Source organism: Miscanthus floridulus, chromosome 4 (genome assembly GCF_019320115.1).
Source record: "Miscanthus floridulus cultivar M001 chromosome 4, ASM1932011v1, whole genome shotgun sequence".
Lineage (NCBI taxonomy): Eukaryota > Viridiplantae > Streptophyta > Magnoliopsida > Poales > Poaceae > Miscanthus > Miscanthus floridulus.
The window spans coordinates 84,007,893-84,079,722 of record NC_089583.1 but is presented as its reverse complement, the minus strand read 5'-3'; the positions used below and the strand labels follow the sequence as shown (position 1 = coordinate 84,079,722).

The 71,830-nt window shown below is 48.7% G+C and overlaps 3 protein-coding genes and 1 pseudogene across 4 annotated transcripts; 2 read left to right on the top strand and 2 right to left on the bottom strand.

Annotated features, from left to right (window-relative positions):
* The first annotated feature begins 14,415 nt into the window (after positions 1-14,415).
* LOC136551908 (tuliposide A-converting enzyme b1, amyloplastic-like) lies at positions 14,416-18,637 on the top strand. Of its 2 annotated transcripts, XM_066543437.1 has the most exons (2): positions 14,416-15,414; positions 18,383-18,637. In XM_066543437.1, the coding sequence occupies exons 1-2, from the start codon at positions 14,511-14,513 to the stop codon at positions 18,430-18,432; spliced, it is 954 nt and encodes a 317-aa protein (XP_066399534.1). In that variant the 5' UTR covers positions 14,416-14,510; the 3' UTR covers positions 18,433-18,637. The 2 variants fall into 2 exon arrangements, with proteins under 2 accessions (XP_066399534.1, XP_066399533.1); XM_066543436.1 differs by lacking the exon at positions 18,383-18,637 and having other exon boundaries at positions 14,416-15,701.
* A 12,222-nt stretch (positions 18,638-30,859) lies between these two features.
* On the top strand, positions 30,860-32,059 carry LOC136551907 (2-hydroxyisoflavanone dehydratase-like; annotated as a pseudogene).
* A 1,532-nt stretch (positions 32,060-33,591) lies between these two features.
* On the bottom strand, positions 33,592-35,396 carry LOC136551906 (uncharacterized). The gene has a single exon (XM_066543435.1). The coding sequence runs from the start codon at positions 35,264-35,266 to the stop codon at positions 33,761-33,763; it is 1,506 nt and encodes a 501-aa protein (XP_066399532.1). The 5' UTR covers positions 35,267-35,396; the 3' UTR covers positions 33,592-33,760.
* A 3,623-nt stretch (positions 35,397-39,019) lies between these two features.
* LOC136548729 (uncharacterized) lies at positions 39,020-41,001 on the bottom strand. The gene is made up of 4 exons (XM_066540152.1): positions 40,547-41,001; positions 40,051-40,115; positions 39,605-39,930; positions 39,020-39,091 (listed from the first exon to the last, which is right to left on the bottom strand). The coding sequence occupies exons 1-4, from the start codon at positions 40,999-41,001 to the stop codon at positions 39,020-39,022; spliced, it is 918 nt and encodes a 305-aa protein (XP_066396249.1).
* Between the last annotated feature and the right edge of the window lie 30,829 nt (positions 41,002-71,830).

The window sequence follows — 71,830 nt, the reverse complement described above, 5'->3', positions numbered from 1 at the left end:
TCTTTGTAGCATGGTCGTATGTTAGTACCCCGTGATCCCATGCAATGATCAACTCATCAATCAAAGGCTCCATGAACACACCCATATGTTTCCCCGGGTGACCAAGAATTATCAGTGACAAGAATATATTCTGACGTTGAAGAAGGATGCCGGGGGGAGATTGAGGGGGATAACGAAGATTGGCCAACAAGTGTATGGGGCCGCCATCATTCCAAAAGGATTGAACCCATCTGTTGCAAATGCAACACGCACATTACGAGCCTCTAGAGCTTTGTCAGCATAAATGCCATCAAATGTTTGCAATGCTTCACCATCTGATGGATGTACCATCTTGTCAGGATTGTATTGGATTCCATTTTTGTGTCATGTCATCTGTTTCATGGACTCCTCGCTCATGAATAGCCATTAGAGTCTCGGTATGAATGGAAGGTACCGTAGGACTTTCATGGGGATTCCAAGCTGCTTCTTCTGCCCATCACTAGATTCTACCTCCACATACCTAAAGGACTTACACTTTGGATAGTACTTTGCTTCTGCATGTTCTTTCCTAAAGAGGACGCACCCATCCTCACAAGTGTGTATCTGCTCATACGGCATCTTAAGAGCTTTGAGGAGCTTCACTGACTCGTACATGTTCTTTGGCAGCGTGTGATCTGCCAGAAGCAGGGTCCCAAAAATTGCCAGCATACTATCAAAGCAGTCTTGACTCATGTTATGCATGGACTTTAACCCCATTAAGCGTCTAATGGCGTTGAGTTGAGAAACATTTGTCTTGTCATGAAGGGGCCTCTTAGCCGACTCCATCATGCGATAGAATGCCCTTGTGGTTTCCTCTGGCTCCTACTCCTCGATTTCATCCCTACATCGTTCACCGAAGTGTGCTTGGTGGAAGTCATCCATCAAGTCTGGTACCCCGCCATCACTATCAAACTCCTCTAAGCGTGGCCTCAATGCCTCATCTCTAATATGATGGCCTTCACCATGGCACACTATAGGGGTATTAACCCCTATACCCTTATGGCTAGGCTTGGGCCAGCCCGGATCAGGGGGTCCGATCCACTGGAAGATGACACGTGGCCTAGCTAACCTGTTTGGAGTCCTGCGCAAGGAGTCAAGGCAGATTTGGAGATCGAGCAAGATTCTGGTCGGTTAGAATAGGAGTCCTTATCCAGCCACCTATGGCAATTGTAACTGGCTAGGATTAGTTTCTAGATCTATAACCCTGCCCCCCCAGACTATATAAGGCAGGTAGGGGACCCCTCTAAAAACATCTCTCATTGACATACAGCAATACAATCAGATGCAGGACGTAGGTATTATGCCTTCTTGGCGGCCGGACCTGGATAAAACCTCATGTCTGTCTTACATCACCGTCTTGTTTGTGGCTTGCGCATCTGTCTACCGACAATCTACTACCTTGGGCATACCCCTAGGTAGACTGCCGACCATATTTCGTCGACAGTGGCGTGCCAGGTAGGGGGTGTGCGTACTGCTCTCCAAGCAAACAAGATGGTCATCATCTCTGGCTCCGTGGCTACGCCGAACGGCCTCACGTTCACCGTCGGCCAGATCACCTAGACCATCGGCTCCGACGACTTCATCACCATGACCACGGAGGAGGCGCGGATTCAGTCTGCGTCGACCGCTGCTTCACTTGCATCGGCTACGACTCTGACCATGATGGATATGGCTCTGACCATGGTACATCTGGCTTTGACCATGCCCGCATCATCTTCAGCCACGCCGACAACCCGTCATCTGCTTCCCCGCTACAAAGGGAAGCAGATCGACAACACTGACCTGCTCGACTCCATCGATCGGGTCGACACCAAACTTGCTGAAACCCTAGCTCTGGTAAGTTTAATTCAAAGTCAACCTAATGAGTAGGTAACTGCTCCCCACAATAGATCTACCCAACCAGCTTGGGCCAGTCATCCTACATGACTCGGTACAGATCTCGTGGTCATATTTACTCCTAAAGAGCGCTCCGCTCATCACCGGCCAGCCTCCACGATGGGTCTCCAGCTCTCCAAGTACGAAGCCTCGACGGAGAACTACCAGGCCCAGCCCTATGGCCTACGAAACACTACCTCCAACTATGCGTATAATATACAACGTTGCTCGAATCTATGTTTTATACATCGCCCTCGGCCAAAGCCACACAACTTCGTCAACATGATCCAGATTGAGGATTATCAAGAAGGATCCATCCACACAGTCCAAGAGGGTGACTCCAGCTCCTCGTCTGGCATTGCATCTAATGCCTCTATCCACACTGAGCTCCAGCATCACAACGATGAAGGCGTCGAATACGATCTGGATATCTCAGACCATGCCCCGGGGTTCCCACAATTCCCATCTTTCCCACCAAGGTGAGGGGATTTGATCAATGTTGTCAGTAATGACAAACCACCAGCAGCCGGCGAAACAGAACAAGAAAGGATTGCACGCGAAGCACGCAATATTGACCGGTTTAATCGTCGACAAATCAAAGCTGAAGCAGAAGAGGAGGCACGACGCATAAGGGTCCAGCCATGCAACCTCAACAATGCCTTCGATAGGGTGGGGGATAAACAGGTCTTCAGGACCCCAAGCGCCAACGTAGCCGTTGCTATGGCAACAATGCAATGGCTACCCAATACCCCGGAAACCTAGGAAATTCGCGATGAAATACAAGCTTATCTGACGGCTACTATGGCCCAGACCATAGAGATTGTAAATCAAGCCCAGGCTCCATCTGTCTCAGTCGAGTCAAGCCATAGCCGCCAGTACTCAAGTCGCTCACAGCCACCCAACCAACGTGGCTCGCGCAACAATGACCCATCAGACAACTGTCAAGGCGGAAACGGTGGCCATGATGGTGGTCGGGATGACAACCGCCGTCGGGAGGACAACCATCGTGACGTCTAGGATGACAACCGCTGAGACAACCATGATAATCGCCGCGATAACCATGGCCGTAGGGCTAATATAGATGGCAACCGAGATCACCGTGATGGCAATAACGATCTCCACTATTACCTCAGAGGACACGATCTACATGATTGCATCAACCAGAGAGCCAATGATCGTGCATCCCACGAAAGCTATCGCCGTATGGAATATGACACTGCCCACAGCCCACTGGGTTTGAAGCAGTTTACTCCACACCTTCGCCAAGTCATATGGCCCAAGAACTTCAAGCTCGAGAAACTTCAGAAGTACGACGGCAAGGAGAACCCTGAATTATGGGTCATGCTCTACAAAACTGCGTGTAGATCAGCCATGGTTGATGAGCACGTCATGTCTAACTACTTCCCAGTCGATGTTGGCCATGCAGGTCACCAATGGCTGGTCAGCTTGCCGGCGAACTACTTTGATTCTTGGCAAGAGCTCAAGCAAGCCTTCATTGACAACTTCATTGCTACTTGCGAGCAACCCGGCAACAAATATGATCTACAATAGATTCGAGATCGAAAAGATGAGCCACTGCGCGAGTACGTTCGGTGTTTCTCGGAGATGCGCATCAAGGTCCCATCAATCTTTGACAACGAGGCAATCGAGGCTTTCATCACTGGCCTCCACTTCCATGACGCCCTAAGGGACAAGCTCCTGCACAAGAGACCTAAATCAGTCATAGCGCTCCTGGCCACTGCTAAGAAATATGCAGACACCGATGACGCTAAAAAGATAATTATCAAAGAAGCAGCAAGGGTTCCACACTCCGACCACCCCCCATACCACGACGACTACCGCAGCAACCATGGTCGGAACAACAATTTTAACTACCGCAACCAGTGCAATGACTCCCGTGACCACCACGATCAATGTAATCAGCGGCGTAACCGCCGTGATGATTACAGGGGCAAGCGTGCTCGGAAAGACGATGGTGAGGTCAACACCGTCAAGAAAGGTGGCGGACATTGTAACTACGAAGAAGACTATGCCAAAGCATTGAAAGGGCCCTGCCAGCTCCATCCCAAGTTGAACCATACCATGGAGAACTATCGCGTTCTCAAGTCTATCTACATGCGTCAACAGGCTCCGGATACGTCCAACAAGCCAAACGACGTAGGGGAACAGCGCAACGAGGACAACGATGACAAAGACGCAGATCCCTGTCACAAGTACGTCAAGCCAACCGATCACGTGCACACCATCATTGGAGGCAAAGTGTCCATTGAGACCAAACGAGAACACAAGCTGCTCGCCCGCGCTTGCTTGAACGTGGCCAACATCGACAACCTCATCACCGATCTGCGGCTCCCTCCTTGGTCTCACTGCGAGATTTCCTTCAGCGGAAAGGACCAATGGGCCGCAATACCTGAGCCAGGACGTTTTCCTCTGGTCCTCGATCCTTGTATCAACAAGGTTTAGTTCAATAGGGTGCTGATTGACGGTGGCAGCTCCATCGATATACTGTTTAAAAATAGTCTACCCACCCTAAAGATAACCTAGGCAGATCTCAAGCCATATGAGGCATAGTTCTGGGGTGTTCTCCCCAGATAGAGCTCTACACCTCTCGGGCAGATCACGCTACCTGTGCAATTTGGGACCCCAGACCACTTCCGCACCGACTACGTCAACTTCGTGGTCGCTGACTTCAATGGCACCTACCATGCTATCTTGGGTCGACCATCGCTCACCAAGTTCATGGCCATACCTCATTACAGGTATCTGGTGCTAAAGATGCCTACCAAGAAAGGAGTTCTAACCCTCAGGGGCAACGTATACGTAGCTTATACCTGTGAGGACGATAGCTTCAAAATAGCAGAGGCTCATGACCTCTCTATTTGCATGGCCGCGACCATGCTCGACGCCAAGAAGACCTCGGCCGACCACCTAGAGATCCCAGAGCTTGAGGGTCCCCACAAGAACATCAAGTCCAAGGAGCATAAGGTGATCCAGCTGGTCGATGGTGATCCTAGCAAAATGGCCCTTATCAGGGCCAACCTAGATCCCAAATAGGAAGATGCGCTCGTTAGGTTCTTGAGGAGCAATGTGGATGTGTTTGCATGGAAACCTGCTGACATGCCCGGTGTACCTCGGAATTTGATCGAGCACTCCTTGAATGTCAACGACAAGGCCAAACCTATCAAGCAGAAGCTATGACGGTTCGCTCATGACAAAAAGGAGGTGATTAGGGTAGAAGTTACATGGCTTTTGGCAGCCGGATTTATCAAAGAAGTATATCATCCAGAGTGATTAGCCAACCTGGTTCTTGTACGCAAAAAGAATAATGAATAGAGAATGTGCATTGATTACACTGATCTCAACAAACACTACCCTAAGGACTCCTTCGACTTACCTCGCATAGACGAGGTCATAGATTCAACCGCCGATTGCGAGCTACTTTCCTTTCTCGATTGCTACTCTGGTTATCACCAGATCACTCTCAAAAAGGATGATCAGATCAAGACATCTTTTATCACGCCTTTCGGTGCCTACTGCTACACGACCATGTCGTTTGGGCTCAAGAACGTTGGGGCTACCTACCAACGCTCTATACAGGCCTGCCTCAAAGACAAGATAAAAGATGACCTCGTTGAGGCTTATGTTGATGATATAGTTGTCAAAACCAAGGAAGCACATACCCTTGTTGACAACCTGGAATGCACCTTTGCGGCCCTTAACACATTCCAATGGAAATTAAACCCAAAGAAGTGCATCTTTGGTGTTCCTTCTGGCATACTACTCGGCAACATCATCAGTCACGACGGCATATGCCCTAACCCAGAGAAAGTCAAAGCTATCTTGGACATGAAGCCACCCAAAAAGGTGAAGGATGTTCAGAAGCTTACCGGATGCATGGCTGCCCTCAGCAGTTTCATATCAAGATTAGGCAAAAAAGGATTACCGTTCTTTAAACTACTCAAAGCATCCAAGAAGTTTGAGTGGTCAAAGGAAGCAGACGCTGCCTTCACACAGCTAAAACAATACCTTACGTCACCTTTGGTCCTCATAGCTCCCAGAGAAGATGAAATACTCCTACTTTACATTACGGCGACTAATCGAGTGGTCTCCACGGCCATGGTGGTCGAGTGCGACGAGCCCGGCCACGTCTACAAGGTGCAGCGACCAATCTATTTCATCAGTGAGGTACTCAATGAATCCAAGACTAGGTACCCATAGATTCAAAAATTGATCTATGCCATACTGATAACATCCCGAAAGTTGAAACATTACTTCGACGGATATCGTGTGGTGGTCATGACTGAGTACCCTCTACAAGACATCATTAGCAACAAGGATACGAATGGGCGCATTGTCAAATGGGCAATGGAGCTATGCCCCTTCTCCTTGGAATTTGCAAGCCATACTACAATCAAGTCTCAGGCACTCGTCGATTTCATCGTCGAGTGGATAGACTTAAGCACGCCTGCCTCTCAGGGGCCCAATGAGTATTGGAAGATGTACTTCAACGGCTCTCTCAACATCGATGGTGCAGGAGTAGGAGTCCTTTTCGTGTCACCATCCAAGGAGCAGCTTTGGTATGTCCTTAGGATTTATTTCCCAGCATCTGATAACGCCACCGAGTATGAAGCATGCCTACATGGTTTGTGCATTGCGGTCAAGCTCGGTGTTAAACATCTCTATGTCTACAGAGACTTAGCTCTGGTCATCAACTAGCTCAACAAGGACTAGGACACGACCAGTGAAAAGATGGATGCATACTGCAAATCGATAAGAAAGCTGGAAGGCAGGTTCTATGGCATCGAGTACACACGTGGTCCGGGACAAAAATCAAGCAGCAGATGCGCTATCAAAGTTAGGATCATCCCAAGCCAAAGTCCCACATGGCGTATTCGTCCAAGACCTGCTCACGCCTTCCATCGAAGAGGAAGATTCCATGGTCGACAAGCCTCTAGACCAGCAATTGGTGGCTACGGTTCCGGCGTCGAGCACCACCGAGCCACCTCCGGCCACTCATGAGCCTGACTGGAGAGTACCTTTCATCAAGTCCCTAACAGATGGCAGCGGTTACACTAATTGGACAAAAAAACGAGCGCCTGATGCGTCGTAGTAAGCAGTATCTGCTCGTCGATGGCAAGTTATGGCGAAAGAATGCAAAGGAGGAAATCTTGATGAAGTGTATAACCTAGGAGGATGGCGAACATCTCCTGGACCAAATCCACTCTGGCTCCTGCGGCAACCATGCGGCCTCAAGAACGCTGGTCAGCAAGGCTTTCCGAGCAGGGTTCTATTGGCCGTCAGCAGTAGCCGATGCAGAGAAGCTAGTCCGCTATTGTGAGGGTTGTCAGTTCTTCACCAAGAGAATCCACATGCCAGCACATGAGATCCAGACAATACCAGCCTCTTGGCCCTTCGCATGCTGGGGACTAGATATGATCGGGCCTTTCAAACTGGCTCCTGGGAAATTTACATGTGTCTTTGTCCTGATCGACAAATTTTCTAAGTGGATAGAGTACATGCCTCTGGTACAGGCATCCTCAGAAAAAGCTATCACGTTCCTCGACCAGGTCATCCACCACTTCGGCATACCCAACAGCATCATCACTGATCTGGGTACTCAGTTCACCGGGAATGCTTTTTGGGACTTCTGCGATGAAAGGAGCATAGTAGTAAAAATACGTCTCGGTGGCGCACCCTAGAGCTAATGGATAGGTCGAGCGGGCAAATGGTATGATTTTGGACGCATTGAAGAAGAGGATGTATAGAGAAAATGACAAAGCTCCCAGAAGATGGCTCAAAGAGTTACCAGCTGTGGTCTAGGGCCTCAGAACCTAGCCCAGTCGTAACACCGGCGTCTCACCGTACTTTATGGTTTACGGCGCTGAGGTAGTCCTCCCAGCAGATATAGTTTTCAGATCAGCATGGGTCGAGAACTTCGACGAAGGCAAGGTCAATGAAGTGTGGGAGCTAGAAGTGAATAGTGCAAAAGAGAAGTGGCTCGATTCTTGTGTACATACAGCCAAATACCTTGCTGTTTTGCGTAGGTACTACAACAAGAACGTTAAAGAGCAGTTCTTCATGGTCGGGGACTTGGTCCTAAAGTGGAAGACGAATCAGGCTGGTGTTCATAAACTCACAACACCATAGGAAGGGCCCTTCATGATCAAGGAAGTCACACGACCAACGTCTTACAGGTTAGCTCACCTGGATGGTACGGACGTACCCAATTCATGGCACATCGACAAGCTTAGGCATTTCTATGCTTAACTACTGAGATATATACTCCTCTTGTACTTTTGATTTAACTCAATAAAGCTATTATGATTTCTCTGACCACTATGATGTGTCACTTCGAATTTTATGGTTATTCTAACTTAGCCAGTCAAAGCCGACCACCATTCCTTCCCGGGTTTTCAGAGCAGGCCCTGTCTCCGGTTCCTCCCAAAGCGTGCATGGGATCCGCTCTCTACGCTACGGGTGATCGACAAGTTCCCCCTGGTTTGACTTGTCCGCGTCTACGTGTGCATAGGTCACGCACCTCACACTCCGACCACATGGCAAATCAGGGCCGTACAAACTTTTTAGGATGACGTGTCGAGTAAACTGGTACAACTAAACAGAACGCTAATATGTTCTCACTTAGTTACACCAACACGAGTTTCAAGCTTAAATACATTTTATACAAAACAAACAAGCTTATGATGATATACAGTTACGTTATTACAAGCTTGCCTGAAGAGGTCCAAGTTTATAATAACACAACTATGTCCTTCTTCTACAGCTCTAGCCTATCCTGTTGGCTAGTCGGGGCACACGACACCTGCTGCTCATCGCTTCTGACATCCTGCTCGAGTCTCGGGGACTCTTGTACTGGTCGAGCTAAAGAGGATGGCCCCGCCGATGCCTGGCTAGTCGAGACCACAGGCTTCACCGGTTGGCTCACAATTGATGGTGTTTCCAGCTAACTTGTTGATGTAGTACCCTGTACAGGTGTTGTCCCACCTCCACACAGGTTAATGTCGCCAATTATCTTTGAAGACAGGTCTAGCTGGATCATCCGAAGCTCCTCAGCCTTGTCTTGATCTACCTCCTTCGGGTACCCAGCCTCCAAGCACTTAAGATCGATCAGGGGGTAGTGGGCACGCACCATGATTAGCACATGTGCGCCTGTGTACTCACCCGCCTCCTTCACGAACACTTGGAACCATCCCCATGCCTTTCGGCATCTCTTGACTAGTCCGAGCTGCGGCGTCCTTGGCACTTCCTCTATAAGTGCTGGGTCGATAAGGTCGAGGACGGGCAAAATGCTAGTTGCCACTTCCTGACACCGGTTCTTCCATGTGTCCCGATCCTCAGTGATCTTTAGGCATCACGTCTTCCAGCCGTCATGATCTTTCATCATGTTTTCCAGATGCTTCTTGGCATTGACTTTTAAAACTGCAAACCGCACAAGACATTAAAATGTCATGCCATGACAAGATAAGGCGGGCAACAGAGTGAGCAAGGTAGTCTGACTAGCTGGGGTCCCCTACCGGGTATAGTCTGGCATAAACCCAAACTTGCAAAGATGTTCCTCAATGACCTTCTTGGTTTTCCTATTCCTGTTTACACATTCGCTGCAGGGACACAACACCTCTATCGCTACTTGAGCACCCACACCAAATGCTTTGTCCAAGAAATCCTCAGTCTTCTATATCCATTCATGAGTGACCTGGTTCTGACTACGACGGCCCTTGTACATCCAATCACGGTTATCCATCATCTACCATATATATAACAGAGTAATATAACCATCAATAGCATATGCACCACTTGCCTACTATCTAATAGGTAGGGATAGGTCCTAATCCCACCCGCGGATGCGTAGATGAGGTTAGTTTTCATGCTCCGCTCCAATCCGAGATAGAATTTCGGCAGCACATCCCCGCTGTTCTCCCGATACATGTCCTAGAAGGGAGAGTGTGTATCCAAAGAACAACAGGGAGGTGCTGCCGAAACCCCATCTCGGACCGGACCGAACCATACAAACTAAACCATCTACGCATCTGTGGGCTGTCCAAATAACGTGGACAATTCGAAATAGATACGGTCGCAGATATGTAGAGATCTGCATACCTACGACCGTATCTCTTTCGGACAGGAGACGCCTAACTAGTTTACGTGATCTAGCTAGGGTTACAGACAAAGGGCTTATACCTAGGGTGGCGGTGGAGTGGAGAGGTGACACGGTGCAGGCAGACCCGAAGGAAGACGCTCGGGGTACTCCGGGTCCCCTTCGTTAGGCTCTTCTCTACAAAACAAGAAACACAATTTATAAGTTCAAAATTTCGGCAGAACCTCCCCTGTACGGGGAGGCTTCCAAAACCTACAAGGAAAAAGACGGCATGATGGCCGACATCCACAATTTCGGCACGATGGCCGACATAGCGACATATGGCATGATGGCCAACACATCCACAAAAGGCACGAAGGCCCACTAATCCAGAAATGGCACGAAGGCCAGCAACAGGTGGGAGGGGGGCTTTACCTTGGGTGGCAGTGTAGTCGGGTGACGCGGAGTCGGGATCACCCTCGTCTTCGGCTAGACGTGGGGAAAACGGCGACGATCGCTCGGCGTGACACGACGACGTGGGGGCATGACGGTCAGTCGGCCTCTCCTTCTCTCCTCCTTCTCCCTCCTCTCTTCTCCCTTCCTCTTCTCCCCTACTCTCCTTCTCCTCTCCCTCTCCTTCTCCTCCTCTTCTCCCCTCCTCCTCCCTTCTCCCCTGCTCCTCTTCTTCTCCCCTTCTCCTTCTCCTCTCTTCTCCCTTCCTCCTCCAAATGCTCTCTGCACGGTCCGGTAGGGGCGCACGGGGCCGGCCAGGGGCGTGTGGGGCCGGCTAGGGGACGCACTGGCCCGTGGGGGTGGGCCATCGGCGAGCGTGGCCGGGGGGGCAGCGGCGGTGCCCGACCACCGGGCGAGGCGGGGGACGACGCTGGCCCCAACGACGACGGTGCTCGACGGGTCGGGCTGCTGCTCCAGCGGCATAGGGATGGGGCGGGGGCCACCTCCGGTAGCGCGGGGATGGGGCGGGGGCGGGCTACGGCGGCGCGGTGACAGGGCAGGGGCAGGGGAGAGGCTGCGGCGGCATGGGGGACCGACCGCGGCAGCGGGATGCGCGCGGCGAGAGGAAGGGGATGCGGGGCGCGCGGGCGAGAGGAAGGGCTGAGTGGGCCATTAGGGTTTTCTGGCCTGGTCTATGTGGACTGGGCCTTTGCCGAGGGCCCAGATTCGGGCTCTCGACAAAGTTTTTTTTTAAAACTCTTTGCCGGGAGCCCTTTGAGGCTCTCGGCAAATACAAAAAAATTGTTTTTTCCCAATTTTTTTTCTGGTGGCTAACAATAATATTTAAAAGACATATTTAAAATTTGGAGCTTTTTTATTTTATTAGCTATATTTAATAAGTTTATTTCATTTACTTGAATTCTTCCCGGTAATTCAAATTTGAACAGCAGGTGCATCGAATATTGGAATTGAGTGATTCAAAAAATCATATTCATGGTATTGCATGTGGTGTGACACCGTATCCAGTGACAGATGCCAAATTTGGCGCATCGTTTTCACGGAACACGGTGAGGAACTTGCGTGTAAAGTATTTTTTAAATTATATAAAATGGAAACGAAGTCCGAAATTCATGAAACTTGTCGAGGTGTCATTTCATCCCATGTATAGGCTGTGATAAAAAATTGAGTGGGTTTCGAGCAAGTTGCGACATCCGATGCCTAAAACCCAGACATCTCCGCATGTGATCAACTGTGTCGCGCCGAGGGTGGGCGCGACGTCGTGGTCACGGGGGTCGGGGGCGGGGCCACGGCCGTGGCGGCGCTGGTGTGCGCCATGTTCGGGCGCGCGACGGGCGCGCTGGTGGCCGTGGTGGGCGGGTGCGAGGCACTGCAGGTGGAGGCGGTCTGGGCGGGTGCCATGAGCCAGCTGCTGATGTTGGTGCAGGGCGGGTGCTTGGAGCGCGCCAAGCGCAAGGTGCAGCACCTGCTGAAGCTGGTGCGCACCATGTCCGGGTCCGCAGGCTGCTTCGGCACCGGGATGCGCTCTACGCCCATGGACCGGTGCGCCACGCACCACTCCTGGATGAGCCGGCGGAGGGTGGGGCCGGTTATTAGCTGGTCCAACCAAACCCAAACGTGGCTTAGGGGCACCAGATGTCCAAACTGAATTTTTCTCTCTCCTCAACTGGTGAAAACCGGCCCGTGGTGTTCTCTGGCATAATTACAACAAACCATAGTGTCTTTTAGCATACAGCTTCACTTTGGGTGTTCGCTAGCAAACGACCACCACTGTCGGTGTCCACCAGCCAATTTCCCCAAAAAGAAATGATGTGTCGACGAGACTTGGACAATGAATATGTTTCTTAGGTAGTACTCCCCATTCGGTGGAGGAACATATTCGGTGGACAACATTTTTTCTGTGGCCAATTTTGTATACCTCACTACTATAAAAATAATTTGTGGCAACGTCTCCCTTTCTTTGTTGAGCCGCCTCTATAAATAGTTATCAAATGAGCTGTTCTTATAAATAAATTTGTAGGGGCGGCCGATGTTATCAGCCATTCCTATAAATCAGATTTATAGGGGCGGCTCAATATTGAACTGCCCCTACAAATAAACGCCGGGTATTAAAAATTAAGCACAAAAAAATAAATTTTGTAAACGACCTCGGATGGAGAAACAACCAAATGAAAGTTGTAGATCTCGAAAAGTTATGAAACTTTGTAGTTGACAACTTTTTGATTTAAAATCATCTTGTCAAGGAAAACTATGTTTGAATTTTCAAAAATTTAAAATTTTAATTTTTTAAACAACTTCGGATGGATAAACAGTAAAAATGAAAGTTATAGATCTTGAAAAGTTATGAAATTTTGTAGTTGATAACTTTCTCATTTGAAATCATCTTGTCATGGAAAATTACGTTTGAATTTTTTAAATTTGAAATTTAAATTTTATAAGTGACCTTGGATGGAGAAACTATCAAAATGAAAGTTGTAGATCTCGAAAAGTTATAAAACTTTGTAGTTGATAACTTTTTCATTTGAATTAGTTTAGGGCCCCAAATAATAAATTTATGCTATGTGGGGAACCAAAATGGATTGCAGACACAAGTGGTCGTGAGGTGCAGTGGTAGAGGAGTTTACGCGCGAGAGAGAAGTTACAGGTTCGAATCCCGGCAACCATAGAATGGGTGTGTGGCTGTCGATGGGAACCTCCTCGGATTAAAAAAATTGCTAATTTTTTGTCCTTTTTTCGTGATTTGTGGAAATTGATTTGTAGGGGCGGCTCAATATACAGCCACCTCTACAAATCGATTTGTAGGGACGATTAATAACACTAACCGTCTCTACAAATCGATTTATAGGGGGCGGTTCTAGACCGCCCCTATAAATACATGATTTATAGAGACGTTTGGATAGGGGCGGCTGGATAAACCGTCCTACAAAACCTCTAGAGCCACCCCTACAAATATTATATGACGTAGTGCATGCGGAGTTTTGCTATGGTACTTTGAAATTACTATAAACCGTCGATCTAAACGTTAATTACCACATATTACTTCCTTGTGGTAGTAGAAGAAATTAAGTAGGAAAACTATATCCCTTTTAGATCTAATATACATGCATTATTAACATTCCTATTTAATGTAATGCGACGTGCGGATAAAATATAAAGTGTCTTTCTTCTAATATATTTATTTTATAAAAAAATCTAGAGATGTAACAACTTTTATGAAAACAGAACGTGATCCACAACATTTTTAAACGGTGACCTGCAACGTTTTTTTTACGTGACAGAAACTTCCATGGGGTGTGACAACTTTGAAAAAAAAACATGTATTTAACTGCTCTATCATGCATGAAAGTTGTTTAGATGTAACGAAAGGATGGAAGCGGTGCAGTTCTTGTTCTTCACAGTTCTGATCGTGGATTCAGCGGTAGGAATGAAATTGGCTTTTTAGTTTTTATTATGCTCTTGCTACTCAAACTTACTTATGGAAATTGAAATAAAAAGAAAAAGAAAAAAAATCCGTATTTGCGTTCATGGGGGTTTCTTTTCTCTCTACCTGATCATCATGTCGGTGCAAACGAGGAAGGAGGGGACAAAAATATTTATTGCGTCAGTGATGCTGAGATTCCAGGATTTTTTATTTTTTTATGTTTTCTAAAAAAGTCAATGGCTGTGATTTTTTATTTTTCTAAAAATGTCAATGGTTGTGATTTGGCCCATGTTGAGTACCTCGTAGAAGCTAAGGGAGTAGCAAGGCCCATATCTGCGTTGGCCCTGGTTGTTCTAGCTAGAAATATTTGAGTGGGGCTGAATAATACTATTGTTTGATTTTAAGTCTTGTTCTTTCTATGTTATAGAATTTTATTTATAAATTTATGGCGCTCCATAGAGTTTCACTGTTGCGAAATGAGTAAGGAGGGTTTGAGCTCCCCCACCCCACCACCACACACCCAGCCCACCCACCCCCACCCACCGCTGTGTCCGCCCCTGGTTCTAGCCCGCTGCACGCCGCCGCCGCGCAGCTTGCTACGTCGACTGAGTACTTGCTGCTGGCCACTTAGCAATGGATTCTGGCAGCGCGGAGGTGATTTTCGAGAGCCTTTTCTTCCGATTATTCAGTGACGGCCATGTCGAGCGTACCGGCGGCAGGTGCACCGTGCCCGCCGGCTTCGATGCGGACACCGGAGTCACCTCCAAAGACGTCGTTATCGACGCCGCCACTGGCGTCGCCGCGAGGCTGTACCTTCCATCCATCCAGACGGTCAGGACGTCATCGGGGTCCGACAACAGCGGCACGACGAAGAAGCTTCCCATCCTCGTCTTCTTCCACGGTGGCTTTTTCATCGTCGGCTCATCCCGCGACCGCAACTTCCACCGCTACGTGAACTCGCTTGTCGCGAACGCCCGCGTCGTCGCCGTCTCCGTCGACTACCGCCTCGCGCCTGAGCACCCGCTCCCTGCTGCCTACGACGACTCCTGGGCCGCGCTCAACTGGGCGGTGTCCGGCGCGGATCCTTGGCTGTCCGACCACGGCGACCTCGGCCGGGTATTCGTGGGCGGTGCCAGCGCCGGCGCGAACATCGCCCACAACATGGCCGTCGCCGCGGGCATGAACGGCGGCTTGCAAGCTGCACCGCCGCCTGCTTCGGTGCGCATAGAAGGCGTGATCCTACTCCACCCTTCGTTTTGCGGCGAACAGAGGCCGGAAGACGAAGCAAAAGAGTTCTGGGAAGCTAACAAGAAGAGGTGGGCGGTCATCTTCCCCGGCGCGAGCAATGGGTCGGACGACCCCAGGATTAATCCGATGGCTGCCGGTGCTGGTGCGCCGGGCCTGGCGAAATTGGCAGGCAAGAAGCTGTTTGTCTCCACGGCGTCGGAGGATCCCAGGGCGCCAAGGGGCCGAGCGTACTGCGACGCCGTGAGGACCGGCGGTTGGAGCGGGAAGCTGCAGTGGTTCGAGTCACAAGGTAAGGGACACTGCTTCTTCGTCCATGATTACGGCAGCCACGAGGCGGTCGCGCTGATGGATCGAGTGGTGGCTTTCATTGCTGGCCAGTGGCCATCGATAGACCTCTAGGCGGTACAAACGGACAATATTAGTGAAGCAGTACTCCGTCTGTATTCATGATTTGATCGTGCAAATAAAACAGAAGGTGAAAGACGTTTCTCTGGTCCATGTTCTAGGAAACTCTCATAACTGATGATAGTGTGGTTCCAGTTGCTATTATATATCTTATAAATTCAGAAATTGAGTAAGTGTCAACTAGTTAGGTTTGAGGTGTGTGGCGATCCATCCAACCAATCAGATTTGAATCCTCTTCAATTCAATTTTTTTTATTTTATTAAAAAACATGTACCTCCTAAATTGGTCATATTTCACGGGGCAGCAAGGCTTTTTTCTTCCTGTTGGGAAACCCCTTTAGTCCCGGTTTTTTAACCGGGAGCACCAATTCGGGACTAAAAGTACCCTCCTTTAGTTCCGGCTTAACATCCGGGATTAAAGGGGACCTTTACCTTTAGTCTCGGTTGGAAACACCAACCGGGAGTAAAGAGGGCCTCCAGGCCTGGCCAGGGACCGTCACGGGGCAGGACCTTTAGTCCCGATTGGAAACACCAACCAGGACTAAATGTCCCTCTTTTTTTTTCTTTTTCTGGTTTCTATTTTTGGTTTCTTTTTTCATTTAATGATTAGTTTTTATATTAAAATACATTTTCAAATACGCTGCTAATACTAATATATATGTGTACTTCGCACGCGTAAGTTTTCGTTCGAACTTTGTACATAAATAACAAACGAATATACGCGTACATGCATATATATATGATGATCATATATATACACACATTATTTTATGTACATATAATATGTGCATATATATATATATATATATATATATATATATATTACAAAGGTTTGATATATAAATTGTTTATGTCCTTAGCAATTCACTCCTCCAGATTTGGCATTCACGTTTCGTTCGAGTCATTGTAGAACTCGCCGTTGGGGTTGATGACCTGGTCATTTAGAAATCCTGCTATAGTCTCTCGAATTGCTTTAAGTTGGTCAAGTCATATGACTCTTTTCCTCAACCATTCAGTCTCCAATAAAAGTTAAAGAAAAAAGTATTAATATATATATATATGTATGTGTATTGCTCATGTAATTACTTATACAAATGAGAGCAATAAAGAAATTATAAATATATGATCGAAATAATATAAAGAAAAAAGTATTTATATACGTACTTTGAGTTGCTCTTCCGGAGTTCTCTTTGAGTATGCCACGATGAACTCGCAAACATAGTATCCGCAGTAGTTGTTACCCTGCTCCTGCCTTAGAACCCACTTTTACGACAAAAAAAATCAGTTAGGGTGAATTAAAATTATCATATGGTGTTAATTGAATATAAATGTGTAGTTATAGTACTTACTTTGTGTGTGATTACACCTAGTGGCGCTTTGCAATATTTCATTTATTGTTCCTCAATGAACCTTTTTCAAACCCTGCTTCCAATAAAATAAAAAAATAATTTAACCTTTAATAATTGTTGAGAGATCGGCGCCATTATATATATATGTTGTTATAGAGAAACTAAATTAATTACCCTTGTATAATATCTATCATGTCTTGATACTCCGTTTGCGGTTTTCTCAACGAGTCTAAGATTTTCAATCTACTATTGGCCACATCGATGACCATCAATATCCAGTAATTGCTGCACAGATATATATATATATATATATATATATATATATATATATATATATATATATATATGTGTGTGTGTGTGTGTGTGTGTGTGTGTGTGTGTGTGTGCGCGCGCGCGCACGCGCGCGCGTGTGTGTGAGAGAGAGAGAGAGAGGTAACTAGCTATTAAGGAAATATTGATGTCCCATATATATGATCGACATTAATTACTTATAATACACTCACTTGAAGTTGTAGGGAAAGAGTATCTCCTTGTCGCGTTGGTTCACTAAGGTTGAGGCTTATAATCCTTCGGGGGGTTAGGGTGTTTGTATACGACATATGGATCAACGAACCCAACATCATTATCCTTTCTCTTTCTAAGTTCTGTCATCTCATATCTACAAACATGAAAATTGTGAATATATATATATTGTGAATATATAATAAAGAAATTGTGAATATAGTAGAAAATAATCACACTTACAGACAATAGTAGCTAATGAGACTTTTGTCGAGAGAGTCCAGGTGGCATAGTTGGTGTAATTCTGCAAGCTCGACATAGATAATGTCATTCCCACGGAAGTAATGGTAGTTTCTAATTCCGACAGAAAGATAGATTTGTCCCGCATCAGACGCCGACATGTACCACCCGTTTAGCAGGTACATTTGCATACCCAGTTCACCTAATTTCTCTAGGTTGTATAGACTCTGGCCTGGTACAAATTTCTTGTAAGGATCCACTTCCGGAGCAGATGGTCCTTCAGCGAACACTTCGGCAAGGTTCAAACCAGTTTCCTCATAAAACCGAAGAAACGACTCATAGCCGCTTACCTCTGCCACTAAGTTTAAGTTTGAACCATATTCGTTAGGAACGACAATGGGGGGATTGATTGTTGCGATTGTTATCCGAGTTGTGCAACACCTTTCCCTACTCTCTTCTTTTTTTGCGCCGCCTCATATGACTTAGTGAGAGAGCGATCATAGTCCGATATCGGTTGTTTCGCGGCGCTCTTAAGAGAATCCTATTTTTTTGTTCCAACTTCTTTCTTAGCTGATCTGGAGGTAGGAAGAAGTATGATGGCTCCGGGTTCTCCCTCGCTCGTCGTGCCTGTTTTGCACCTTCAAAGAAATCTGTCACTTCTTTTTGTACTGTATCCTTTAATTCATGTTCACTTTTCTCATAAGATAGTTTTTGGGGAATAACTGGATGAGTATTTGCTTTCTACTTCTTTGCCGGTGGGCAGGGCAACGGCTTCGTTTGTGGGGTGGACCTCTTAGGGGCTGGCTTCCTTAGAGACGGGGGAGGCGTTGGAGACCGCCTTGGAGGCAGTGCAGACTTTGGAGGCGGCAGAGGCGTTGGAGACCTCGGCGGAGGAGTTGTGGACTTCCTTAGAGGCGGCAGAGGAGTTAGAGATGGTGGGGATGCAGCAGTACCTTCAAAAGCATCATCATTGCCCTGAGCACTATGATGGTCGGGAGAAGCAACAGCTGGACTTTAGTTGGCGGAGGCCCTGCTTTGTGAGTACAAAAAATAATGAGATATAAGTAAATGCTTATTATTAGTCATGCCCATAGAAAATTATCAAAAAATTGTTTTGTTAACTTTTGTCCGCACCTAATGTCTGCTGGCGGTGGAGCAGACGTCCCAGGGATAATGATGTAGCGCTTGCGCCATAGTATATATGCCATCTCTGCTTCTCCTAGAGTCTTCTCTCCATCACCTCCAGGAATGTCAAGAGCTAGATCCTCATAACCTTTGCTCACTTTATCCACTATGACCCTAGCATATCCAGGTTGTATTGGTGCCCCATAGATTCTTGGTGTCTTGGTAGGGTCTGGAGGAGTAAAAACACCGACAGCGACCTTGATTGTGTCATTCCCCTTGGAACATGTAGCTCAATTGATGTCATTGGAGTAGTGACATCATCCATGGGGAAGCGCAGCGCTGTGTCATCTTGCTTTGGCACCTCAGTGGAAGCGCAGCTGCTTTTCAACTAACCAGGGGGCTAATATTACTCCCTCTGTCCGTGAATACAGGGCGTAACTGCTTTTTTTTCAAGTCCGGGAATACAGGGCGGCGGCAGTTCACGCGCGCATACAGCATTTAACTTGCGTCGCCTTTCTCCTCGGCTCCCACGCTGCATGTAGCTGGCCATTACACTCACAGCGCATGCATGTTCTCTCGAGCGAGACTAGTAGTCCTACTTCTATACGAAGGCAAGCACTATAAGTTCTATGGATGCATCCTCTTTTCTCTAGTGGCCATCTTCTAGCTGCATGAGTAAGCAGCATCTTCTTCTGTGAGACTAGTGCAGAATCTAACATTTTTGTGCAGCGACAAAGATGACAGAGGTGACTGCATCTGCGGAGGCTGCTGCGGCGTAGGCAAGGCAGCAGTTCGCCATTGCTTGGCGCATGCATCAGAGGGCACAGAAGGAGCTCGGCCGTGCTCGAGTGCTCTGTGTCTGCGCCATCCGTTGTCCATTTCTTCAGTTTGGTCCATGGCGTGTACACCGTTGTCCGCTTCTCCAGCTTCAGGTTGAGCCACGGCCTCTCCTTCAGCTCCAACTTCATCCGTGCCATCAGCTATGTCATTGTAGATCTCGTCGTCATCGCCATCACCTGTGATGCCACCGAAATATTACACTTGGAAAGACGCACATGAAAACATAATTGAAACATAGAAATGGAAACCATGAGTACCTTCATTGCTGGGGTCCCAAAGGAAATCATAGTCCAAATCTAGTACGCCTCCTTCAAATTCCTCAATTTCATCCCAATCAATAGGCTGATTCAAATCTAGACCGGGCATTATGAGTAGAGGGAAGATTAGAGGAGTAAGATGTGTGGTGTCCACTGTGAATAAGCATTCCCCTATTTATAGGAGGAACATACCGGAGGCACAGGCCATGGCGCCACATTCAAATCAATTTCCATTAGCGCCAATGAAAATTTGGTATGCGCCAAGGGACTAAATAGGCACGCGCCAAGGAAGGAAATTCCCATTACATGCGAGAGAAATTAGCACGCGTCGTGCTGCAGTTTCATTGTCGCTCCAACGGGAAAGAAAATCCATCTGCATGCATGCAGCGCAGGGCAAGGGAATAGTCCGTGCCGTTGCTTTGGCGCGCGGAAGAGTGAATGGGCTTGCCGTTGATGCATGCACGCATGCGCGACAGCTAGTTAATTAGACGCGGAGCCGAAGCATTCTCCTTGGAAGCCACAGCATTAAACTCGTTTATTGGTCTTGGTGAAAATGGAATGGCGCCCTGTATTCACGGACAGAGGGAGTAACATTCATTCCTGGCTCTGATGCCTGCCTCTAGGCACTCATTGCTATCTGCACTTACTTTCTGATTTCTTCCTGCATTCTTGCTTTCATTGCTTTTTTTGCTCCTTTGCTTCAAGCCCCATTTCCTCCAACATTGTCACCCGCGCTGCTTGCTCCTTCTTGCTTCTCTGGCGGCTTCGGTAGGTTCCCTGTCATTAGGGAAACCATGAACCCATGGAGTGTTGCGTCCTAAGCCTCTGGTTCGGCCAGTGTGTTCAGCAGTCCCGATGGCATACGTCAACTCATCCTTCTCTCTATTGGGCTTGAACACACCAATCTCTTTAGCTTCTATAGCAAAAGCCAATCAGCATGCTGCTATTTCGAGTTTTTGCCCATACACTGCCAGGCCAGTCTGTGGGTTGAGTCTTCCCCCATGACCAAAAAATCAATTCTTCGAGCGTGGGGGCCACTTGGCTGATTCTGGTTTGATTCCCTTGGTAATAATGTCTGCTTCCATTTTTTGCCACTTTGGAATGGTAGTATCGTAGCCACCTAATCCCATGTCATGGTGGTATATCCTTTTTTCGGGCATTCTCTTGGTTCCTTCTCACCCGTGCCTCACCCTCTGCTGATGTCTTGTACTCTATAAAATCATTCCAATAGGGCCTCTGTTTCAAGATCGGGCCTGTAGCAGTATTGAAATTTGGCGTTTCGTTCTTCTTGATGTATGTGTTGTATAGGTGTTTCTTCCAAGTCTGGAATTGTGTGGCCATCTTCTTCATAGCCCATGATCGAACTAGCTCCTTCAATTCATCATCGTTGATATCATCAGAATCATCCGCTTTCAATGTGAAATGGGCAAGGATATCATTCTAGAGCAAATTCTTGTCAACATCAGAGACAAAACTAACATCAGGCTCGTTGATCTTTTTCTTCCATTCACGGATACTGATCGGAATTCTGTCCCTTACAAGGTACCCATAGTGTTCCACAAATTTCCTTTTATGTGGACCAAGTGGTTCGCCTGTCTCGATGTTGAATTCCGATATTATATACCGGCCCTCCAGTGGTTTCTTCGGTCCTCGAACATTTTTGCTCTTCGCCGTTGTGGTCACCGATCCAGAGGGCTACATATAAAAAAATAATAAATAAATATCTTTTGTACACAGAAATATATACAATATTCACATATAATATATATTTAGTATATATACCTCGCCTATATTTTCTTGCAAAACATTTTCTTGCTCATTTTCAAGAGCTAGGTATTGACTTCCGTCATCAACATTCTGCTCACCAGCATTGGCAATAATATTCATCATTTCTTCCTCCATGTTGTCTCCCGAGGAAGCCATATCTAACAAATTTAACAAAATTTAAGTCACATATATAAACAAGTCATATATATACAATAAGTCATATACAAATTTATCTAAGTCACATATATATAAACAAGTCATATATGTACAATAAGTCATAAACAAAATAATCTAAGTCACATATATAAACAAGTCATATAAACAAGTCATATATATAAACAATTCATATATGTAAACAATCATATATGTCAACAAGTCATATATGTAAACAAGTCATATATGTAAACAAGTCATATAAACAAGTCATATATATAAACAAGTCATATATGTAAACAAGTCATATAAACAAGTCATATATGTAAACAAGTCATATAAACGACGAATTCGCCCTAGCGAGAATGATGAATTCGCCCTAGCGAGAACGACAATTCGCTCTAGCGAGAACGACAGGGCGAATTCGTCATTCTTGCTAGGGCGAATCGTCGTTCTCGCTAGGGTGAATTGTCGTTCTCGCTAGGGTATACAACAACGGGGCAGTGTTGCTCCGCATATACAACAATGGAGCGGTGTTGCTCCGCATATACAACAACAGGGCGACGTTGCTCCGCATACAACACAACGAGGCGGTGTTGCTCCACATATAACACAACGAGGCGGCGTTGCTCCGCATACAACACAACGACGACGTTGCTCCGCATACAACACAATGAGGCGTTCCTCTGCATATATCACATACAAACACATATCAACGTACGTAGGGGTCGGCGGTGACGATCGACGTACGTAGGGGTCGACGGTGATGGGTGTCCGGAGGCGGTGATGACGAGGCGGTGAGGGGCGTGGCCGACGGCCGAGGCTCCTCCTCCTCCCTTCTCCTTCTTCCTTCTCCCTTCTCCTTCTCCTCCCTTCTCCTTCTTCCTTCTCCCTTCTCTCCTCCACCTCCCTTCTCTCCTCTACTGCCCTACTCCTCCTCTCCTCCAATCCAGCGGTTCAGGGGGCAGGGCACCAGTCCGGTGGCAGGGACAGCCGCAGCGGAGCGAGGCTGGGCTGGCTACGGCGGAGCAGGGCCAGGGCGGGGACGGCCGTGGCGGAGCGGGGATAGACCGGGGTGGTTGGGGGGGCGGCGCGTCGGTGAGCGCGCTTAGTCAGGGAATGCGACGTCGGGGAGGAGGAAGAAGAGGGGCCGGGGCGGGTGCAGAGGCTATATAAGGGAGAGGACCTTTAGTCCCAAACACCACCACCAGCCGGGACTAAAGGCCCTTTAGTCCCGGGCCCTGTTAACGCCCAGGACTAAAGGTCACACCTTTAGTCCTGGCTGGTGGTGGCACCCGGGACTAAAGGTAATCTTTAGTCCCGGCTGGTGGTGGCACCTGGGACTAAAGGTTTTTGGCGGGCGGCCAAACTGCAGTTTCACTGCCCGCTAATTCATTAGGATTTTAATATATTTCTTTTTATATAAATGATAAAAGGATAGTTAATTGCACAGAAAATTAAATAAAAGACATAAAAATATTTTAAAAAAATATAGATTCTATTTTGCTTTATTGCACACAGGAAAATTATGTGACCTAAAGTTTTAATTTTTTTTAACAAGTTTTAAAACACAATATAGTGTTTAAATTACTATTTCGATAATGCAAAAATATAGTGTTTAATTAAATTCAAAAAAACTCTTGTGTTTCGACTGGAAATTTGTTTTCACATCATTTGAACGTGACATAATCCCACCATCAAACATAAATTTGTTTTCACATCATTTCAACGTGACATAATTCAACATCAAACATAAATTCACAATTATTACATAATATCTCTAATACACACTATTGAACATCAATATATATATATCAAGCGGGCACAGTAATGAACTTCTTCTTGACAGATGTCCCTTGGTTATGATCGTGTCGTAACCATAGAGTGTCCTCATCGTTTAGCTAGATGCTAGGGTCTTTGTTCACTATGAAGGGTGAAATTTGGTCATCCTTTTTATAATCTTCTGACATGTCTAACTTGTCTTTGATTCCGATGATGTTTCTTTTTCCTGAAAGAACTATGTGATGCTTTGGCTCATCATTGATTGGGTGGTTGTCGTTTTTCCCTCTCTTCAGTTTTGTAGACATGTCCTTGACATAGAACACCTGAGTCACATCCTTCGCAAGAACAAACGGTTCGCCTTTGTACCTAATATTGTTGAGGTCCACTGTTGTTATTCCATACTAGTTGTCGACTGCTATGCCGCCTCCAGTCGTCTTTACCCACTGGCACTTGAATAAAGGTACCTTAAAATGAGATGCATAGTCTAGTTCCCATATCTCCTCTATGCGGCCATAGTATGTTTGCTTGTTCCCACTAGGGTCGGTGGCATCTATGCGGACACCACTGTTCTGGTTGGTGCTCCTTTTATCTTGTGCTACTATATAAAATGTATTCCCATTTATCTCATACCCTTTGTATGTGAGGATATGCCACGATGGCTGCCTAGCCAACAAATACAGCTCCTTATCAATACTCTCATCAACGTGAAATTCTTTTTGCAACCAGTCGCTGAAAGTTTCCATGTGCTGACGCGTAATCCATGCTTCAGACTTCCCTGAGAACTCAGATCGGAGGAGGTTCTTGTGTGTCTCGATATACGGATCTACCAAAGAGGAGTTCTGTAGAACTGTATAGTGTGCTTTATTAAAATAATCATCACCCTTACCAATATATATTTTCTTCCCTAGTGTCCCTTTTCCACTTAGTATCCTCTCGTGTCGCGATTCAGGAACACCAATCGGGTTAATATCAGGAATGAAGTCAACACAGAACTCAATGACCTCCTCTGTTCCATAGCCCTTGGCGATGCTTCCTTTTGGCCAAACACGGTTGTGAACATATTTCTTCAGGATTCCCATAAACCTCTCAAAGGGAAACATGTTGTGTAGGAACACAGGACCGAGAATAGTAATCTCCTTGACCAGATGAACTAGGAGGTGTGTCATGATATCAAAGAAGGAAGGAGGGAACACCAACTCAAAGCTGACAAGACATTGAACCATATCATTCTATAGTTTCGCTAGATCCGTTGGATCGATTGCCTTCTGAGAAATTGCATTAAGGAATGCACATAGCTTCACGGTGGCTAGACGTACATTTGGCGGTAGAATTCCTCTTAATGCAACTGGAAGCAATTGAGTCATGAGCACGTGGCAGTCATGGGACTTTAAGTATCCAAATTTCTTCTCTGGCATATTTATTATACCCTTTATATTCGAGGAGAATCCAGACGGTACCTTAATGCTATCTAGGCATTCAAATATGTTGTCCTTCTCTTCTTTGCTAAGAGTGTAGCTGGCAGGACTTAAGTACTGGTGTCCATCATCTGTCTTCTCTGGATGCAGGTTGTCTTGTTTTTTCAAACACCGCAAGTCCTGTCATGCTTCAATTGTGTCCTTAGGCTTCCCATACATGCCCATGAAGCCTAGCAGGTTCACACAAAAATTCTTTGTCAGGTGCATCACGTCGATCGCGCTGCGGACCTCTAGGACTTGCCAATAGGGTAGCTCCCAAAATATGGATTTCTTCTTCCACATGGGTGCGTGACCGTTGGCGTCCTTCGAAACAGGTTGGCTGCCAGGTCCTTTTCCAAATATTACTTTCACATCATTGACCATATCGAGGACGTCTTCACTAGTTTGGTTGTGAGGCTTGGTCTGGTGGTCTGCCTTACCTTTAAAATGCTTGCCTTTCTTTCTTACGGGGTGATTTGCAGGAAGAAATCATCGATGCCCAAGGTACATGACCTTGCGACATTTTTCTAGAATATACCTTTCATGTCACCGAAATAGTGCGTGCATGCATTATATCCCTTGTTTGATTGTCCTGAAAGATTACTTAGAGCTGGCCAATCATTGATTATTACGAACAACAATGCTCGCAGGTCAAAGTGCTCCTGCTTGTGCTCATCTCACACGTGTACACCTGGCTTGTTCCACAAAAGTAGAAGTTCTTCAACTAGTGGCCTTAGGTACACATCGATGTCATTGCCAGGTTGCTTTGGGCTTTGGATGAGCACTGGCATCATAATAAACTTACGCTTCATGCATAACCAGGGAGGAAGGTTGTAGATACATAGAGTAACAGGCCAAGTGTTGTGACTACTGCTCTGCTCCCCAAAAGGATTCATACCATTCGTACTTAAAGCAAACCTTAAGTTTCTTGTGTCACTTGCAAACTCGGGGAATTCTCTATCGATTGTTCTCCACTGGGATCCATCAATAGGGTGTCTCAACATATTGTCTACCTTACGGTCTTCTTTGTGCCATCGCAACAACTTTGCATGGTCTCTATTTCTAAAAAGACGTTTTAAGCGTGGTATTATAGGAGCATACCACATAATCTTGGCAGGGATTTTCTTCTTGGGACGTTCGCCCTCAACATCACCAGGGTCATCTTGCCTGATCTTATACCGCGACGCGTGACATATAGGGCATGCATCCAACTTCTCGTACTCCGTGCCATGGTAGAGGATGTAGTCATTAGGACATGCATGTATCTTCTGGATTTCTAATCCTAAAGGGCAGACTACCTGTTTTGCTTCGTACGTAGTGCTGGGCAATTCATTATCCTTCGAAAGCATCTTCTTTTGGATTTTTAGTAACTCCACGAATTTCTTGTCAGATACACCATTCTTTGCCTTCCATTGCAGCAATTCCAATGTGGTACCTAACTTTTTCTGCCCCGCATCACAAGTTGGGTATAACAATTTCTTGTGATCCTCTAGCATGCGGTCAAACTTGATCTTCTCCTTTTCACTTTTGCATTCTCTTTGTGCGTCACGAATGGCCTGACCAAGATCGTCAGCGGGCTCCTCCTCTGCCCCTACCTCTTCTTCAGTGGGCTTCTCCTCTGTCCCCACCTCTTCTTCAGTGGGCTTCTCCTTTGCCCCCATCTCTTCTTCAGCTTCCCCCATTGCAGTATCATTGAAGGCACCATATTCAACAAAAATGTCATCATCGCCCTATTGTTCTTCTTCACCTTCTTTCATTACAACTCTGGTTTCTCCGTGCTTCGTCCAACAAATATAGTTTGGCATGAAATCTGACTTGAACAAGTGTGAATGAAGAGTCTTTGAGTTAGCATATTCCATCGTATTCTTACATACGGCACATGGGCAGCACATAAAACCATCGCGTTTGTTTGCCTCGGCCGCACGTAACAAAGAATGCACGCCGTCCATGAACTCTTGGGAGAGACGATCAGCATTGTATATCCAATACCGACTCATCTGCATTACATGATATAAATACCGTATTAAAACCTAGAACATAATTAGTTATTATACAACATACATACCACCACAAAAGCTATAAATTTAAGAAAGCCTCGCTACAATGTAGACAATCCCAACTACCACTAAAACACTAAAGCTAAAATGCACTTTTGCAGCACAAGGATTTCACGACCAATCCCAACTAAAACAGACAGATCCCCCGTTTGTTCAATATTTTTGGGCTTCTTCGGCTGGATCACTACCTCATTAGCCGCCATATCTACCTGTTGTGCAAAATATTTTTGCACGAGTTCAACATACTCTTCCTCCCAGTAGAAACCTGAACATCCAGTGCCATCCCACTGAAATTAAAACAGAAAATTAGAACTTTAATCACAACCATCATAAAAATAGGTATAAACTAACCATAGTCATTAAATACGATAAAATAACTCACATTGTGATCCGGACATTTGTAGAAAATACGACCCTTGTTGGGACCCTCCTTCTTCACTCGGTACTCCATCATAATCTTTGTCTCATCACAACACTTGTCGCATGCAATGAGTGGGAGGCCCGGCCTAAGTCGCTTTGGAAACCCATGAGAGGCCGAAGACCCGGAAGCAGTTGCCATCTACTCTCTATACTCATTTTTTAATACACTATAAATTTCTCATTTTATAAACAAATAAAATTAAAAAAACTCTAAAATTCTCTATATCTCTAAACAATGAAGTGTGCTATGCATGCTATAAATGAACGGTGAATACTAGTTTTTAATAGCTACGTTAACCTTCCTTCATGTAAATATGCAAGCTTGAAGTGATTTGAGCTCAAATTGCGTACAAATGAAAAAAAACCACAATAAAGAACCATATATATATATTGAACAAAATGAGATAAGACAATGGTGAAACATGAGAGTATGAAGTTGGTAACCTTTGGAACCGAAGAATCGACGGAGGAATCGAAGAATAGATGGAGAAAGAGCAAGAACACTGCTTAAATTTGAACTTAAGCTCTTGGGCGGGCTCGGGGAGGAAGAAGACAGCCAGCAGGATTTATAGGGGAGACCTTTAGTCCCGGTTGGTGGATCCAACCGGGACTAAAGGTCACTTTCCAGTCCCGGGCCACGCCACTAGCCGGGACAAGAGCTTTATTCCCGGTTGGAGCCACCAACCGAGAGTAAAGGTCCCCTGCCACAACGGCCTGGCGCAGGAGCCGTTGGGTAGGGACCTTTAGTTTCGGTTGGAGCCACCAATCGTGACTAAAGGTCTCTCTAGTCCCGAGCGTAATATTTTCCGGGACTAGAGCCTAATTTAGCCCTTCGATCAAATGTCTGTTTTCTACTAGTGTTTTTCATAAAATCCTACACATTACTAAATCCCACCTAGGCTTAGGATTCATATATCCTCTTTCTAACATGATAAAGTATCTACATGGTGACATAGATGCCTTTTCGGTGAATAATATGCGGTCCTTCATTTGATAGTAGAGTAAAATAAGAGACTCACTCTGCACACTCGTTGAATCACTTGATTGAGTAGGTCCCTTTGAATCTAATTTCAAATGTTTGAAGATAAAATCCTCAATAAGGGCGTGTTTAGTTCTAAAAAATTTTGGTTTTTATTCATCACATCGAATTTTTGGACGCATGCATGGAGTATTAAATATAGACGAAAAAAATTAATTGCACAGTTGGATAAGAAATCGCGAGACGAAACTTTCGAACCTAATTAGTCCATAATTAGACACTAATTGTTAAATACAAATAAAAATGCTACGGTAGCCAAACCCAAAATTTCCCGCGGCCTAAACGTGCCCTAAGACACTTACAAAATATGAAGTCTAGTACCCAAAATATGAAGCCTAGTGTAATTTACCTATTGGACTGACCCACTCAACTTCGGTGTCGAGCGGCGTGGGTTATTAGGTAACCCAATCGCTCTCCATGCAAGACGCATTGTTTCACATCTTTTTTTTCCCCCTCTCCCTACTATCGTCTGCAATCCGGTACAATGCTGTTTAGCACCTCCGCATAGGATGCAGCGTTAACGCCTACTTTGTGCCCGTGCACTGGAGCCACAATACATGAGTTCCGCCCGACCACTCTACCAAGGCTGCTCTGGCAAGCTCCACCCCGACCGCACAGGCGGGTGGCGAGCTTCTCCCTGGCTGCGACAGGCGATGTACGACCAGGCCGCTCGGCGAGCAGTGCAGCGATCGGTCAGGCAACCTCGGCATCCAGTTTCCCACCGTTGCCCCGTTCGGCTGATCTTAATTCTGGCTAGTTGGGTTTCTTTTTTTAGTTGGAATCGTGTTTTTCTCTCACAACATTTTAGTTAAAACAGTATTTTTTAACTAATTTTAGCTAAGTTTTAGACAAACGAACCAAATATGACTTGGTGTTTCGGGTTACCTCAGGCACGTTTGGTTCTACCGAAGAATCTTTACCTCAACTCGCCTAGCAAGAAAGTGATCAGAACGATTGAGACCTTGTTTAGTTTCTCCTCTAAAATTTACTTCATATCCCATCAAATGTTTGACACATGTATGAAGTATTAAATATAGACTAAAAAAATAACTAATTACACAGTTTGCGACTAATTTACGAGACGAATCTTTTAAACCTAATTAGTCCATGATTTGACAATGTGGTGCTACAGTACACACATGTGTTAATGACAAATTAATTAGGCTTAATAAATCCATCCGGCGGATTACTGATGGTTTCTGTAATTTGTTTTTTATTAATATCCGAACAACTTATACTTATACGATACCTCTATATAATACCCTTCGTGACACCCTAAAACTCTAGGTTGAATTTAAACAAGACCTGAACGAGCCGTCTGGTTTCCATAACGTCCTCCACGGCGTGAGGCTAGAGTGGTGCTCGCAGAGGAGGAGACTTTGGCAATCGCTCCTTCCCACTGTAGCAAGTGATTGCAGCTTTCACTGGTGCAAGAAAAACAAGGAGCAGGGCAGCTACTTGCTCCGATGCCCAAACAATAGAATAGAATTTCGTGTGTACTTCTCTGACTGATGTAGAGTACTAGTTGGGTTTAGCTAGTGGGTCTTGTGTATTTCTTTCATCTTCCATATGGGTCCCGCCAGTGATGCTACACGCTGCAAGAACTGAAGAACGCTCCCGGTGGCGGTGGGGTTCGTTTTTTTTTGCTAGCTCTACTTTCACACTGTGGAAGACCTTACTCCACTGCCTCGATTTTCGTGCAAGCGAGTTTTTTCCTTACTATTTTGGGAGAACCGAATCGGCTCTCCTGTCTCCTCATTGGGCAAGACAAGTCTCGCCTGGATAAGCAAGGCCAAGCAAAGCTGGTCACACATCTCATGGATCACATGGGTTAGCAGTTGTGCCAATCCAAAACTAAAAATCTGTTTTAGGTACCGCACGTAAGCGACTCCTTAACCTAATCGTGAGATCTGATGGGTTGGCTTCCAAAATTTACCAAACTGAAGAATTAGTATGCCATGATTTTAGCTATTGATTGGTTTGCTACCAAAACTTATCAACCTCTCACGTTCGGCTTACCAAATTCATAGCAAAATTTTTACCTAATTTTAACTTGCCAATTGCTTGTCATGCTAATTTTGACCGCAAACCAATCAGACCCTTACCCACCTGGCCACCTGCATCGCTGAGCAACCGAATGACGGAGCACTGAACATAACAGCCAATTGTTTGGTGACAGCTCAGTTGTGCGTCATACTCATACAATGCTTTTTCTTGTCTTATCAGCCGTACCCGTTTAGCGAAGAAACAGTATTTTTCTTTTAGAGTAAATCATCCGACACTTCTTTTTCAGCTTGTCTGTTTTCAGCGATGCCAACAGCCAATTTCTTGGAGCCCAGCCGTACCGTGAGAATTGATTCCAACGAGGCAACGACAAAGCTAGGCACATCTTAGCGGAGAAACAGTGTTCAGCGGAGAGGATCCTGAATCCTGATAAAATACTCTACCGCCTGCAGCTGCAGATGCAGATCCAAAGAAGGATAGCCTTTCTTCCGGTCCAGCCACTCCAGTGCACGCCGCCGCGCAGTTTGCTATAGGTGCCCGGGCAATGGATTCCAGTTCCAGCAGCAGAGTGATCGCCTTCGATTGCAGCTCCTTCCGACTATACATGGACGGCCAAGTCGAACGTGCTGCTCAGCGCCTGGAAACCGTGCCCGCCGGCTTCGACGCGGACACGGGCGTGGCATCCAAAGACGTCGTCATCGACGGCGCCACCGGCGCCACCGTGCGGCTCTACCTACCACCTGTCCAGGGAGCCACTCAAGTGGGCGGTCTCGGGCGCGGACCCGTGGCTGTCCGACCACGGCGACCTCGGCCGTGTCTTCCTGGTCGGCGTCAGCGCCGGCGGTAACATCGTCCACAACATGGCCGTCTCCGTGGGCGTGAGCGGTTTGCCAGCCGCTGAGCCGCCGCGCGTAGAAGGCGTGGTCCTGCTCCACCCTTCCTTCTCCGGCGAAAAGAAGATGGAGGTAGAAGAAGGAGAGTTCTGGCGAGCTAACAATAACAGGTGGGCGGTCATCTTCCCGGGCGCGACGGGCGGGGCGGACGATCCAAGGATTAACCCCATGGCGGCCGGCGCGCCGAGCCTGGAGAAGCTAGTGGGTGAGAGGCTGCTCGTCGGCACGGCGTCTTTGGACCCGAGGGCGCCGAGGGGGCCGGCATACTGCGAGGCCGTGCGGGACAGCGGGTGGCGCGGGAAGGTGGAGTGGCTCGAGACAGAAGGTGAGGGCCACGGTTTCTTCGTCCTCAACCCCGGCAGCCACAAGGCGGTTGAGGTTATGGATCGAGTGGTTGCTTTCCTTGCGGACCAGTGACCCTAGAGGGCACAGCAAGATCTAGCCGCTCGCCGCAAAGTCGGTGGCTTAGCTCCGGCGCAGTCGTTGACTAGATTGTGGACGAGCCGATCCTGGTGTACTGTAAGTATCACCTCAAGTGATTGTTACTGTCTGTACTCCAAAGTCCCAAGAGCTTCCTAGATTAGTTCTTGGAATAAACACTGCCGTCATTCCACACCATTCAGAGGAGTGGGATTTGGACATTTGGTTATGCTGTGGTGCAATTATATACATCAAGACATCAACTGTGTTTATACCAATGCCAAGTACTAAACTGCTTATAAAAAATTGTTAATTGGGCGCCGAGAACGAGCTTTAGCTGCCAAGCTATGACAATAAACATAGTATTTTTCTCTTGGGCTTGTTTGGCTTATAAGCCGTACTTTTTCAGCCAACGAACAATATTTTTCTATCACACCAAATCGGCCAACAGTACTTTTAGCCATGACTTATCAGCCAAACAAGCCCAAGCGAACAAGACGATTATGAACATGAATATACAGACAGCAGCAGAGAGCAAACGGCTGGACAAGGATCGAGAGAGCAAACTTCTTGTTTGGACCACGATAGGATCTCCAAAACAACTATTGCTGTTTGTATCGCAGTCCAAACAAGAACTATGGAACTGAAAAGAGTATAAGCTTAAAAAAAGACGAAAGGTACCAGGGAATAAAAACAATTGTTGGTTCTCAAGCACAAGTTGGAGTCACACTGCCCAAAATTGTTTGAAATGACCAATCAAGATGAATGCCAAAACAAACTTATCAACTAATAACAATAACAACTCTCGCTGAAATAAGCACAAGAAATGTGCGCTATGAGCCAATAAGCCTGCTTATGAAGTTTCTTCACAAGTTCCATAACCATCAGCAGCGTAGAAAAGAGTTTGAAACCCACCTTGCATATGTGAAATCAAAATTAAAAACTTATGCTAACCGAATATCAAAATGTCTAGGGCCTTTTTAGATTGCCAAGGACTAGTTGTTAGTTCAAATAAAAAATTAGTCGCCTAAAGTTTAGACAACTAAAGTTTATTTGGGTGGTGTTTAGATCCCAAAACTGAAAGTTTATGGACACCTATTAGTCCCATTTAAGTGGATTGCGCAACTAATGGACTAGTTGTTAGTTGAGGACTGGACTAAAGTATAATCCACCCATAGTCTATATGCTTGGATGAACTAGGACTATTTTGTAAGTTGTTAGTCCAAGTGATCCAAACAGGCACCTAGTTGTAGCAGGCATGTAGTATAAAATAGAGCAGTGCAGCTATCAGATCCCATACACAAGAACTTTTCATCTAAGAAGAAGATTCCATACTGAAACTGAATTAAGGTGAAGAACGGTATTGTTGGTTTCTAAATAAGTTACTAAAATCCATCACTACAAGTTGGCATGTTGCAAAAAAGGGATACAAGGTAGCTATTAGCTAAGTTCATTATTCGGCCTGCTCGGCTGCATTTTTTGCGGCGTTGGTGCTGCAGCTGTTGCTGTGAAATTCTGTACAACAAACTAACAAAATGTGATGCACAGGAATAGATGAAGCCACAGCCATAGGAAAAATTGCATATGGTAGAAACAGAATACGAGGTACTATGTCATGGCCGTGTGCTAACTCCACCCATTCACCCCCAAAAGGAGAAAGGAAAAATCCTAAGATTCAATGGTAAAACCAAGCAGCTTGGAAACATAACAGCAAATGTAAGCACAACGAACCATCATAACAAAAATATTGCCCATACAAGATACAAGCTAACAATATTCTCTTTTTTACTTTGGTTCTCATGCAATATCTCATAAGAAATTTGCAGTGTAACTAGGCAAGTTCAATAACACTAATTACAACAGAGGGAAGGAAACACAAACAGGTAAAGCACACATGACATAGGAGATTAGTTGATCCAGAAATCATTACTCAACCATCCGTAGTAGCAAATGGATCATGCGAAGGTCCCACATCGTGGCCAATGGTTCTCTGCACCAAGCGCTGCAAGTCAGCCATAACCTTGTGCTCCCGCTTCGCCTTCTCCTCGTAGTTAAACATGGCCAACGCCCTCTTATCCTCAGCACTGTAAACCTGGTTTTCCTTCCTGATACGGATAGCATTCATCCTTTGGTGCCTACTGCCACTCATCACATACCCCAAATCCTCGAACTTCGAAATCTCTTCTGCAGACAGACCAACTTCACCACGTCGTGGGATACGCTTCCCTTGCTGAATATACTGTGCAATAGCATCACCTTCTCCAGGCCTCAATGCACCACCATAACTAATATGCCCTTCCGCGCGTGGAAGTGGCATTGGACCAACAGGCATATCATTCTCTAAGGCAGCCTTTTTCTGGGCCTCAAGCATTTCCTTGAACTTGATTGCTTCTGGATCAATTTCCTGAACTTTTGTTTCTTCAACTTCTTTTACATCATCAGGGGTGGCATCAGAAGGGACTGATTCTTCGGAATCAGATCGCTTGCTACGCCTCCTCTTCGAGCTCTTACTCTTTTTCTTACTATCCTCCTCCACTTCCTCCTCAGAGCTTTGCTCGGAGGCTGTATCCTGGCTCCTCCTCTTCTTCCTCCTGGAGCTCCTGCCCCTCTTTTTAGATCTATTATGCCTACGCGACCTCTTTTTGCTCCTATCCCTAGAATCCTCCGAATCATAAGAGCCCACAGAATCATCGTCGCTCTCGCTATCATCCTCAATCTCAGAATTGTATGGGCGGTGGCGATGGCGCCGGCGGCTGCGCTTGCTACTACGGCGACTGTTCTTCCTCCCTTTCTTATTCCTCTTAGAAGCTTCGGATTCGCTGGACTCGGACAGGCTATCAGACTCACCGGATTCAGACTCCGACTTATCCTTGCTCTCCTCCTCGCTAGCCTCCGGCAAGCCCTTCGGAGATACCTTATTCTCCTCTTCCACGTCGCTGTAACCGTAGTTCTCCTCGTCGCCCTCAACACGAGGCGGGCTGGGCGTGATGTTCCAGATGCACCGCTTCTTGCTCTTGCGGAGCTTCTGGCGCTTCAGGCGGCGGTACTCGAAGTAGCTGAGGCCCTGGAGTTCCTTGTCGTCGTCTTCTTCGTCAGACCAGGCGCCCCCGCCGCTACGGACGGGCAGGACCCGGTCACGGTCCCGGCCGCGGTCGTTGTGGTAGGGCGACCACTGGCGGCGGCGGTCGCGGTAGGGGCTCGGGGAGCGGCCGCGGCGCTCGTGGTAAGGGCTCGGGGAGTGGTCACGGCGGCGGTTTCGATAAGGGCTTGGGGAGCGATCGCGGTAAGGGATCGGGGAGCGGTCGCGGCGGCGGCGGTCACGGCGCGGGGATGGGGACTGCGAGCGGCGGCGCAGGGATGGCGAGCCGGAGACCCTGGAACGGTCGGGGAGGCGCACCACGGCGGAGGCGAGGCGGCGCTCCGAGCGGTGGGACATGGCGGCGGCGGATCGGCGGATTGGGGTGGTGGGATTTGGGTGGTGACCCGACGACGCAAGGGTTTGCGTCGGAGATTCGGATTGGAGGCCTGGAGGGGAAGGGAGGCGAGGTTTTTTCGGAGGAAACAGGAGGAGTCGGTTCGAAATGGTAATTATTATTGGGCTTTATGGGCCTTATGAAGGCCTGTTGGGGTGGGCTTTGAATTTTTTCTTTCTCCGGGGTGGGCTCTTTTTTTTTAACAAGAGTTTTACTATGCTTTTTTGTTATAAGAACGCAAAGTCTATCAGGCGACCGGTCGCGCTCCCACTGCAGTAAAGATGGCAACGGGCACAGAATGCCCGCATGCCCGCGGGCATGGAACCCGATGGGCAAGGATACGGGCACCACTTCTTGCCCGTGGGCACGGACGCGGGCACCATCCTGAACCCAGAGGATAGTTCTTCGCGGGCAAAGAAATTTGCTATCCTCGCCCGCTTATCCGCCAGACCCGCTCCACAGGTCTGACATGTGGGACCTACAAGCAAATATATGTATATATACACGATTTGTTGTGAATATGTATCTTCGTATCTCTTGTAATGCACTATGATTTATGTATATGCTCAACCTGGCGGGCACACGGGCATGCCCGCGGATGGAGGGTGCGGGCGTGGTTTGTTGCCCGTGGCGGGTCGCGGGCACGGGCGCGGGCGAGAGATTTAGCTGGCGGGCACGGGCGTAAGAAGGTAGTATCCGCGGGCACCACGCCCGTTGCCATCTTTACACTGCAGTGCGCGACACTAGGCCGCGACGGCCCGGCCCAGCAGACCCCATCTCCCCCACGTTGCGGCCTTCCCTTCCCGAGCTCTCAACGCTTCTTCTCCCTTTTCGTTCAGGCGATGAATCCGGTGTTGCTGTCGGAACCCTAGCCGGCGAGCGGTGGTGGGGGTACGCTGTAGCGGGCGACGACGGAGCAAGGGCTCCCCTCTCTCCGCCGCGCGTCCAGATCGTTGCTTCTTCTGCATCTGCCCCGACGTGAGAAGCCTCAAGGCGAGCGGCAAGTGGGTTGTGTACTCGTTCGGTGTGCTGCTGCTAGACCTGGTGGCCGGGCGCGCTCTGACGAGCCTGGAGCTGTGCCAGTGCGCGGCGGAGGAGAAGGCACAGGCGCTCCAGGTGATGGGAGGGCAGGAGGAGGCGGTGGCGAGCTGCCTCCGGCTGGGCGCCGCGTGCTGCGCCATGGCGCCGAGCAAGATGTCGTCCATCAGAGACGCGTTGCAGGCCACGGAGAAGATGCCTGATCTAGCTGCTGCTGTGGCTGCTTCCTGCTCGTCGTCCTCAGCGTCCACGACAGCACACCATCATCAGTGAAAAGAAAAACACATCTTTGCATCGGTTGCGATTGTGATCCGTGCAATCAAAATTTTAGCTTATAATTATTAGCTTCTAAGCATGCCCTGTTCCCATTAATTTTTTCAGTTTTTAGTTGTGTTCGCTTTCAGTTTCAGTTAGCTTTCATTTTGCTTTGTTTTTTTAGCTTATAGTTATTAGAGGGTAATATGATTGTGCTTGGCTGCTTACAATTGTTCAACTGGGGAATGGTTAAAGTAGTTTCTGGTAGCTATTTTAGTGTTTAATTTTTCCAGTTTTCCTGTTAGTTGTATGATTTTTGTTAGCTTTCAATTTTAGTTTCCTTAAAGTAGTTTCTGGTAGCTATTTCAGTGTTTAATTTTTCCAGTTTTCCTGTTAGTTGTATGATTTTTGTTAGCTTTCAATTTTAGTTTCCTTTCAGTATTTTTTCAGTTTTTAGCTTCTAATTATTAGTTTCTATGTATGTTCTTGTTATATGCAGTTTCAGTTTTCTTTCAATCTTTTATTTCAGTATTTTATTTCTATTTTTCATTTCGGTATGCATGGTACTAGGGTAACATGATTGTGCTTGGCAGCTTGCAATTGTTCAACTGGGGAAGGTTAACTCGCCGAAGAATTTGAACTGTAGGCCATAAATGAAGGATGGCAGTTTGACAATACCATTCCCACTGTGTGCCCCCTAACTGTACTAGATTCTAGATTTAGGCCCCGTTCAGTTGCCAAAAAATTTTGCATAGTAACTGTCACATCGAATTTTGCGGCACATGCATGGAGTACTAAATGTAGACGAAAAAAAAACTAATTACACAGTTGGTCGAGAAATCGCGAGACGAAACTTTTGAACCTAATTAGTCCATAATTAGAAACTAATTACCAAATACAAACGAAATGCTACAGTGAGCCAAAATCCAAAATTTTTTGGATCTAAGCGCACCCTTAGTTTTTCAATCCTTTGTTTTTTTTTTGTTTTTTTTCTTTTATTCAGTGTTATGAGTTTTGAGATTCAGTGAGTTTTGAGATTAATTTTTAAAGAATTTAGTCTCGTTTTTTGTTTCATTATTTCTTTTAATTTCAGTTTTAATTTTCAAGTGTTTGAAAGTCATAATTCTCAGAATTTTCATTTTCACGACAACTTGCCACTTGCTCAAAATATAACTTGCTACATACTTTGAATTAAACTTGCCACACACAAGGTCATATAGCCTGTAGTGTTCTTTTAGTTTCAGTTTATAATTAAATTTCAGTTTTGCTATATATTGTTTCAGTCTAACACGAGGTTAATAGTCCCTGGATTTCAGCTTGAACTCACAAAGACTGAACTCTGATATTCGTAATCATCATAGGATGGAATCAGCAGCCATACGGAGACGACCAGACGGGGTGGGAGGAGTCGCTCTAGCATTTGAGCACGTGAACTACAGCAACCTCCTCCTGCTGTCACTTCAGAATGCACATACAAATATCCTCTCATCAGCTGTCATCGGCCGTCTTATCAAATTACTACTATCATCTTATCAACTTACTATTATTCATTTCAGTTTGTAATTTAGCTATTTCAGTTTGTACTTTCAGTTTAATTTCAGTTAGCAATTCATTATAGTTTCATAAATCAATGATGAATCATTCAAAGACCAAATAGTTAAATGGGAATGCAGGGGTGGTAAATAGGCGAGATAGCTAACTAACCTAGAACCCAGTAAATCACTGAATCAGGTTCTTGTGCAACAAACAGCACGACACTATTCTATATATATAGCAAAGTAAAAGACCATGAAGTCACTGAGCTGATGAGCTGTGAACCAAGTTTTAATTTGATAACGAGAATACTAATAATGCTGATAAATTTTTTCTCGTCCTCTTGACCCTTCTTAATTCAGTTTGTAATTTCAATTAGTAATTTCAGTTTCTATTTTCATTTTGCCATTTCAGTTTGTAATTTTATGTAGTCATTTCAGTTTCTAATTTCAATTAGTAATTTCAGTTTCTAATTTCAATCAGTAATTTCATTTTCTTCAGTTTTTTTATTTTTTATTTCAGAGATTCAATCCTGTTGTTTCAGTTTCAGTTTTAGTTTTTCATTTTTCATTTTTTTGGTAGCTATTGCATTTTTCAGTTTCAGAGGTTCAGTTTCAGTCATATTTGATAGCTATTTCGGTGTTTCATTTTCTATTTCAGAGATTCAGTCATGTTGTTTCATTTTTATTATTTTTGTAGCCATTTCAGTGCTTGATTTTTGGTGGCACCTTGAGTTTCCAGATTTTTCGCCATACTGTGTTCTCTGAAGTACTTGCCTCAGGCCCCTCATTATCCCTGATGCGAGCCATGTCTAACAGTTTATAAGCAGACCGGACAGAATAGAAACCATGCCTCTCCGGTTCCCATGCCCACACATCATCATGATGGATTCACGCCGGTGTTCGCAGGATAGCTACAGCATCGACCGGGATGAAGGACTGCTTGATAACCTCTTCATTCCACTGTCCTTTTTCCGACAACAGTTCAGACACCATTGACACCGGTTGCCCCTCCTCTGGCGTGAATGGTGGGGCCCCAAAATGATCTGGGAGCCAACGATCTCGCCAAATGTGTGTCGAGGTTCCATTGCCAATCCTTTTGATGAGTCCTTGTTTCAAGACCTCCGGACCTGCAAGGATGGCTCGCCATGTATGGCTTGCATGCTTTCTCCTAGTGCTTGTCAGAAAATTGCCATCATGATAGTACCGTCCTTTAAGCACTCTAGCACACAAACTGTCTGGATTAGTCATCAATCTCCATCCCTGTTTCCCCGGCATCGCTAAGTTGAAATTTCTCATGTCTCGAAAGCCCATTCCTCCCAGAGCCTTTGGATATGTGAGTCGATCCCAGCTTAGCCAGTGAATGTGCTTGCTGTCCGCTGAGCTTCCCCACCAATAGTTTGCAATGGGAGAACGCATCTTCTTGCACGTCGTTTTTGATAGTAGGAAACAACTTATGGAATAGGTTGGGACTGCCTGGGCAACTGATTTCACGAGAACTTCCCTCCCAGCACAGCTAGCCTCCCTTGCACTCCATGTACCAATCAAATTCTTTATCCTCGTCGGTATAAACTCAAAGACTTCCGAGGAGGAACGCCCCACATTCGTGGGCAGGCCCAGGTACCTTTCAGCCAGGGCTTCTTGCTCAATGTTCAGTGACTGCTGGACCTCCAACTTCATATCATCCATGCAGTTTTTACTGAAGATCACCGCTGACTTGTCCCGGTTTACCAATTGACCTGATCCACGACTACAGATATCAAGTAGCTCCTGCAACCGTGAGGCCCCTCTTTGCGATGTTTCTGAAAAGACTATGCAATCATCTGCAAAAAGTAAGTGCGAGATCTAGGGGGCATGGATACCCACGTGCACACCTCTGGAGAGATACACCGGCCCCATCGATTTCAGTAAGCATGACAAACCTTCAGCACAAAGAAGAAAAAGATAGGGGGATATAGGATCACCTTGGCGGATCCCCCTACTTGGCCTGAAAGAGTCAGTCAAAACACCATTAACTTGTACTGACAGAGAGACTGAAGTAACACATCTCATGATCAGCGACACAAATGTGTCACAAAAGCCCAATGTCAACATAATTCTCTTCAAATACTCCCATTCGACCCGGTCATAAGCTTTGGCCATATCAAGCTTGACCGCGCATGCACCCATCTTGCCCTTTTTTCTCTTCAGATAATGAGTGCATTCATAAGCTATTAAGACATTATCCGTTATTAGCCTTCCAGGAACGAAGGCACTCTGCTCTTCAGACACAATCTCATCTAGGAAGCCCCTCAATTTGTTGGCAAGAACTTTGGAACACAACTTATAGATGACATTGCAGAGAGAGATTGGTCTGAAGTTTTTCATAATCTGCGGATTCTTTACTTTCGGAATGAGAACGAGTGTAGTACTATTTACCTCATCTGGCATCTCACCCCATTCAAAAAATCCAGCACTCCTTTTGTAATACTCGGACATAGCAGCTTCCAGTGGTGTTGATAAAAACCGGCTGTGAAGCCGTCGAGACCGGGGGCCTTATTGGCACCCATCATAAACAGCGCCTGCTGGACCTCTTCTGCAATAAACGGTTTTGACAATTTGTCATTCATTTGTTCCATGCCTTTGATCGGAACATGGTCTAGGTGGTCTAGGATTGCCTCAGGTTGCAAGACTTCCTTGGCAGTAAAAAGCTCGGCATAAAACTGTCTTGCCACGCCCTCAATATCAGCTTGTTCAGTCACCATTGTTCCATCATCTCGATATAGAGAATTGATATGATTGCCCTTTGCTCTTTCCCTTGACTTGGCTTGGAAAAATGTAGTGTTGCGATCACCCTCCCTAAGCCAATCAATACAAGTTCTCTGCTTCTCCATCACTTCTTCTCTAGATAGCAGTTCTGAAATCTACTTCATCAGACGTCGTTCCTCGTTGGGAGGCCCAGCACCAATAGATTGTCCCCTGATCTGCTCAAGGTCCTTCCGAAGCTGTGCTAGGGTCTTTCGAACCGACCCAAACGTGGTGCAATCCCAATCAGACAGAGAACGACTGAGTTCACCAAGGTGGCCTGCAAGCTGTCCAAGCGACACATGAGCACCCGGATCCTGCCAGGCCAATTCCACCGCTTGCATGTACGTGGGATCCCGGCGCCACATATTCTCGTACATGAAACGTCGTCTCCCCCGTCTCCTCCTCGGTCGACCCTTGGTGCACTCAAGAACAAGGCAGCAATGGTCTGACTCGGTTGTTTGCACATGCCAAACCTTGACGTCTTTAAATAAATCAAGGAAAGCCAAAGACACCAGACCTCTGTCCAGTCGTACCTTGATGTTATCACTCCCATGCTGCCTATTATCCCAAGTGTAAGGTAGGCCAATAAATCCCAGATCCAAGAAGCCACAGGTTTGCACCGCATCGCGAAAGCCTTCCATCTGTCGTTCCGGTCTGGTTTGGCCACCAAATTGTTCCTGTGCCTCAAGTACTTCATTGAAATCCCCCGCACAAAGCCATGGGAGAGCACTTTGAGTATTAAGGTATTTTAGACATTCCCAACTTCTATACCTCAATTCCCGTCTGGATTCTCCATAGAAACCAGTGAACCTCCATTGAGCAGTTTGTGTTCCCGGGTCAAAAACTTCGACGTCAATGTGGAGCTTGTCGTAGCTCTGGAGCTTCACATCAACATCACGTGACCAGAGGAGTGCCAAACCACCACCTCTGCCAAAACTCCCGACCCCTAGGCCATTAGGAAAGCCTAGTGATTGCTTAAGACCATCCACTCAATCAAAGAAAAGACGCGTTACTGACAAAAAGACCAATCAGGGGCGGTGTAGCTGTATCAAGCTACGGAGTTCTTGAACTGTCTCGGATCGCCCTAGACCCCGGCAGTTCATACATAAGATTTTCATGGCGCCCGACGGGGCTGCCACTTGCAGCCGCCGCCGATTTTGCAGTCTGAGTGTTACCTCTCTTTTGTTTCTTCAAAGTCTCAATCATGTTGCCTCTGCTGCTGTCACCACTCACCACTCGTGTTCAATTGGCTGACCCGAGAAGTGACCAGACCAGCCGATACGATAGCACTAGAAACCGTTGCCGAGATATTCAAATCTGGGGTTTGGGTTACAGGATTCGTCACCTTCTTCGACTTCCTCTTCCTTGGGGGTGGCCTGCTGCCCTCCTGCATGACTAGCTGCCTACTTGCCCGTCACAGGCTTCTCTTTTGTTCCGGGTGCGTCCTCAGTCCGCTGCTTGAGCGGAGATTGAACCTCCTGATCTTCAGTGTCTCCCACATATTCCGATGAATGATGCAAACCATCGCCACCCATTGAGGAACGGGTGTCTCCAGAGTGGTTAAGCGCGTTCTCGGTGGCTTTGATGCCGAGGAGGAGCCACTACCGAAGGATTCAGCTGCAGCTCCTGCAAAGGATGCCCAACGCTTCTTTCTATCCTCCGGTGCCCTAATCTGAACATCATAGGGTAATTTCCCCTCATCATCTCTCTACACCGGATGAAGACATTCCAACTCCGAGTGCCCGATCACACCACACGCAAAGAAGTAGTACGGAAGTTTTTCGTACTGAACTTGAAACCATCGTGGCTCCTCCGACTTACTCATACGAAGAAGCACCCCTCGCCACAAGGGTTTATCGATCTCAATGGCAACACGAGCCCACAGGAAAGCCCCGCTAGCCTTGCCATCCGTATCCACATCCATCTTTACCACTCGTCCAAGCAAACCCATGGCACGAGAGCCTCTCATCTGGTTCATCCATCCCAGCGGTAAATCCAAGATGCGTACCCACATCTCCAACTGGTCAAAAATAATTTCCGACGCAGCCAGCTTCTCATCATAATTCTGTAGAATGATTGCATAACGTCCCACCATCCATATGGTGTCCCAGCCAAGGCACGTTCCATGTCTAGTCGGCAGCTAAACTCCGCCACAAACATGTTGTCTCCTTTCCCTCCGATCGCTCAGAACTTGAGACCAGCAGGATTGCCCTAGGCCAGCTTCATCACCGAGCGGATGGTATTCACGTGGATGGGCATCGGTGAGAGCACCTTCCCCACCACCGCCCATTCCAAACTCGGTAGATTCTCCTCATCCTCTCCATCACTGAAATACACCACGACTTCTTCTTCCTCCATTAGATTCAGCCGTCGTAGGAGATCAGTCACGTTAGGGTTAGGGCTAACACCCCCATCCCCCACGATGCCATTCCTTTCCGATGCCATGCGATTAGACTAGAAAGCAAAATAATGGTGAACTGCACTATAGAACGGCGCAGACACAAACGTTGTCCCGACCTAGGAAACCTAAGTGGCACTAATCCCTAGGAGAATTTGTGGGCGACGGTGCCTGAACGGCTAACAGGCGGTATGCGGTGTCCGCCGCCGACTGAGGGTCGGCAGGTGTGGCGTGGGCGCCGAGACCTAGTGGTCACCGGTGTTGCTGATCCAGATCACCAGAGAAGATGACCTAGATCAAGGTCGGGGGCTGAGTTGCCTTCACGATCGCCTTCCAGTCTGATCTAGAATTTCCGGGCGTCATTCTAATCCACGCTTTAATTTTAAGATGTAACCATTCAATCTTAAGCAGAAAAAATAATCTATTTTCTCTATCCCCTTCTCTTCCTACGCCACCGCCTCACTCCCTCTCCTCGCCTCACTCCCTCTCCTCCCCAATGCTCGTGCCCCCGTGCCCTAGCTGCCGCCTCCATGCACGCCTACAGACTAGCGTGACAACACCGCCACCCCACACAACCATCGCCCGCCGCCCTAGGTCACCCCTGGTCGGCTAGCCCGGGCAGGACCATCACAAAGACAAATTCCTCTATCATTTAACCGTCTGAAAGCATCTAGGTCTCTAGTTGGGTTTTGGTGATTAATGACAATACGTGATTACTATTACTAACGTATGTTTTGCAGAGGCAATTGAGTTAGGTCACGGTAATGGAGATCAATTGGGCAATCATGGCGCTCATGCCCCTACGATGGAAATCGTTTTGGTTTTCAAAGGATATACGACAAGGTTAAGGATGGACTAGTTCTAAGTGTCGTTTGGAGTTGAAGAGACACTTAGAGTAGTTTAGGACTTTGTTTTTCCTTTGGCCGTACTATTAAGGGGGGTATGGACGGGTAGCTTGACCTAGATGAGTCTAGTGAGTTAGGTGTGATGCACACTTGCTAAACCAAGCCCTAGGTAGCTCCAAAATAGTCCTTAGATCCAATAGAGCAAACTTCATTCATGTATGTTCGAGAATTGGAAGTGAATGGAGGGTCAAATACTGACCGGACGCTGGCTCTGGTGTGACCGGACGCTGGCACAGGGTCCAGTCAGTTCATTTGACCGAGGTGTTTTTGTCTGGTGCGACCGGACGCTGGGAGGTCAAGTGACCGGACGCTGAGGGCCAGTGTTCGGTTCACTCCAGTAAGGTTCCAGAGAAGGAAAATCTCGATCGGACGCGTCCGGTCAGTGCTGACCGGACGCAGGTCAGCGTTCGATCACACTAAAAACACTAGAGTTTGGGGTGAACTGACCGGCGTGTCCGGTCAACATGACTAGAGCGTCCGGTCACCCCGCAAAGGCACATAACGGTTCGTTTTTCAGCCCATGTTATAAATACTTCCTCCATTCGTGTGTGGGGGTACTTTTGCTCATTCCAATAGCTGAGAATCACCTTTGAGAGTGCCAAGAAGAGCAAGGTCCTAGTGAGGTGATTGAGATTTGAGAATCCCAAAGAGAGCCCTTATTAGTGAGATCAAGAGTAGCAAAGTGTGCATCCACCCTTCTCATTAGGCTTATCATGGTCAAGTGAGAGTCCGTGCTTGTTACTCTTGGTGATCGCCATCACCTAGATGACTTGGTGGTGATTGGAGAGCTTGGTGATCATCCGGCAGAGCTTGTGGATGACCCAACTCAAGTTGTGAGTGGTTGTGGGTGATTCACCACGACGGAGTGTCGAAGAATCAACCCATAGAGAGCACTTGATCCTTGCGCGGATCAAGGGAGAGCTACACCCTTGCGCAGGTGCTCCAACGAGGACTAGTGGGGAGTGGTGACTCTCTGATACCTTGGCAAAACATCGCTGCGTTCCTTCTTCTCTCTTTACTTTGAGCATTTACTTTGAGCAATTCAATTCTTGTCATTTACATTCCTAGAATTGCCATGCTAGAGTAGAATTGAAACTTAGGGTGCTAAACTTATGTGTGTTAGATCAATAGAAACACTTTCTAGGCACAAGGGGTTAATTGGGCTAACCGTAGAGTTTAATTATTGCAAAGAAATTTAGAATTAGCCCAATTCACCCCCACCTCTTGGGCATCTTGATCATTTCAATTGGTATCAGAGCCACATGCTCACGTATTTAGGCTTAACTGCCTAGAGAAACATGTCTCACGGGGATGGACCTCCTCATATCTTTGAGGGGGATGATTTTCCATATTGAAAAAATCGCATGGAGTCATACTTAGAAGCTCTAGATATTGGAATACTTAGAGCCACCTCACAAGGCTTCCCAAAACCTCGGAATGCTACTAACCTACAAAGCGATGAGTTGAATTATGAAAAATGAAATGCAAAGGCTAGAAACATCATATTTAGAGGCCTTTGTAAAGATGTGTTCAACCGGGTGAGGAACCACAAAGACGTCCATGCACTATGGTCGGACGTTTATGCGCTCCATGAGGGAACAAAGAGTGAGCGTGAGGAACGCTATCATCTTGTCATGAAAAAGCTCAACTCTTTTGAAATGCTTCCTAAAGAATGTGCTAATGAAATGTATTCATGTTTGAATATTCTTATAGAGGAAGTCAATGGGCTTGGACTTACTCAAATGCAACCATCCAATGTTGTAAGAAAGATATTGAGTGTCCTCCCCATTGACAAATATGGACATGTTGTGACCGTGCTCCATTAAGGTGATCTTTCCACCACTACACTGACACAAATCTTGAGAAAAATCAATGCTCATGAGATGTATATGCACATCACGCCACAAGATGGCTCATCCTCTACCAAGAAGAAAGATAAGGACTTAGCATTCAAAGCTAGCCAAGAGAAGGGTAAAGCAAAACTTGAGTATAAGAGCTCAAGTGATGATGAATTTGATGATGCAAGTCTTGCTCTCATGGTGAAGAAAACCGCCAAGATGCTAAAGAAGCTCAACAAGAGTGGCATCAAGTTCGATGGCAAGAAGAAGTTCTTCATAAGCTCTAGAAGGAAGCCAATCTCTGAGATGGATTGCTATAATTGTGGAGAACTTGGTCATCTAGCTCACCAATGCACAAAGCCCAAGAAAGATAAGTTCAAGAACAAGAACAAGGGCAAGAAAGATGACTCAAGTGATGAAGATGAGAAGAAGAAAGATAAGCTATACAAGAAGAGAGATGGCAAGAAGAAGGACTTCTATAAGAAGAAGAAGAGTGGAAAGGCATACATCGTCGGTGATTGGCTCACAGATATTAATTCATCTAGTGGCTCATTCGATGATGATAGTGACAATGAGAAGGTGGCTGCCATTGTTATTGACTCATCATCTTCACCGCCACCACTGCCATCATCCTCTACACATCTATGCCTTATGGCCAAGGGTGAACGCAAGGTATCAAATGATAATGATAGTAGTGGTGATGAACATGCTAGTAATGATGATAGCGATAGTGATGATGATGAATATGAATCACCTTCCTATGATGATCTTGCTAGATTGCTAAAACAATACACTAAGATCATTATAAAAAACTAGAGCTAAGAATGAAAAGCTAGAGGCTAAAAATGATGCACTTTTAGCAAAATGTGATATAGCCGAAAAGGCTAGTGTTGAGCTTAGAGAAGCAAATAATGCTATATCATCCAAACTCAAGGAGCTCAAATCTTCTAAGAAAGAGCTTAAAGATAAATATGATAAACTTGAGTGGGTGCATAAAGAGCTCATCATTAGTCACAACAAGCTAAAAGAAGAATACACCACTCTTAAGATTAATCATGATAATCTTGTGATTGCTCAAAAAATTTTATCCAATGAGCCACATGATGCTACTAACGATGTTGTTAAGATTGATATAGCTACATCATGTGATGATTTGATCATTGAGAGCATTGAGCAAAGTTCTAGTAGCAAGGGCAAGCAAGTGGTTGAGGCCGATGATTATGATGAGTTTGTCAAGCTCAAGAATGACAATGCAAAGCTCAAGAAAGATCTTGAAGAGATCAAAAGCAACAACACCATTGTGCTAGAAACTCTTGATCATGATGGTGATTTGATTCTTGAGAATGAGAAGCTAAAAGAAGAAAACAAGAAGCTCAAGGAAGAGAAGAACAATGATGCTCTCAAGGAAGAAAACAAGAAGCTTAAGTTGGAGAAAGAGCATCTCAAGGTTGGATTGAGCAAGTTCGCTAGAGGCAAGCATCTTCAAAGTGAGCTACTTATGAACACTATCATGAAGATGGATAAAAGTGGCATTGGGTACATAGCAAACAAAGAGAAGAAGGCTTAAGCTCAACAACAACAAAAGCTAAAGCCAAAGAAGTGTTTTGAGTGTGGACAAGAAGGCCACTTTGCTCATGAGTGCCAAACTCCACCACCACAACCCTTGCCCAAGCATGCTAGACCTTTTGCCTTCAATGCTCACAACATGCTTAGAAAGGATTCTAGTAGAAAGATGAAAGTCATGTTCTTAGGACCTCCCAACAAGAATAGGCCTAAGAAGATTTAGGTTGCTAAGTCACTTATTGAGAAGGTGAAGGGCCCTCAACAAGTTTGGGTTCCTAAAGCTTGATCTCTTGTGTGTAGGTGAACTACAAGACCGGTGGAAGTCATTGGGTTATTGATAGTGGTTGCACACAACATATGACCGGTGATCCTCGTATGTTCACCTCACTAGATGAAGAAGTAGATGGACAAGAAAGAATCACATTTGGAGATAACTCAAAGGGCAAGGTTAAATGATTGGGCAAAGTGGCAATATCAAATGATTATTCTATCTTAAATGTGCTATATGTTGCTTCATTGAGCTTCAACTTGCTATCTGTTGGACAATTGTGTGATCTTGGCTTCCAATGCTTGTTCACCGAGAAGGAAGTTGTTGTATCTAAGAAGGATAATGATCAAGTGATATTCAAAGGATTTAGATACAACAACCTATATCTAGTGGACTTCACCTCTGAAGATGCAAATTTGAAGACTTGTCTTTTCACCAAAACAACACTTGGATGGCTATGGCATAGAAGACTTGCTCATGTTGGGATGAGCTCACTCAAGAAGCTAATGAAGAATGATTTGGTGAGAGAATTGAAGAATGTGAAGTTTGAGAAGAACAAGCTTTGTAGTGCATGTCAAGCCGGCAAGCAAGTTGCAAATACTCATACAACCAAAGCTTTTATGTCAACCACAAGAGTGCTAGAACTCCTTCACATGGACTTATTTGGGCCAACAACATACAGGAATTTGGGAGGAAATCTTTATTGTCTTGTGATTGTTGATGACTATTCAAGATATACATGGGTATTCTTCCTTCATGACAAATCCAAAGTTGCATCATGCTTCAAGAAGTTTGCCAAGAGAGCACAAAATGAATTTGAAGTGAAGCTCAAGAAGATAAGAAGTAATAATGGGAAGGAATTTGACAACACAAACATAGAGGCCTATTGTGATGAAGTTGGAATCAAACATGAGGTCTCCGCAACATATACTCCTCATAAAAAATGGTGTAGTTGATAGGAAGAACCGAACATTGATCACTCTTGCAAGAACAATGCTTGATGAGTACAACACCCCCAAAACTCTATGGACAGAAGCTATCAACACCGCATGCTATGCATCCAACCGCCTATTCCTTTAAAAGTTCCTTGGCAAGACACCTTATGAGTTGCTCAATGGGAAGAAGCTGGACGTCTCCTTCTTTAGGGTGTTTGGTTGCAAATGCTATATCTACAAGAAGCAGCAACACCTAGGGAAGTTTCAAAGATGTTGTGATATTGGTTTTCTTGTTGGTTACTCATCAAAGTCCAAAGCATATTATCGGGTACCATAAAAAGGGGTCCCCTAAGCAAGAGCCGAAAAAATCGCTTAGACCTTCTAAAAATCGAAACTAAGAGACAACCACTGGCAAACCCCCACCTTATCTGAGGCTCGGCTGGACCGCCCAGCCCACCTCGAACAATATCTGGGCTCACCCGAAGCGGCCTCGGCCCAGAACAAAACCACGAAGCCTTGGACGAGGTACCAATTCTCTGACTCACCCGAGGCCCCGCCCGTAAGGCCTCGGACGAGGCACTGATTCTCCAACTCACCCGAGGCCCCGCCCGTAGGGCCTTGGACGAGCTATCGATTCTCCGCCTCGCTCGAGGCCCCATGCGTAAGGCCTCGGATGAGGTACCAATTCTCTGCCTCGCTCGAGGCCCCGCACGTAGGGCCTCGGATGAGGTACCGATTCTCTACCTCGCTCGAGGCCCCATGCATAAGGCCTTAGACGAGGTACCGATTCTCCGCCTCGCCCAAGGCCCCACACATAAGGCCTCAGACGAGGTACCAATTCTCCAACTCACCTGAGGCCCCATGCCATGAGGCCTCAGATGAGGACGTCACATCCAACCAACGCGTCCAACCACTCCCGCAACGTCAGCCAAACGATGGCTCAATACAGTGGAGTGGCCGGCGAGATGGGAGTCACATCGACGCCATGCCATCCGGGACAGGATGGGGCAGGGGTCACCGGTCGCTGTGCTCGACACTGTGCCCACAACTAACACCCGTGCTGCATTGTGCTACCTAACCCCACCTGCTCCGAGGACAGCGTGGCATGGAGAGTCAAGTTTGGGTCCCTATCGCCTCAGAATCAATGTGCAAGACCAACTGCTCCCTCCAAGCCTCGGCTATCCCCTTCTGGGCTCCTGTAGCCTTGGGACTCACGCCCACCGAGCCCCCCACAATGGTTCAGCATCGGCACCGACTGGGCCTCGGCTCTCTACGTTGTCAACATACAGCAGCTAGCACGTCGTCTGCAGTGCACACCATACCCTGCGCCAAGCCATAGGAGCTCCCATGTCGCACAGGATCAGGCGTGACCGGTGCGTTGCTCTAGTGCACCAAGGACAAGGCCGCTCCACCAATCATGCCGCCACAGTGACGAGCTACAGGGCTCGGACATGCCGCCTTTGCTCACAAAACGCCACGTAGCAAATCCATGTACCGCCCCCGTGCCTCCCTTCGACTATAAAAGGGAATGACCGGGTCTGCTTCTAGGAGACAGACTCACAGGGACTCACACATGAGCAAGCCACGCGCAATGCTCTATAACACACACACGCTTCCTCACTGCAAGAGATCAACATCTCAAGCAACCCACGCCACTCCACATAGAGACCTGGGGCTAGCTTCCTCTCTTGCTCAGCTTGTAAAACCCTACTACAAGCACCTCGGTGTAAGGAATACAAGATCGCTCTCTTAGACTAGACGTAGGGTACCTATTGCCTGAACCAGTATAAACCTTGTGTCTCTTTGCATCACCATCCGGGATTAGGGGCACATAGTACACTTTCACTAGTCGGTTGAAGATCCACCGGACCCAAAACACCAACAATTGGCACGCCAGGTAGGGGCCATACTGCGTGTCAGCTTAGTCATCCCAACAAGTTTTAGATGGCAGACCCTGTGCGACCACTACATCTCGGCATGGTGATCTGGTTTGGGAGCCTAGAATTCATGTCTCTAGGATGTGATTACGATATGGTACTCCTCACACCTAGAACCCCACCGATCGATGATGACATCACGCACCAGCAGCCCAGGCACAGGCGGCGCCTGAGCTGCCGCTCTCGTCGTGCTCGCTAGGCACGGCACGGATGGGACCACCCCAACACCATGCGAGCTTAGGGCGATGCCCCACGCTCCACCAGTATCCCATGCCTGGCTATTGGTACAGAGTCCCTGGTTGGGGACCTGTCTAGCTTAAGCCTGGGCAAGGGAAAGACGCCAGCGGCGCGCAGCACCGCCCTATCATCAAGCTCTACCCCGCCACCTCCTGAGGAGTCGACTCCAGCGGAGTGGAGCCCGGCGATGGCACCATCCCCGTACCCCTTCGGGTTGAGCAATGCCACCTCCGCCTATGCTTCCGCCTATGCTTCCGCTCACGCGGAGCCCTTAGGACGCCACCAATGTTTTGCCCTCGACCTTATCGCCACAACCTCGACCCACACCCATGCTGACTCCTCGGAGGAGGACAAGGTGTGGGCCAGAGCGGACTTCTTTGGGCTTTGCGATCCTAAAGCCGTGCGCCGTTTCTTGGCTGCGAGCGACTACTGCTTTGGCTACTCCAACTCCGATGATGAAGGCACTTATGATCCCACTTGTGAGTGCTTCAACATCGAGCTCAGGATGCTGAGCGCAAGCGATGAGGATGAAGGGGCAGACAGTCGCTTCCCGCCCCGCGAGCGGCAGGTGACCCCACACCTCCATGCGTCGAGCCTCCGGTAGCGCAGAACGAGAACCCCACCCCTAAGGAACTTCAACACCTAGACCTGGAGCATCTCTGCGAGCTTTAGGCCAAGGTCGAACAAGACCGACTCCTTCTACAGTAGCTCTGAGACACCCTCGAGCAAGAGCAGTGGGGTCGCAGTGATGGTGGAGCAGCCCGACGAAGGGCTCACGACATCAACCACCGCATCAACAATGACGTAGGGGGCAAGCAACCCCCTATCTTCAATCGCGCTAGCCAAAACATCATGGCAGCAATGATGCTACTGCAGACAATGCCCGAGCCCTCTACCATAGAGGGGCGATGGGTCCACTGCGAGCTCCAAGACCTCCTCGAGACCACCATGGTGTAGCAGGCCAAAAGCTCCACCTCTCGATGGCACAGAGGTGCCTCAAAAGTACCCACAGCACCGCCTTGGCAGGATAGAGAGGCCTCAGTTCGTTCTAAGCCTGCTCGAGCACCGACTGCCAACAAGGCCCCCTCGGTGCACGACCTCCTCGGCGACCGATGCAAGGCGTAAGGCGACCATGATGTAGTCAGTAGGCAATGGCACCATGACAACGATGGGCTCGCCCGAGGCTACCACCCACATTGAGGCAGTCGCTACGATAGTGGGGACGACCACAGTCCTTCTTCTAGGCCACCTAGCCCTCGAGTCTTCAGCAACGCCATCCGTGGCGCCCACTTCCTAGCCCAGTTTCAGCAACCGGCCAACCTCGCAAAGTACAACGGCGAGACCAACCCCGAGCTGTGGCTGGCCGATTACCGACTGGGTTGTTAGCTAGGTGGCGTGGATGATGATCTGCTCATCACCCGCAACCTCCCCTTGTTCCTGTCAGACTCGGCGTGAGCCTAGCTCGAACACCTCCCTCCCTTATAGATCCACAACTGGCACGACTTGGTAAAGGTCTTCATCGGGAATTTCTAGGGCACATATGTGCGCCCTGGGAACTCCTGGGACCTCAAGAGTTGTCGCCAGAGGTCGGACGAGTCTCTCCAAGACTTCATCCGATGCTTCTCCAAGTAATGCACTGAGTTGCCCCACGTCAGCAACTCGAAAATTGTCCAAGCATTCCTCTCCGGCACCTCCTATCAAGACCTGGTTCGAGAGTTAGGCCAAAACATACCAACCATGGCGGCCGCGCTCCTCGACTTCGCCACCAACTTTGCCTCGGGCGAAGAGGCTGTCGGGGCCATCTTCCCCGACAATGACGCCAAGGGGAAGTGGAGGGACGAGGCCCCTAGGGCCTTAGTCCCCCACCTCCCCAAGAAAAAGAAAAAGGGTCGCCAAGGGAAGTAGGAGGTCCTCGAGGCCAGTCTAGTCGCGGCCGCAGATTGCAAGAATCCCTAAGGCCCCACCAGAGGCCCCGGGCTCTTCGATGACATGCTTAAGAAACCCTGCCCTTACCACCAGGGCCCGATGAAGCACACCCTTGAAGAGTGCACCATGCTCTGGCGTTACTACGCCAAGCTCGGGCTCCCCAATGACGATGCCAAGAAGAAGGACGCCAGTGATAGGGAGAACAACAAGGACGACGGGTTCCCCGAGGTGTACAATGCCTTCATGATCTTTGGCGGGCCCTCAGCGTGCCTCACGGCGCGTCAGCAAAAGGAGCACCAGGAGGTCTTCTTGGTTAAGGTGGCCACTCCTTGGTACCTCGACTGGTCTTGGGAGGCGATCACCTTTGATCAGGATGACCACCCCGATCACGTCCCAAACCCCAGGCAGTACCCACTCATTGTCGACCCGATCATCAGCAACACCTGGCTCACCAAGGTGTTGATGGACGGAGGCAGCGGTCTCAACATCCTCTATGCCAACACCCTAGAACTCCTAGGGCTCGACCAGTCACAGCTCTAGGGCAATGCCATGCCCTTCCACGGCATCGTGCTAAGGAAACATACATGACCCCTCAGGTGCATTGACTTGCCCGTCTGCTTCGGCACTCCCTCCAACTACCGCAAGGAGGTCCTCACCTTCGAGGTGGTTGGGTTCAAGGGGACCTATCACGCCATCCTAGGGCGCCCGTGCTACGCCAAGTTCATGGCGATCCCCAACTACACCTACCTCAAGCTCAAGATGCTGGGCCCCAACAGTGTCATCACTATCGAGTCCACATACGAGCATGCATACGACTACGACATCGAATGCATTGAGTACGCTGAGGCTCTCATGGAGGCCAAGACCCTCATCGTCAACCTCGACCGACTTGGTAGCGAGGCACCCGACTCCAAGCATCGTGCCGGGACTTTCAAGCCCGCAGAGGCCATCAAGCTTGTCCCGATCGACCCCACCTGCTCCAATGACCGAGCCCTAAGGATCAGTGCCACCCTCGATAGCAAATAGGAAGCCATGCTCGTCAACTTTCTCTACACGAATGCCGATGTATTTGCGTGGAGTCCCTTGGACATGCTGGGCATACCGAGGGAGGTCACCGAGCACGCCTTGGACATCTGGGCTAGCTCCAGACTGGTGAAGCAGCGCCTACGGCAATTCATTGAGGAAAAGTGCAGGGCCATCGGCGAGGAGGTTTAGAAGCTTTTGGCGACCGGATTCATCAAGGAAATGTCCCATCCAGAGTGGTTAGCTAATCCTGTATTAGTTAAGAAGAAAAATGGGAAGTGGAGGATGTGTGTAGACTACACCGGTTTGAATAAAGCATGTCCAAAAGTCCCATTCCCATTACCTCGAATCGACCAAATCATTGACTCCACTACAGGATGCGAAACCCTATCTTTCCTTAATGCGTATTCCGGTTACCATCAAATCAAGATGAAAGAATCCGACCAGCTCGTGACTTCTTTCATCACCCCCATTTGGCATGTACTGCTATGTGACTATGTCGTTCGACCTCAGAAACACAGGGGCCACATACCAGTGATGCATGACCCAGGTCTTTGGCGAGCACATCGGGCAAACCGTTGAGGCCTACGTGGATGACATCGTGGTCAAGTCCAGGAAGGTTGGGGATCTCATCGATGATTTGGAGATAGCCTTCAAATGCCTTAGAGAGAAGGGCATCAAGCTCAATCCCGAGAAGTGTGTCTTCGGCGTCCCCCGAGGCATGCTCTTGGGATTCATAGTCTCGGAGCGTGGCATCGAGGCCAACCCAGAGAAGGTCTTGGCCGTGACCAACATGGGACCAATCTGAGACCTCAAGGGAGTGTAGAGGGTTATGGGATGCCTTGCGGCCTAAGCCGCTTCATCTCGCGCCTTTGCAAAAAAGGCTTGCCCCTATACCGCCTCTTGAGAAAATCTAAACACTTTTCTTGGACCCTCGAGGCGGAAGAAGCCCTCACCAAGCTCATGGCATTGGGCTAATCCTCTCGTCCTAGTGCCACCGACCAAGGGCGAGGCCCTCTTACTCTACATTGCCGCAACGACCCAAGTGGTCAGCGCAACCGTAGTGGTCGAGAGGCAGGAAGAGGGGCATGCTCTACCCGTCCAACGACCTATTTACTTCATCAGCGAGGTGCTCTCCGAGACTAAGACACGCTACCCCCACATTTAGAAGTTGATCTATGCCATAATCTTGGCTCGACGTAAGCTGCATCACTACTTTGAGTCCCACCCGGTGACCGTGGTGTTGTCTTTCCCTCTATGAGAGATAATCCAGAACCAGGAGGCCTCGGGTAGGATAGCCAAGTGGGCCATCGAACTCATGGGGGAAGCCTTGTCTTTTGTGCCTCGGAAAGCAATTAAATCCAAGGTCTTGGCCGATTTTGTGGCTGAGTGGACCAACACCCAACTACCACCTGCACAAATCCAGGCGGAATGCTAGACCATGTACTTTGACAGGTCCCTGATGAAGACCGAGGCAGGCGTAGGTCTGCTCTTCATCTCACCCCTTGGAGTGCACATGCGCTACATGATTCGGCTCCACTTCGGCGCCTCCAACAATGCAGCCAAGTACAAAGCCCTCGTCAACGGCTTGCAGATCGCCATCGAACTTGGAGTATGGCGTCTTGACATATGGGGCGATTCGTAGCTTGTCGTCGATCAAGTGATGAAGGAGTCGAACTACCATGACCCCAAAATGGAGGCATACTACAAGTTGGTACGTCGCCTGGAAGACAAGTTTGATGGCCTCGAACTCAACCACATTGCATGAAAATTCAACGAGGCCACGGACGAACTGGCAAAGATGGCATCAACGCGGGCCTGGTTCCCCCCGAACATCTTCGCTAGAGACCTCCACAAGCCTTCCATTAACTATGCCTCGGCGGTGGAAGAGGGCCCACTAGTTGAGCCCACCGCAGGGCCTGAGGCCCCCTCTGTCACCGAGGCCCCTATGGCCGAGCTTGAGGCCATGCAAATCAACACGGAGCCTCCCGAGGTCGACCAGAGCATAGACTGGTGAGTCCCGTTCCTTGATTGCCTCGTTCGAGGAGAGCTTCCTACAGACAGGATCGAAGCCCAATGGCTTGTGCGATGAGCCAAAACTTACGTCCTCAGCAACAACGAGTTGTATAGGTGAAGCCCATCTGGCGTCCTCCAATGGTGCATCACCACCGAGGCAGGCCAAGCCCTACTTTGGGACTTGCACGTGGGAGCCTACGGGCACCATGCAGCGCCTCGGACACTCGTCGAAAATGCCTTTCGCCAAGGGTTCTACTAGCCAACGGTGGTTGCTGACGCCACCAAGCTGGTACGCTCCTATGAGGGATGCTAGTACTATGTGTGGCAGACACACCTCCCGGCCCAGGCCCTCCAAACCATCCCCATTACATGGCCATTCGTCGTGTGGGGACTGGACATGGTTGGGCCTCTGTAGAAGGCCCCTAGGGGCTATACCCATTTGCTGGTAGCAATCGACAAGTTCTCCAAGTGGATCGAGGCTCGTCCGATCACTCAAATCAAATTCGAGCAAGTGGTGCTGTTCTTCACTGATATCATCCACAGGTTTAGGGTTCCAAACACCATCATCACTGATAATGGGACACAATTCACCGACCATAAGTTCCTGATGTTCTGCGATGACCACCACATCCGTGTGGTCTGGTCGACCATAGGACACCCTAGGACAAACGGCCAAGTAGAACATGCCAACCGCATGATCCTACAGGGTCTCAAGCCAAGAATATACAACCGATTGAAGAAATTTGGCAAAAAAATGGCTTGCTGAACTCCCGTCGGTCATCTGGAGCCTGAGGAACACTCCAAGCCAAGCCTTAGGGTTCACACTGTTCTTCCTAGTCTATGGAGCCGAGGCAATCCTCCCCACTGACTTGGAGTACGGTTCCCCGAGGCTACAGGCCTACAACGAGCAGAGCAACCGCACTGCCCGTGAGGATGCCCTCAACCAACTGGAGGAAGCCTGAGATGTTGTGCTGCTACACTCGGCCAAGTACCAACAAGCTCTATGACGCTATCAAGCCCGGCGCATTCGAAGCTGAGACCTGAAAGTAGGTGACCTGGTGCTGAGACTGAGGCAGAGCAATAAGGGCTGCCACAAGTGGACCCCACCATGGGAAGGGCCGTACATCATCGCCCAAGTGCTGAAGCCTGAGACCTACAAGCTAGCCAACGAGAAGGGCGAAATCCTCACCAACGCTTGGAACATAGAACAGCTACGTCACTTCTACCCTTAAATTTCCAAGCATTATATACATTGTTTATCAAAATACAATAAAGAGGTGTTCTTTAGTTGTTCTAATTTTTCGAGAAACCCCCCAAGCCCGTCGATAGGGGATCAACGTTACGATAACGCTACAAGGGAGACTCAGCTCTACCTCTATAGAGGTGCCCACCGCGGGGCTCGAATAAGACTCAGCTCTGCCTCTACAGAACCGAGCCTCCCTCAGGGGCTAGAAGGGTGGACCCCTCCCTAAGTCCTAGACACCGTTTTTAGTCATTTTTTGAAAAAAAAAATCTATGTCAAACTCTCTCGCGTACTCTGGCAAATCAATTGTAAAAACCTAAGGACCGAAAGTCTATCTCAAGGACAAAAGGCCGGCCGAGCCACGAGACGGCCTACGCCTCTAGGCTATGGCAACTCCCTCATCACCTTTTGCCCGAGGGGTAGCTTAGGCTCTGAGGAAGTTTTTTGCAAGTGATATGTTCAAAGACGAGTCAAAGGGCAGAGGCTCGGAAATACAATAAAAATGATTAAAAAGCGTATACACATAAGTACTTCAAAAAGGCCTCGATGGCCACAAGCGTTATGGTATAATAATGTAAGTCCTAATCTATTTACATGGCCCCTTTAGCCTAGGTCAAAGCTCAGGGTCGCCAGCATCAGTGGTTGGCGTAGGAGGAACCACCTCCTCTTCAAACAGCTTGGCCAGCGCTGTGCCAGGGGCCTCAGCCGCCTCCACCAGCTTCATGACCTCCTCCTCGGCCTTCTCGTCATCCTCAGCCATGACATAATCGTTGCTAACGGCCTCGAGGTCGATGCTGGCATAGTGCGAGGAGATGATGGCCAGGGCACGCTTGACGCCCGTATGCAGCACCCCCTGGAGCCACTCATGGACTCGGCCGCTCAACGCGATTAGGCAGCTCCTAAGGGTGCTGCCTGACTCGACCCCCCCCCCCAACCTCTAAGGCCTCACGGGTGGTGCAGGTGGCGCCCTGCAGCGCATTGTGCTCTCGGATCTCGGCCTCAAGCACCGCCTGCACTGCGACGGAGGCCTCGGCTACCCGGGTGACTTCCTTCTCCAACCCTGCGCCAAGATAGGCGGGATGGGGTCAAGCATGAAAGAAAAACATGTTGAATAGGGGCGCAAGCCTATGAGACTGACCCTCAGCTTTCTCCCTCTAGTTTTGGACCTCAACCCGAGAGGCCTCGGCCGCCCTGGAAGCCTCCCTCTCTAGCTCTGTGTCACATCGGGGAGTTAGGGGTCGAACGCAAGAAAAAACAAATAAAACAGGGGGCGTGGCTCAATGGGGCTCACCCTTGGCCTTTTCCTTCCAGGCTAAGGCCTCGACCTAGGAGGCCTTGGCCACCTTGACAGCCTCCGCTAGAGCACCTTTTGTTAGTAGGTGCGCGCCCTGCTCCACCCCCAGCTGCCCGGCGACAGCCTTGGTAGAGGCCTCCACTTGTTCGGCCCAAGACCTGAAGGTGTCCCGCTCGTTGGCCACCCAGGTCAACTCCTCCTCTAGCTCCTTGATCCACACCACCAAAGGGGCAGCTTGCTCCCGAGCCGTGGCCGCCTTGGCCTTCATATCGACACAGCAAAGGCGAAGGTCCTCCACCTCCGTGCTCCATGCCGACAGAAGCTCATTGGCATTGGCGAGCAAGTCCTTCTACTGCCGGAGCTGGTCCCAGACGTCCCTCTCCCGCCAGAGGAACAATGACTTCCTGAGGGACCGGGCCTCGAGCTCCTGGATAGGCAGAACAGACGTCAAGCACTGCGAGAAAACTTGGGAAAAAGACGACACAACATGAGAAAGGAAAGCGCGTACCTAGGCAACGCCGGGCAGGTCGTCAGCCACGATGGACAGCGCTGTCCGCAGCGACTACTCTGCTAGACGGCGGAATTGCTCGAAGGAGTCCCAATGCCCCCCCTCAGCCACGTCCTCGAGGGCGAACAGAGGCTCCCCCTCAGGGTCATCTCGGCTCCACCACAAGACACATGAGCTATCCCACCCGTGGAGCTCGGGTTGTACCCGAACAAGGGCCGAGCTCCCCTCACCAGAAGTCAGAGTTGGCTACTCTACGATGCTGGCCGCCTCGATGTTCGCCGCCTCCTTCCCCCAGGAAGTATCGTCAGAGGAGATTGAATGAACCTCCACCTCCTAGGTGTTCTCCTGCAACGGCGGCGGATCTTGGACCAGGGGCAGTACCAAAGCTTGCCCCACCTCCGTCTTCACATCCTGGGCCGCCTGCTCTACGACGCCCAAGCCAGTCTCTGCCACCTCAGCCTTGGTGGTCCCGGGGGCTCCAGCCTCCGCCGCCTCAGCCTTAGTGGTCCTAGGAGCCCCGACGTCCGCCACTTCGGCTTTGGAAGCTCTGGAAGTCCTGACCTCCGCCACCTCAGCCTCAGAGGTCCTAGGGGCCTCAGCCTCGCCCTCGGTGGCCTCAACGATCAAAGGCACCTTGGCTTCATCTGACTTGTGGGCCTTGGCCTTGCAGGGCGTAGGCGCCTCCTCCCTCGCTTGCTTTGTGGCCACCTCGGTAGCCTCTCCTTGGGCGACCGGCTCCTTCAGGTCGGCCCTGGCCAACGCCGCACCACATTGTATGGCGGCCTATGCCTCCATCACCCATCGGGCAGTGGAGCTGGTGCTCACCTTGAGCGCCTTACGTGGCGCCAAGGCGGGCGCCTCTGCCTAACGCTTCTAACTAAAGACAAAATGCTTACTTGGTCAGCGTACGACCAAGGAACGAGTGGAAGATGCTGCAAACTCTACTAACAAAACCTTTACCTCGAATGGGGACACAATAGCTTCCACACTACGTCCCTCATCCTCTGCAACGGTAGTGGCGGCGGCGGTGGCACAGCCCCCATGTCTGCCGGTGCCGGCCGGCCCTCGCCGGACTCCGATGCCCCCTTAACCCTCTACGGAGGCTATTGGGTCACCCCCGCCATTGCCTGCTCCACCTTCGCCATTGAGACCATTGGGCTAACGGTGCGCTTCCCCAACGCCCGTGCCTCGGGCATGTTGGCCTCGGCCCCAGGGCGGGCGATCGCCAACCCTGAGGTGTCCTCTCCTCCTCCTCCTAGAAACACCAGGCCACTCACTGACGCCTCGAGTGCAGTCCCCCTGACGTCAGGGAGATGGTCCAGAGGACCCCACCCTGCCTCGCTCTCATCGTCATCGCTCGAAGAATCCATCGACGACGGTGATGGAGACGGCTCCACCAGGAGACCGTCGTGCCTCTACTGCCGGTGATGTTTCTCTAGCTCGTCGCGCTCGAGGCTCTTCCTCTTGCACCTTGCCTCCTTGGTGTCCTTCCGCTCCTTGTACGCCTTGGCATGCACCCTATTCGCCACCCGCCGCTCTGCGTCCTCGAGAACGGGCGGTGGGGAGGCTCGCACATCCCTCATCCCCTATAGGAACAGCAAGCGCAAATAAGGGAACAGATTGAAAATGTAAGGAGCGAGGAGGTCTCGAGGGCCACAGTGACACGTGACTTACCAGAGAGATGTACCCCCATGATGGGCGCATCAGGAACGGGGTTAGCTCACTGCTCCTCTGCTGCCCCTCCACCATCTCTCTCACCCGACGCAGAACCTCCTCATCGAAAAGGGTGGCGGCGGACAACCGGATGCCATCGATCGGCTCACTCGGTGTCATCTCGAACAGGCATTGTTGTCGAGCCATCAGGGGCAGCACCCTCTGGCGGTGGAACACCGCTATGACCATGGCCGTCATAAGGCTGTAGCTACACAGCCTCTCCAGCGCCTTTAGGAGCGGCTGCAGCTTGGGCTAATCAACCACCAGGACGCCGTACCTCCACCTCTCCAGCTGGCTCTCCACAACCCGCCCGGTATAGGGGGGAAGCCCACCATCATCGTTGTGGAGGTAGAACTAGCTATTGTACCAGCAGTGGTTGGACGACATGAGCTGGGCTAGGATGTAGAAGGGTTGCTTGTCTTGGCACACTTGGAGAGTGCAGCCGCCGGCCCTCAACGCCTTCTGCGTGCCCGTCGTGCCCGTCGGCTTGGTGTTGAGCCCCACCCGAAAGAAGTGGAGCCACAGCTCCCAGTGGGGGGCGATGCCCAGGTACCCCTCGCAGACGGCGACGAAGATGGCCACCTGTGCGATGGAGTTGGGGTTGACGTTATGGAGCTCCACGCTGTAGTAATGCAGGAGCGCCCGCATGAACTGGTCCGCTGGCAAGCCAAGACCACGCTCGTGGAAGACCACAAAGCTCATGATGTAGCCATCGCGTGGCCTCGGCTCCGGCTCACCCCCCTGAGTAATCCACTCTGGTCTATTGGGGTCGGTAACCGGGCGGAGGAGGCCATCGTTGATGCGCGACTGCAGCGTCACCGCAGACACATTGGACGGACTCCAAGGATCTACCTAGACGACAACAGCGCCACCGGCCATGGGTGCGGTGGAGAATGCGGCTACGGCGGTAAGGCATGCTCTCGCTATCCCTCTCTCTCTCTCTCTCTCTCGCCTTTCCTCCCCCTTCTCCCTTCTTCTCCCCGACGCTCTCTTCCTCTGTTCTTAGCAACCGCTCGAGGGCAGAAAGGGCGAACGCAGGCAGGCAAGGTAAGGAGGGGCGGGGCTAGGCTCGTCATGTATTTATGAGGGAGGAAAGGGGGCGAAATGGACGGGCAATGAAACTGGGGAAGTTTCCCTCAAATCTAGCGAAGTTAATCCAGATCCGACTAAACCGCTCACGCGTCCACGTCTTCCTTATTAACCGCACGCACACAGTAACGTCCCATCCACGGATGTCGTGTCGCATCCGAACACAGCAATGGTAGGCACCGTTCCGTCTCCCCGAGGAACCACCTCAAAAGGCGCACCCATCGTTGTCAGCCCATGGGAGGGGAATATCCCCCACCTGATTCCTTTCAGACTAAGGAACTGGGCACCGAACCCGTTACGGTCCAGGGGTTCGAAGGCTAGGCCCCGAGGGTCTCGATAGCCGGCCTAGGACAAACAGAGTTAGGGATGACTATGGGCGAGCCCATACATGGTCGAGGCCCAAGCAAGCAATTGCTTGGGATGCCCTAAGTCGTGTCCGAGATCGGCAGGGAGGTCTCTGAATGGGATCCCACCGTAGGGAGGCACCGAGCCCCCAGGGCCAATTGAATGGCCCTGGGACCCACTAGAGAAGCCCTCGGGTACTTTTGGAGTGTGTCTCTGGACCGCTAGCTGACCCCTATCGAATGGGGCACGGGCCTCCACTCGGACTTACCTGATAACAGCTCACCGGAGGTGTCACTGCTCGCGCCCACCGAGGGTAGCCTGGCATACTCCACCCCTCCTTCCGAACAAAAGGGATGCACGAGGGCCACACAAAAAAGACAGGGAAACTCCTAATCGCCCTCTTGCTCTACGTAGAGGCTCAGGAGCTCTTCATGCAAACAAGCTGAGGCCCAGCAACCCAAACTCGCACTCGGGGGCTCGGCAAACGCGATAAAAGGCACCGAGCCTATTACGGTCCAGGGGTTCGAAGGCAAGGCCCCTGAGGGTCTCGACAGCCGCCCCAGGACAAACAGAGTCAAGGATGACTATGGACGAGCCTGTACATGGCTGAAGCCCAAGCAAGCAATTGCTTGGGATGCCCTAAGTCATGTCCAAGACCGACAAGGAGGTCTCTGAATGGGATCCCACCGTAGGGAGGCACCGAGCCCCCGGGGCCAATCGAACGGCCCTAGGACCCACTAGAGAAGCCCTCTAGTACATTTGGAGTGTGTCTCTAGACCGCTAGCCGACCCCTATCAAATGGGGCATGGGCCTCCACTCGGACTTACCTAATAATAGCTCACTAGAGGTGTCACTACTAGCGTCCACTAAGGGTAGCCTAGCATACTCCACCCCTCCTTCCAAATGAAAAGGATGCACGAGGGCCGCACAAAAAAGATAGGGAAACTCCTGATCACCCTCTTGCTCCGTGTAGAGGCTCGGGGGCTCTTCCTACAAAGAAGCCGAGGCCTAGCAACCTGAACTCACACTCGGGGGCTCAGCAAACGCGATAAAAGGCACCGAGCCTATTACGGTCTAGGGGTTCGAAGGCTAGGTCCCCGAGGGTCTCGACAGCCGCCCCAGGACAAACAAAGTTAGGGATGACTATGGGTGACCCCATACATTGCCGAGGCCCATGCAAGCAATTGCTTGGGATGTCCTAAGTTGTGTCCGAGACCGATAGGGAGGTCTCTGAATGGGATCCCACCGTAGGGAGGCACCGAGCCCTCGGGGCCAATCGAACGGCCCTGGGACTCACTGGAGAAGCCCTTTGGTACTTTTGGAGTGTGTCTCTGGACCGCTAGCCGACCCCTATCGAATGGGGCCCAGGCCTCCACTCGGACTTACCTGATAACAGCTCACCAGAGGTGTCACTGCTCACACCCACCGAGGGTAGCCTGGCATACTCCACCCCTCCTTCCAAACGAAAAGGATGCGTGAGGGCCGCACAAAAAAGATAGGGAAACTCCTGATCACCCTCTTGCTCTGAGTAGAGGCTTGGGGGCTCTTCCTGCAGCCAAGCCGAGGCCCAGGAACCCGAACTCGCACTCATGGGCTCGACAAACGCGATAAAACCCCTCGCTCAACATAAGAAAAGCCCCTGGAGTAATAAATCCACTCCTCTAGGGCCTTGGGGGCTACACCCGATGGGTGCACTCCTGCACACCCACCGAGGCCTCGAGTACGAAATACCATCCCGCTAGGAGCTGCCGCGAGCCAAGTCTCGTCAAAACCTCAGGAAGAGCGCTCACACTCTCCCCGAGGCTCGAGGGCTACTGTCGGGTACCATAAAAAGGGGTCCCCTAAGCAAGAGCCAAAAAATCGCTTAGACCTTGTAAAATCAAAACTAAGAGACAACCACCGGCAAACCCCCACCTTATCCGAGGCTCGGCTGGACCGCCCGACCCACCTCGAACAATATCTAGGCTCACCCGAAGTAGGCTCGGCCCAGAACGAAACCACGAGGCCTCGGACGAGGTACCAATTCTCTGACTCGCCCGAGGCCCCGCCCATAAGGCCTCGGACAAGGTACTAATTCTCCAACTCACCCGAGGCCCCGCCCATAGGGCCTCGGATGAGCTACTGATTCTCCTCCTCGCTAGAGGCCCCGCACGTAAGTCCTTGAACAAGGTACTAATTCTCCACCTCGCTCGAGGCCCCGCACGTAGGGCCTCGGATGAGGTACCAATTCTCTGATTCGCTCAAGGCCCCACGCGTAAGGCCTCAGACGAGCTACCGATTCTCCACCTCCCCCGAGGCCCTGCACGTAAGGCCTCAGATGAGGTACTGATTCTTTGCCTCACCCAAGGCCCCGCGTGTAGGGCCTTGGATGAGGTACCAATTCTCTGCCTCGCTCGAGGCCCCGTGCGTAAGGCCTTGGACAAGGTACCGATTCTCCGCCTCGCTCGAGGCCCCGCACATAAGGCCTTGGATGAGGTACCGATTCTTTGACTCGCCCGAGGCCCCATGCCATGAGGCCTTAGACAAGGACGTCACATCCAACCAACACATCCAACCACTCCTGCGATGTTAGCCGAACGATGACTCGATACAGCAGAGTGGCCAGCGAGATGGGAGTCACATCGATGCCATGCCGTCTAGGATAGGATGGGGCAGGGGTTATCGGTCACTGTGCTTGGCGCTGTGCCCACGACTGACACCTGTGCTGCACTGTGCTACCTAACCCTACCTGCTCTGAGGACAGCGCAGCGTGGAGAGTCAAGTCCAGGTCCCTGTAGCCTCGGAATCAACGTGCAAGACCAACTGCTCCCTCTAAGCCTCGGCTATCCCCTTTCGGGCTCCTATAGCCTCGGGACTCGTGCCCGCTGAGCCCCTCACAATGGTTCAGCCTCGGCATCGACTGGGCCTCGGCTCTCTACGTTGTCAACATACAGCGACCAGTATGTCATCTGCAGTGCGCACCATACCCTACACCAAGCCGTAGGAGCTCCCATGTCACACAGGATTAGGCATGACCGGTGCGTGGCTCCAGTGCACCGAGGACAAGGCCACTCCACCGATCATGCTGCCATAATGACGAGCTATAGGGCTTGGACATGCCGCCTCTGCTCACAAAACGCCATGTAGCAAATCTATGTACCACCCCCGTACCTCCCTTTGACTATAAAAGGGAGTGACCAAGGCCACTTCTAGGAGATAGACTCATAGGGACTCACACACGAGCAAGCCACGTGCAATGCTCTGTAACACACACATGCTTCCTCACTACAAGAGATCAACATCTCAAGCAACCCACGCCGCTCCACGCAGAGACCTGGGGCTAGCTCCCTCTCTCGCTCAGCTTGTAAACCCCTACTACAAGCACCTCGGTGTAAGGAATACAAGATCGCTCTCTCAGACTAGACGTAGGGTACCTATTACCTAAACTAGTATAAACCTTATGTCTTTTTGCATCACCATTCGGGATTAGGGGCACGCAGTACACTTTCACTAGTCGGTTGAGGATCCACCGGACCTAAAACACCGACACATATAGAGTATTTAATCATGCCACTGGCTTGGTTGAAGAAGCATATGATGTGGAATTTGATGAATCTAATGGCTCCCAAGGAGCACATGAGAATCTTGATGATGTAGGTGATGAACCATTGAGGAAGGCTATGAAGAACATTCCGGTTGGAGACATCAAGCCTAAAGATGATGAAGATGATGTACAAGTAATTGATCCACCTTCTTCATCAACTATGCCACAAGATGATGATAAAGATGGGAGAGTAGAAAATGAAGACACTCATGTCTCCCATGATCAAATGGTGGCACAAGCACAAGATGTTGATGCTCCACAATCTCCTCCTCAAGTGGCCAATAGAAGAAATACACCTCTACTACAAGATCATCCACAAGATCTCATCATAGGGAGTCCATCAAAGGGGGTAATGACTCGCTCACAAAAACTTACTTCATTTATTGCTCATCACTCTTTTGTCTCTTGCTATGAGCCTACCAAGGTAGAAGAAGCTCTTCAAGATCTAGATTAGATAAATGCCATGCATGAAGAGTTGAACAACTTCACCCACAATGAAGTTTGGACTCTTGAAGAGCAGCCAAAAGGAGCAAGAGTCATTGGAACAAAGTGGGTGTTCTGCAACAAGCAAGATGATCAAGGCATAGTTGTGAGGAACAAGGCAAGACTAGTTGCAAAGGGGTTCTCTAAAGTTGAAGGATTGGATTTTGGAGAGACCTTTGCACTAGTTGCAAGACTAGAAGCCATTCGTATCCTCCTTGCATATGCATCACATCATGAAATGAAACTATATCAAATGGATATGAAAAGTGCATTTTTAAATGGTTTTATTAATGAACTAGTCTATGTTGATCAACCTCCTGAGTTTAAAGACCCTAGATATCCTAATCATGTTTATAGGTTGTCCAAGGCATTATATGGGCTTAAGCAAGCCCCAAGAGCTTGGTATGAGCGCCTTTGGAACTACCTTATTGAGAAGGGCTTCACCATCGGGAAGGTCGACACCACACTATTCACCAAGAAGCTTGATAGGCATATCTTCATTTGTCAAGTGTATGTTGATGATATCATCTTTGGATCATCAAATGAAGATTCTTGCAATGAGTTTGGTGAATTGATGTCGAAGGAGTTCGAGATGTCAAAGATTAGAGAGCTTACATTCTTTCTTGGTTTTCAAATCAAACAAATGAGAGAAGGGATTTTCATCTCTCAAGAGAAATATACAAATAATCTTCTCAAGAGATTCAAGATGGATGAATGTAAGCCAATCAAGACACCAATGCCAACTAATGGACATCTCGACCTAGATGAGGAAGGTAACACGGTTGATCAAACTCTCTACAGCTCTATGATTGGTAGCTTGCTATATTTACCCGCATCTAGGCCCGACATCATGTTTAGTGTGTGTATGTGCGTAAGATTTCAAGCTAATCCTAAGGAAACTCATTTAATTGCCATAAAAAAATCCTTAGGTATCTTAAGCACACACCAAGCATTAGCCATTGGTATCCCAAAGGAGCTATATTTGAGTTAGTTGGCTATTCCGATTTGGATTATGTTGGTTGCAAAGTTGATAGAAAAAGCACATCTGGAGGGTGCCATTTGCTTGGTAGATCACTTGTGTCTTGGTCATCCAAGAAGCAAAATAGTGTGGCTTTGTCCACCGCCGAAGCGGAATACATTGCCGCGGGTGCTTGTTGTGCACAAATACTTTACATGAAACAAACTTTGCTAGACTATGGTGTAGTTCTAGATAAAGTACCTCTTTTGTGTGACAATGAAAGTGCGGTAAAACTTGCAAATAATCTGGTTCAACACTCTCGCACCAAGCACATAGATATCCGCCATCACTTTCTTAGAGATCATATTGCTAAAAATGATATATCATTAAAAGGTGTAAGGATCAAGGATCAATTGGCGGATATCTTCACTAAACCGCTAGATGAGGCAACATTTTGTAGATTACGGAATGAGCTCAATGTTCTTGATTTTAATAACTTCACTAAAAAATGAGCTTGTGTTGTCCCTTGCATTGCATTGTAATATACAACATGTTTAATTTTTGGTAATGCATATAGGACTTATCTAACATGGTTAAGATAACCGCCGTAAAGCATGTGAAGAAGCTTAACCTTGGATCAAACTTTACAAGCAACTAGATTTACTTGTCCAACATGCCCTCTTATTGCCTATTTTCATAAAAAGAATAGTAGCCTAAGGCAAAATATTTTTTGAAAAATGTGAGGGTTTGAGAGAGGTCACTCACATCAGTCCCAATTGGTGTTTATTTGGATCTTATTGGAGTTGGGACTTGATTGGAAACAGGCAACACGAAGAATTTTGTAGATTCGATGGAAAAGGAGTGATCGGACGCTGCACCAGACTCTAAAGTCCAGCGTCCAGTTAGTTCACAGGAGGTGAACTGCTGCTGAGAAGGAGTGACCAGACACTAAAATAGTGTTCTCCCAGTGTCCGGTCAAATGGTGGCTCTGCGTTTGGTCGATCAAAGATGATGAAGTTTGCCTGCACCGGACTCTGGCTACGTCTGATCGGTGTCCATCAGACACGTCTGGTCATGATTCCAGGGGTTTTGGACCTTACTAGAATCGACCGGACGCTGGGTGGCAGCGTCCGGTCGCTGACACCAGAGCGTCCGGTCAATAGGCAACGTGCGGGACCCAGATTCTTTCTTCTTTCCTAATCCAATTCGTCGGGGGACCCATATAACTCAATTGTTGCGTGCACTTTTTGATCTAACCCGCTGACATCATCACCATCCTTGTCCACACCGCTCGATGCGTTGCCCTGCCTCCGTGCACCATCACCGCTACCTCCACGTGCCGCCACTGCCTCCGCACGCCGCTACCCGTGCAACCCTAGCGTCGCCGCATGCCCGTGCCTCAGTGCCTCCACTCCATTCACTGCCGTGCCATGCTTCAGCACTGCTCCCACTCACCACTACACTGCCGCTCGCCCACGCTGCCCCCGTGCGCCACCGCGTTAGTGCCCTGCTTGAGTTCTAGCACCATCCACGCTCATGCTTGCAACAATCCAGCATCACCATGATCAAGCCCTAGCACCTGCACTGCCATCTATTTTCCTTTCACGACTGATCCCAAGCTACATTGCTTCGCCGCAACCCTAACCCTAGGATTCTCAGTGGTTTCCCTCGCGTATCGTTCCTCTACTTCTTGGATCGCCGGTTCATCAAGTAGCAAGCCCTCGGTTTCTATTTCGTACCTAATTGCTTGCTTTGTTAGGGTTTCGTGTCTCTCGATGATTAATTAAGATTATCTGTATATCCTTTATTCTATCATGCAGCGAGTCAGTGCCATTGAGGTCATATTTGTAGTTGTCAGTCAACTCGGGGCCAAGCTTGAGAGTATGGATCGAGGCCAAGCCTCAGAAGTGATAGTTGGCAGTTGTTTCTTGTCAGCGGCAGTTGTTCTTTTTAGATCCAACCGATGGTTCACGTCAAGAATGTTGGAGGCAGTCCGGGTGATGAGGATCCGAGGCGTCTGCCTCACTTGCCTACAGATCCAAAAGACAAGGCAACAAAGAAGCTAGCAACAAAGAAGCGCAAGTATCCAGATGCAGATATAGCTAGAGCAGCCATAGTTGCAGAGGTCGCAGAGCGTGCTAAGAGAGGAGGTGCTTGTAGTGGAGTCCAGATCATAGATCAGCTTTCACCATAAGCAAGGGCTACACTTGAGCAGGTTGAGCACCTTCATGGTGGTCCACCTGGGACTCTCATGATTGGAGGACGACGTGTTGCCATTGATGAGAGTCAGCCTCAGGGGGAGTCACAGCAGGAGCCACAGGTAGCAGAGCAGACTCAGGAGGGATAGCAGGCATAGGAGATAGAGCAGGCACCTTAGCCATAGCTTCGCCGCTCTAGTCGTACCGTGCTCCAGTCACACCGAGGGTAGATACACAGCGGAGGGGTTCTCATCCACCACCCAGACCACAGGGTCCACCTCTAGTGACTCATCTAGATCTAAGGGCTGCCATGGCCAAGCAGGTGCAGCAGCTTAGATTTGTGGAGTTTGAGTAGTGGTTTTCGTCAAGGCGAGATGAGCGTGCATCAGAGGGCTTCTACACACCACTGCAGGAGAATTTCTACAATGCATATCTTAACAGTGGAGCTGTTTTTAGATCTCAGAGGGTGTGCAACATAGAGTCTATTGTTGCAGCAGCTAAAGAGCATGTTTGCCCCTACCTTACTTACCTGCCAGGGTTGACAGACTTACTTGGACGGATAGGATTGTATGTTCCATCTTAGGTCCGTCAGTTCTATGCTTCTCTCTGGATTGACCCATAGCACATATTCATACACTTTGCATTCAGTGGCAGAGATTATAGGCTAACGAGAACTAGGGTTAGAGAGATACTCTGGCTTTAGGAGCAGCCCATCCGGCTACATGAGGTTTGCTATGGATAGACAGCGCCCCCTAGATGTCCTCATGGTGGGATGGTGCCCCCTATAGATCTAGTCCACCACTGCTTCATAGAGCCATTCAGCGAGGGGTCTAGTAGGACACCTAGTGATCTTACTCCCACTGCTAGAGTGCTTGATGCCATTATGAGGAGGACACTGCTTCCGAGGATGGGGTATCGCGAGGGCTTGACTCGTATATAGTTGTGGCTATTGAACTGTCTGATGCAGCAGACAGTGTTTGATATTTGGGATCTCCTTCTATTAGAGATGGAGGACACTATTGCTGAGGGGTTTAGAGGTCACCGACAGTTGCCCTATGCCCACTAGATCACATTTCTTATTCACATGGTAGTTATAGTGAGGTTGCCTGAGATGCTAGCTGAGTATAGTGGTGCTACGACAAAGTTCCCTGCATATAACCTGACTCAGATGATCTGCCATAGTACACCAACTACACCTAGCTAGCCATGTCATTGTCTAGATGTGCCACAGACTATAGCCCAACAGGATGATACTATCAGGGGCATAGCAACTATAGAGGAGGAGCAGTTGGATGCTCAGCAGGAAGGATGGTCGAGAGCGACCCTAGTGATAGCTCAAATGAGGACTACCACGAGATACCTCAGATGCCTCCTCGATGACATGATCATGATGCCGGTAGCTCCAGTTCAGCTCCATCTACACCATAGACTGACCCCGCTCTACTTGCCATACTTGAGCAGATGAGGCAGGATCAGGCTCGCTAGGCTTAGGAGACCGCCACCATGTTTGCACAGTTCTAGGCTCGATAGGATGAGTTTTAGAGGCAGCAGCAGGCCATACAGTAGAAGCAACAGGCCATGCATCAGCAGCAGCTCCTCATGCAGTAGCAGCTCCTTGGATTTATGCAGCATGTAGTGATAGCTATTGGGATTCCACCACCACAGCCTTCACCCTAGCTTGGTCAGCCTGCCACCACTTCTATGACTCTAGCGTTATAGCCTAGTGGGCTTCAGAGTTAGGGACAACCACCAGCACAGTTTGCTTCACCTACAGAGCAGGTGTCCTAGTGGTTTGCTTCGCCCATGATAGCCTCGTAGTTCACACCTCTCCAGACGGGTTTTACACTAGCTTAGACTTCTTCGCTGCTAGTGCCAGAGACTATAGTGTCCAGGAGCCTTGGTGCATCCTTCAGTGAGTTGATAGGGTAGTCTACTCCTCCATATTTGCATGTCCCAGGTCCTTCTATCATTGCACCTATTACCAGGACTATAGAGATGCTCCCTTTGTCAGTGGCATCATCAGAGCTAGCTGCTTCAGTCATACCTGCGCAGTCTACAGCAGCTCCAGTTGTTGATCCACCCAGACCTCTTCAGTATCGCTTCTAGCTACAGAGGGTTAGACAGCTTAGAGCTCGGGTTCATATGATGATGGCACTCAGTTCCAGCTTGCTCCTCGTACCTTAGCGCCTGACTCATCCACTGCAGCCCTGCCGACCGACCCTTAGGTTTTGGTGTTTGACGCCAAAGGGGGAGAAGGATCGAGTATGCTAGACTTAGGGGGAGCTTTGTTTACTTAGACTATCTATTATATTTGGTTTTTATGTGTGATACATTATTATGCATTCGTCGTGTGTTTACTTTTATGCATTAAACTATTTATGTGATAGTGATATCTACGTGATCGTGATATTTGACATGTGTGCTCTCTACTTTGAATTACTTATATGTCATATCA

What these genes read in the sequence shown, in the direction of transcription:
- LOC136551908 (XM_066543436.1), top strand. Translation starts at nt 14,511, where the DNA reads ATGGATTCTGGCAGCGCGGAGGTGATTTTCGAGAGCCTTTTCTTCCGA.
- LOC136551906 (XM_066543435.1), bottom strand. Translation starts at nt 35,266, where the DNA reads ATGTCCCACCGCTCGGAGCGCCGCCTCGCCTCCGCCGTGGTGCGCCTC.
- LOC136548729 (XM_066540152.1), bottom strand. Translation starts at nt 41,001, where the DNA reads ATGGAGAAGCAGAGAACTTGTATTGATTGGCTTAGGGAGGGTGATCGC. An exon ending in TTTTCTTCTTTGTGCTGAAG is followed by an intron (nt 39,931 to 40,050) that starts GTTTGTCATGCT and finishes TAGTCTTTTCAG; the next exon opens with AAACATCGCAAAGAGGGGCC. An exon ending in TCGTGAAATCAGTTGCCCAG is followed by an intron (nt 39,092 to 39,604) that starts GCAGTCCCAACC and finishes GAAAAAGGACAG; the next exon opens with TGGAATGAAGAGGTTATCAA.